The sequence below is a fragment of the Pinus tabuliformis genome, chromosome 1_2 (genome assembly GCF_031772625.1).
Source record: "Pinus tabuliformis cultivar Carrire ecotype Pingquan chromosome 1_2, CPIR1, whole genome shotgun sequence".
Taxonomy (NCBI): domain Eukaryota; kingdom Viridiplantae; phylum Streptophyta; class Pinopsida; order Pinales; family Pinaceae; genus Pinus; species Pinus tabuliformis.
The window spans coordinates 1,247,034,381-1,247,106,469 of record NC_142298.1 but is presented as its reverse complement, the minus strand read 5'-3'; the positions used below and the strand labels follow the sequence as shown (position 1 = coordinate 1,247,106,469).

At 37.0% G+C, this 72,089-nt stretch overlaps 1 protein-coding gene across 1 annotated transcript; it reads right to left on the bottom strand.

The window, feature by feature from the left end:
- Positions 1-23,524: 23,524 nt before the first annotated feature.
- Positions 23,525-69,655, bottom strand: LOC149210762 (lysine-specific demethylase REF6-like). The gene is given in 13 exon segments (XM_089399080.1): positions 23,525-23,770; positions 23,983-24,070; positions 24,149-24,701; positions 24,874-25,209; positions 25,457-25,703; positions 35,847-36,314; positions 36,316-36,575; positions 36,869-36,901; positions 36,936-37,149; positions 37,151-37,229; positions 37,362-37,445; positions 47,372-47,500; positions 69,639-69,655. Coding segments are annotated over 13 exon segments (2,754 nt in total).
- Positions 69,656-72,089: the final 2,434 nt, after the last annotated feature.

The window sequence follows — 72,089 nt, the reverse complement described above, 5'->3', positions numbered from 1 at the left end:
CTGATTCCTGGGTGGTAGATTCAGGGGCCTCATTCCATGCCACACCTGATAAGAAATATTTTCATGAATATGTTCAAGTAGATTTTGAACAAGTTTGTTTGGGTGATGATAAACCCTGTAAAATTGTTGGAATGGGTAAGGTTCTTGTAAAACAGTAGAATGGAAACCAATGGCTACTAAAGGAGGTAAGGCATGTTCTAGATCTGAAGAAAAATTTGATTTCAACAGGGAAATTAGGCAGTGAAGGTTGTGTGACAACTTTCACAGATAAATCTTGGAAGGTCACCAAAGGAGCCCTGGTAAGAGCAAAAGGCGATAAGGTTGGTACATTGTATTTATGCAATGGTATTTCTAACTCTATTAATGCTTTAACTTCCAAAGGAGCAGATGCAACATTATGGCATCACAGGCTTAGACACATGAGTGAAAAGGGGATGAAGATTCTTCACTCAAGGAATTTGTTGTTGGGTTTGAAGAATTTTGATTTGGACTTCTGTGAGAATTGCATTTATGGAAAACAGAAGAGAGTCAGATTTCTCAGAGTTGGGAAAGAAAAGAAGAACAAAAAATTATAGCTTGTGCATATAGATGTATGGGAACCTACTCAGGTATCATCTCTCGGTGGCTCTAATTATTATGTTACCTTTATTGATGATGCAACTAGAAAAACTTTGATTTATTGTATTAAGAATAAATCTGATGTATTTGATACTTTGAAGAAATGGAAAGCCTTGGTTGAGATTGAGACAGGAAAGAAATTGAAGTGTCTCAGATCAGACAATAGAGGTGAATATTGCAACAAAGAGTTTGATAGGTACTATTCAGAGCATGGAATTCGTAGAGAGAAGATAGTTCCAAGAACACCACAAGAAAATGGTGTGTCAGAAAGGATGAACAGAACAATCATGGAGCGTGCAAGGTGCATGAGATTGCATGGAGAATTTCCTTTACAGTTTGGGGCAGATGCTGTAGATAATACTATTTATCTAATAAACAGAGGGCCTTCAAGTCCCTTGGATGGTGGTGTTCCAGAGGAAGCATGGAAAGGTAAAAAGGTAAACTACTCCTTTTTAAAGCCTTTTGGTTGTGAGGCCTTTGTCCATATTAATAAAGAAGATAGAACAAATCTTGAGGCAAAGTCAAAGAAATGTACCTTTATTGGATATGGTGTTAATGATTTTGGTTATCGCTTATATGATTACGAAAATCACAAAATCATTAGGAGCAAAGATGTAATATTCAATGAAAAGGTCTTGTATAAGAATCAGTTGCAGGAAAAGAAACATGAAAAGGAAAACAAGGAATATGCAGTTCTTGATGAAATCACTGCAAAAGTAAAGGTGCATGAAAATAATAATAATCAACAACCAGAACAACAACAACCACCACAACAAAAACAGGCACCCCAAACACCTGAAAGTGGTGTTAGAAGATCTACCAGGATAAGTATACCCCATGAACGATACTCTCCTTCATTATATTATTTATTGTTGACTGATTCTAGTGAACCCGAATGTTATGAAGAAGCAATGCAGGTTGAAAGCAGGAAGAAGTGGGAGGTAGCCATGGAAGAAGAGATAGACTCCTTAATGCATAACCAAACTTGGGACTTAGTCAGGTTGCCTGCAAGAAAAACTACATTGAAGAATAAATGGGTTTACAGGCTAAAGGAAGAAGATGGAGGAAAACAAAGGTACAAAGCTAGACTTGTGGTGAAGGGGTTTGCAGAGAAGAAAGGTATCGATTTTGATGAAATATTTTCTCCTGTTGTTAAAACGACTTCAATTAGAACCATTTTAAGTCTAGTAGCAGTGGAAGATTTGCATCTTGAGCAGTTAGATGTAAAGACAACCTTTCTCCATGGGGATTTGGAGGAAGAGATATATATGCAGCAACCACAAGGATATGAGGTAAAAGGGAAGGAGAAACTAGAGTGCAGGTTGAAGAAGAGCTTATATGGCTTAAAACAGGCTCCAAGGCAGTGGTATCTAAAATTTGACAAGTTTATGTCTGAACAAGGTTATACTAGATGTCACTCTGATCATTGTGTTTATCTGAAAAAACAAAATGATTGCAGCTACATTATATTGTTATTGTATGTGGATGACATGCTTGTTGCTGGGTATAACATGCAGGAATGCTCAAAAGAAAATTGGCAAATTCATTTGCAATGAAGGATTTGGGAACTGCAAAACAAATCCTTGGTATGAGAATAACTAGAGATAGGAAAAATCACAAATTAACGTTATCTCAGAATGAGTACATACAAAAGATGTTGAAAAGATTTAATATGCACAATGCAAAACCAGTTAGTACACCTTTTGCTAGCCATTTCAAACTTAGTAAGAAAATATGCCCAAACCCAAGAAGACATGGATTATATGTCTAAAGTTCCGTATGCATCAGCAGTTGGAAGCTTAATGTATGCAATGGTCTGCAAAAGGCCTGATATACCACATGCAGTGGGAGTTGTAAGCAGGTACATGAACAATCCAGGAAAGGAACATTGGATGGCAGTGAAATGGATTCTCAGATATTTGAAAGGTACCACAAATCAAGCATTATGCTTTGGTGGTTCAAACATTTCTCTACAGGGATATGTTGATGCAGATATGGCAGGTGACAGAGATAACAGGAGGAGCACTACATGATATGTATTTACTGTAGGTGGAACAACTGTCGGTTGGGTTTCAAAAATCCAAAGTGTTGTTGCACTTTCGACAGCAGAAGCAGAGTATGTTGCTGCTACAGAGGCTAGTAAAGAAATGATTTGGTTACAAAGGTTTATGGGTGGATTGGGTAAAGAGCATGATATGGGCACGTTATACAGTGATAGCCAAAGTGCCATTCATCTTGCAAAGAACTAAGCATTTCAATCTAGGACTAAACACATACAACTCAAGTACCATTTCATACAATCACTGTTGGAAGATGGAGAGTTGAAGCTGGAAAAGATACACATCAGCTAGAATCTTGCAAATATGCTAACAAAAGTTGTAACCAGGGAGAAACTGAGAATATGTTCAGTTTCAATTGGTCTTCAAGGATGACAATGAAGATGAGAAACAACCTGTTAGGTCCTTATAATACTAGTGATTACCCCATTACTATTGTAGTTGTATTCTTATTAACATTTTTGTGCCCCTGTTGTCCCCATATTGTTATTACTGTGCCCCATTGAATCCCTCTATTTTTATTTTTGTGGCTTGATATTATTATTATTAGGTCGGCTGGGTTATATTGTGACTCAGAATCCTATATATAGAAAGGAGGTTTTGTCATTTGTATCATCGAAGAATTGTTCATTTATGTAATGTAAAGGAGGTTTCCCCCTCGAAGAAGCTGAATTCTAAGTCGTTGATCTATCTTTTCTATCTTTTTGTGAGCTGATTTCATAACATTTGGTATCAGAGCTTTGGATTCTAGGGTTTTGCTGCTCCAAATAGGTCATCCTGGCATTTTTACTATAACTTTTTTTTTTTGCGACGTTTCAGAAGCTAAAAAAAAAACCCATTTGAGATGAAATCACACTGAACCTCGGGTCCAAATTTCAGAGCTTTTCACACTATATTTGCGGAGATATGATCTGAGGAAGTTGGTCTTTGTGCAAACTCATGAATTACATTCCAAACAGGTGACCTGGGGAAAATCGTCATAACTTTCTCTCTGAGCATCGGATTTAAATTTCTTAAAAAGTTACAGAAAGAGGAAAGACTATAGTTTATTGTATATATTTTTCGGAGCAGAGGTTGAAATAGTGACTCATGGCACGTCGTACAAGTTTGCTTTACTGAACTAGTCTATAATTAGGTCACTGTGGGATATTTGGCATAACTCTTCCCTGGAGAATCCAATTTGGATCAGACTGGTGGTAATGGAAAGAGGACGCAGAGGGCTACCGTAGGTCGCAATTTTAGAACTAGATGATCCAAAAATACAGAGATACATCAGATTCAATATCAAGCTCCTATAAAGTGAAAAAAGGTGTATAGTTTTTTTAAATTTTTGCATAAGCTTGGTTTGAAAAATTAGTTTGAAGGAATTCAAAGGGAATAGTAAAGAATTATTATCGGTAACTGACGCCCCGAGGAAATAAAATGCAAACACCTAGTAGGAAACCCAAAAGCTCTAGCATGACTCATGAAGAAGAGGAAGAAATGCATCATGATATATCAAAATTACGAGACCAAGTGCAACAAGTGTCACTTGCACAAAAAGCAACAGAATCTAATATGGATGGTTTAAAGAAAGACGTAGAAGATAAGATGAATGGTTTAAATAAAGGTGTCGAAGCGAATATGGATTGTTTAAAGACAAGCATGGAATATTTGAAGACATGCATGGAAGATTTGAAGACAGATTTGACAAAGTTTCTACAAGAAATGCTTACTAATGGTGAAAGGGTAGTAAAGGAAACTCATGATGAAAACAAAAGAATTGTTAATCATGATTTCATAGACTCTAATGTTGGATTGAAGACCCACCATATTCCAAAAATTGATATGAGGAAGTTTGATGGCAAGGATCCTGCAACATGGATATTACAGATGGAGCAATTTTTCGATCTCAATAATGTGCAAAACACACAAAAGGTACGTATTACAATTTTATATTTCGAACCAAATCAGTTTGTATGGTATCAACGCCTTTTCTCTCGTAGATAAATTATCACTTGGGAAATTTTTATGGAAGAATTGACAGCACATTACGAGGATACAAAAAGCAACACTTTCTTTAGCCAATTGATAAGTCTCAAACAAAAGGGTTCAATAATGGAGCACATTGAGGAGTTCCAAAAATTGAACATAAGGGTAAAAAATATTCCAGAGGAGCATATGCTTGATGTGTTCATAGGGACTTTAAAGGATAATATCCAACATGATGTTCGCCTTTGGGAACCTGATTCATCAGAGAAGGCATTCAGGTTAGCAAGAAAAATGGAAAGCAAAATTATGGCAACCAGGAAGCATACCATTCACAACTAGAACGATGAAAGTGTTGTTGCCCCTAGTCTTTCACAACCTATAAGGTTGACACCACAAAAATTGGAAGAAAAAAGAGCAAAAGGGCTTTGTTACAGTTGTGATAGCAAATACACTAAGGTCATAAGTGTGATGAGAAGAAATTATTCTACATAGATTGTGAAGAGGAAGAATAAAAGGAGCAAGAAATGTCAAAAGAAGAGGATATACTCCAGGAACAAACCCTAGATAAAGAAGAAATGAATCCCACCATATCTTGTAATGCATTGGCTGGAATTACCACTCCTCAAACCATCAAGATAGAAGTACAAATCAAGAAGAAAAAGGTAATAGTGTTGATTGATTCAAGAAGTACCCACAGTTTTATTCATTGTAAGGTAGCAAAAGAATTGAATTGCTTCCTATATCCAGCACCAGAGTGTCAAGTGATGGTTGCAAATGGAGAAATGATAAATTGCTCTAGAAAGTGCCATAATATCAAGCTATCCATGGGAGAATATGTATTGACTAGCCCAATGCTTTCCATTCCAATGGGAGGTGCTGATGTTGTACTAGGAGTCCAGTGGCTACAATCCGTGGGTACAATATCTTATAATTTTCAAGAATTTTTCATGAAATTTTATGTGGAAGGAAAGGAAGTTGAATTAAGGGGTATTGCAGGGAAACCGGGAAAGATAATCAGCTCTAACAGTATGATAAAGCTTCTAAAAAAGGAACAAAGAGGTGTAATTGCACAATTATGTTCGCTAGATGTTTCCACATCGGAATCATATATTTCTCCAGATCTCCAAAAAGTCTTGGACAATCATTCCAAGGTATTGGAGACTCCCAAAGGTCTCCCACCTATTCGTGATTATGATCATGCTATTCATCTGATTCCAGGAAGTGTTCCTCCAAACATCAGGCCGTACAGATATCCCTATGCCCAAAAGAGTGAAATTGAACGTATGTTTGCAGAAATGCTAGAGGCTGGTATAATTCAACCTAGTCAAAGTTGTTTCTCTTCTCCAGTAGTATTGGTGCACAAGAAGGATGGATCATGGCGCATGTGTCTAGATTATAGGGAGCTCAACAGCTCATTATTAAAGATAAGTTTCCCATTCCTGTCATTGATGAATTACTGGATGAATTTTATGGATCAATTTACTTCACCAAGTTGGATCTTCATTCAGGATATCATCAAATCAGAATGAAGACTAAAGACATTCCAAAAACAACATTTATAACTCATGAGGGTCATTATGAATTTTTGGTCATGCCTTTTGGCCTTGCCAATGCACCTTGTACATTTCAAGGTTTGATGAATTCCATTTTCAAACCCTTCCTTAGAAAATTTGTGTTAGTATTTTTTGATGATATACTAATCTACATCAAGTCTTGGAAGGATCATGTTGAACATGTTGACAGGGTGCTACAACTATTGGAGGAGAAACAATTATATGCAAAAAGATATAAATGTTTCTTTGGAGTAGAAGAGGTGGAATATCTGGGTCATATTGTATCTCATGAAGGAGTTAAGGTAGACCCTAGCAAAATTAAAGCCATTAAGGAATGGAAAATCCCCACATCCATAAAGCATCTACGAGGATTTCTCGGGTTTACAGGGTATTATCGCAAGTTTGTTAAGAATTATGGGAGAATAGTAGCACCTCTAACAACATTATTGAAGAAAGATGCATTTTCATGGACTCCAGAAACAACAAAGGCCTTCAAACATCTTAAAGAGGCAATGTGACAGGCACCAGTATTAGCTACACCGGACTTCACAGAAACCTTTTTTGTTGAATGTGATGCTTTAGGAAATGGAATTGGTGCTGTTTTAATGCAAGATGAAAGACCCATTTCTTTTGAAAGTTGTCCAATCAAGGGAAAGTTTTTACACAAAGCTATTTATGAGAAAGAAATGTTGGCAATACTACATGCACTTAAGAAATGGTGACCCTACCTAATGGGAAGACACTTCAAGGTAAAAATGGATCATGATAGCCTTAAATAATTTTTAGAACAAAGATTATCCTCTAAAGAGCAACAAAATTGGGTCACAAAGATGTTGGGTTATGACTTTGAAATCATCTACAAAAAGGGGAAGAAAAATGTGGTGGCAGATGCACTCTCAAGAAAGGATGAGGATGTGGAAGCATTGTTGTGCGCCATTTCTATTATCCAACCAGATTGGATAAACGAAGCAAGGGAGGAATGGAAGAATGATGAAGAAGTGTGGGCACTTATTCGAAAGTTACAACAAGATTCCAGTACATCTGATACATTTAGCTAGCAAAATGATTCGTTATGGTACAAAGATCGCTTATACCTCTGTAAGAATTCCCAACTCAAACAAAATATTCTTATGGAATTGCACACTTCTCCCTTAGGAGGGCACTCAGGATTTTTAAAAACTTACCACAGGGTTAAGAAGGAATTTTTTTGGGACGGCCTTAAATTGGATATTCAAAAGTTTGTGGCAGAATGTTTGGTTTGCCAACAAAATAATGTTGAAACAATTAAGACCCCGGGTCTATTACAACCTTTATCCATTCCAAGCCAACGTTGGGAGGAGGTTTTAATGGATTTTATCACAGGTTTACCCAAGTCTGAGGGAAAGAGTGTCATCATGGTGGTAGTTGACAAACTTACCAAGTATGCACACTTTTGTGCATTATCACATCCATTTAAATCCAATACAGTTTCTATTGCATTTATGGAAACAATTCAAAAGATACATGGAAATCCAAAGATTATTGTAAGTGACAGAGATGCCATCTTTACTGGAAATTTTTGGATAGAATTACTTTCTTGTCTTGGTACTCAGTTAGCTCATAGCTTATCTTATCATCCTCAATCTGATGGGAAAACTGAGATATTAAACAAATGTTTGGAAGGATATCTTCGTTGCTTTGTCTCTGATAAACAGACACAATGGGTCAAATGGTTGCCTCTGGCTAAATGGTGGTATAAAACATCCTTCCATACAACAAAAAAAATGACCCCATTTATGGCACTTTATGGATATCAGCCACCATCCATCACATCATATTTAAGAGAAAATTATAAGGTTCAAGCAGTGGAACATCACATCGAACATCAACAACAAGTCCTCCAACTCTTAAAGGATAACCTCGTGTTGGCACATAATAGAATGAAACAATAGGCAGGTCAACATCGCAACGAAAGAAGTTTTGATGTAGGTGATTGGGTATTCCTACGACTACAACCATATAAACAAATGTCCCTGAAGCAAGCTAAGAAGGATAAGAAATTATCACCAAAGTATTATGGTCCGTACAAGGTGTTGCAAAAGATTGCTACTATGGCATACAAATTGGAGCTTCCTGCAGCTTCTCGAGTGCATGCAGTTTTCTATGTTTCATGTTTAAAGAAGGTTATAGGCAACAAGCTCCCAGTTCAAAAAATATTGCCAGAACTTGACAAGGAAGGAAAAATTATATTGGAACCGGAAGCAGTCACAGAGACAAGAACTCGACAGCTACGAAATCGATCAATTTTGGAGTATCTCATCAAGTGGAAGAACTTATCCACTGAAGATTCCACATGGGAGGATGAGAATTTTATATAGAAGCATACAGAACTACTCAAGTGTTGAGGACAACACTTTTTTGAAGGAGAGGGGCATGTTAGGTCCCTATAATACTAGTGATTACCCCATTACTATTGTAGTTGTATCCTTATTAACATTGTTGTGCCCCTATTGTCCCCATATTGTTATTACTGTGCCCCATAGAATCCCTCTATTGTTATTTTTTGGCTTGATATTATTATTATTAGGCCAGCTGGGTTATATTGTGACTCCTTAGACTCCTATATATAGAAAGGAGGTTTTGTCATTTGTATCATTGAAGAATTTTTCATTTATGTAATGTAAAGGAGGTTGCCCCATTGAAGAGGCTGAATTCTAAGGCGTTGATCTATCTTTTCTATATTTTTGTGAGCTGGTTTCATAACACAGCCAGGTCCAAAGACGAGTCATTGTCTAGCAAATGAAGCAGTGGTGGAGTTGCTACAATCATTCTCCAAGTCGGAGATTGTTGGGTGTGGAGCATGATTATTTACAGGTCTTTGTTTCAGCTGGATGTATACCCTAGGAAGTTTGTACACCCCTCCATGCAGGGGGGTGCGGGGGGGACTTGTTCCCCCCATAGGGGTTCGGGGGGGGGGGGGGGGGGGGTCATCCCCCCTAGCTAGGGGGTCCGGGGGCCAGTGGTCCCTCGGCGGGGGCTTCGGGGGTAGCGCCCCCGAAGCTAAAAATAGATGTAAAATTGCCTTGTAAAAGTATAGTAATTTATAGTCAATTTGAGCCATTCATTAGGCGTATGATTTGACGGTAGAAATTATGTTTAGTTAAAGGTTTTTTTCCCTAGAAGGCAACCCCTCTCTTTGTATGAGGGAATTGTATTGAGGCTCTGTATGTGTATTCTCTGAGCGAGAAACGGAGAGGTGAGACTATGAGAGAAAACAGAGGATATTACAAAGGATTTGCTGTAGGTTGTGTCTCTTCATTTTGCTGGATAATAGAAAGGAAGTACTAGCTGTTTAGAGTGGATGTAGTCCAAACTGGGTGAACCACATATATCTATGTCTCTCTGGTTTTATGCATTTTCTGTGTTTATATTTATGAAATATTCTATGTGTTCCATTGCTCTATAATATATAATTTTCTAACACCTATTACACTATGGGTTACCTTTCATTAAACCTGAACTGACCTGTGAGTGAGTTTCTATCAAGGAAAAAACTTGCATCATAATGCCAACAATCTCCCCCTTTGGATGTGATGACAACCATGCTGGTGTTGATTACTGCAAGCTGTAGAAACTATTAGAGATAACAAGCAACACCAAAATACTCTCCTCCTTTGACATCAAGGGTGAAGGGAAGACCAAGCTATTCTCCCCCTTTGATATACATTATGCTGCCCATGCACCCCCTGGGTACATGTCGAACCTGCTGAGATATGTTTCAAAAGAATAACATGACTCTATAACTCAACTAAGTGAGTATGACCTCCCTATGACCAATGACTCATACATACATAAATCACCCAACCAAGTGGGGATACACCATATTTGACTCATCCACCCAACCAAGTGGGGATACACCATAGTTGAGTAATCCACCCAACCAAGTGGGGATATACCAATTGTTTATACATGACAGAAATAAAACAATTATTACATCATCCATCCCATGAAAAGTGGGGATACAAAGTACATCATATGTCCAATATGACTCATTCAAATATAGACCATGACATACGAAGTGATATCACACCCTAGATCTTTACATGACTTATGAAAAAAAAGATATAGGTATCTGAAGCCATAGCTGAACTCAACAACCATGATGCCAACAATGCAGAATGTGTGTGAAGGTTAATGCTCCCCATAAACTTGTGCTACCTATGCATTGTCAACAAGTCATTCATCAAGGCATATTTGTGAGTCAGATAAAAATCAATGAACAAAGCATATCATTAGACTATAATCATGAATATCAGACAAAGAACCCATATCAGAGTCTGACCCACTATTTTTCTGCGAGAAAAACATATATGCTCCTTCAACTACAGAAACCTGCGTGTATACAGGACTATACTTCATGAAACCCATGTATAATAACCTTCCTAAGAAAACTGGATTTAACAACAGGATGATGTAGCAACTACTCCCATCTTTTGTCTGAGATATTCAAATGTTTCTCTAGGGAGCAGTTTAGTGAATATATGAGCAACTTGTTCTTTGGAGGGAACATAGTCCAATTTAACCTTTTGTTCAAGCACTTGTTCTCATAGGAAATGGTACTTAATGGGCATGTGCTTGGTCTTGGAATGCATTATATGATTTTTCGAAATACTGATGGAACTTGTATTATCACATAGAATAGAAATGGGTGGAGTACATGTGATCTGAACGTCTCACAATGTTTGCATCATCCAAAGTAGTTGTGTGCAACAAGATGCAATAGCCACATATTCTGCTTCAGCTGTAGATAACGAAATTGAACTTTGTTTCTTGCTGAACCAAGACACTAACCCAGAACCCATATAGAATGCACATCCACTAGTGCTCTTTCAATCATCAACATTTCCTATCCAATCTGCATCTATATATTCATGAATAGTAAGATTTGTAGCTTTAGGATACCATAGTCCAAAGTCCTGAGTTAGTTGAAGATATTTGAAAATTCTTTTGACTGCGTGGAGATGTGATTTATTTGGATTTGCTTGGAAACTTCCAACAATTCCTACTACATGCATGATATCAAGTATGGTACCTATTAGATAAAGAAAACTTCCAATCATAGATTTGTAAGTTGGCTGGTTTACTATTGGTGATTCATCGTCAGAACTGAGACTGCAACCTGTTACCATTGGAGTACATACTAGTTTAGAATCTTTGATTCCGTACTTCTTCAAGATCTGCTTGAGATATTTGGTTTGTGAAAGAAAGACACCATCTTTTGTTTGTTGTACTTGTAGACCAAGAAAATAATTAAGTTCACCAAGTAAGGACATTTCAAATTCTTGCTGCATTACTAAAGCAAAATTTTGACTCATGGGTTCTTCATTGCTACCAAAGATGATATCATCAACATAAACAACAATAATTAATAGTCTATCATTTTAAATCCTTGTGTATAAATTGTTATCTGCAGAACCTTTTGTGAAACCTTGTTGTTGTAGATATTTTTCAAGGCAGTAATACCAAGCCCTTGGAGCCTATTTTAGACCATAGAGAGCCTTTTTGAGCTTGCATAAGAGTTTTGCATCATTTCCAAGAATCAATCCTTCTGGTTTTTTAATTTAAACTTCTTCTTCTAAATCTCCATTAAGAAAGGTTGATTTTACATCCATTTGATATACTTTGAATTTTCGAAAACTAGAGAGAGCAAGAAACATCCTTATGGATTCAAGTCTCGCAACAGGTACAAAAGTCTCTTCAAAATCTATACCTTCTTGTTGAGCATACCCTTTACAAACAAGTTTTTCCTTGTTTCTAATAACTTCTCCATTTTCATTCAGCTTATTCTTAAATATCCATTTTTTTCCTATAACATTTTTATCATTAGGTCTAGGAACTAATTCCCAAGTATCATTCTTTTCAATTTGGTCCAGTTCTTCATTCATGGCCTAGAACCAACATTCATATTTGGAGGCTTCATTTACATTTGGAGGTTCGGTGGAGGATAGTAATGCTAGATAACTTGAGGTCCCTATAAGAGTTCTTCTTGTCTATACACAAATTCCTTTTTATCCTAGAATTTGAGATTTTGGATAATTCTTCTAAACGTACCTGGGTGCAGTCGTTTCCTTGTCTGTTGTATCTTCTTCTGGTTCTTCATTGGTTTCTTCTTCTATATCATTTTGATTTGATGTAGGAAAGCATTCCCCATCTTCCTCACTGTCATTTTCCTCTGTTGATTTCATTTGTTCTAGATTTCCACATGCTTCATCAATTACAACATCAATGCTTTCAACAAATTTCCTAAGTCTTTTATTATAACATTTGTATACTTTACTTCTAGATTATTAACCAAGAAGAATTCCTTCGTCTGCTCTGGGTTCGAACATACCAAGTTTTTCATCACTCATTTTCAAGAAAAAATTTCTTCCAAACACTCTAAAGTGTTTTATAGTAGGAGGCTTACCATACCAAAGTTCATATGGAGTTTGATTGCTATTTACCCAAACATTCTCTTTGTTGAGAATAGTCACGACAATAGATGCAGCTTCAACCCAGAAGGTTGTAGGAGTTCCAGATTCATCAAGCATAACTTGAGCCATTTGTTGAACTATTCTATTCATTCTTTCCACCATGGAAATTTTCTGAGGAGTTCTTGCAACAAAGAATTGCCTCTTTATTCCATGTTGTTCACAAAAGTCAAAGAATTCATCTCATATGAATTCTCCCCCTCGATCAGATCTGAGACATTTGATTTTTCGATCTGATTCATTTTCAACTAAAGCTTTAAAGGCTTAAAAATTTTCAAATTCTTCATCTTTATGCTTTAGTAGACCTATCAAACACATCCTGGAAAAATCATTAATAAATAAAATAAAGTATTCTTCTCCACAAGGTGACTTTTCCTTGTTGGTCCACATAAATCAGTATGGATGAGTTCAAGAGGCTTCCTTGCTGATCCTTCTTTTTCATTGAAGTGAACTCTGGTTTGCTTACTGACTTGACATGGTCTTAATATGGTATTTTTTGGGATGTTGATATCTGGAAGATCACAAACTACCTTGAGCCTACATGCTTTTCTTATTTGAGAAAAGCTTAGATGTCTCAATCTTCTATGCCATAACCAGTTTTCATCTGTTTTTCTTAGATAGCATTGTTGTTGTCCTCCTTTGAGTATGAATAAGTTGTTTGGAGTTCTTGTACCTTTGATCATAGTATTTCCTATATCAAGCTCACGAACCACACATTCATTTGATCAAAACACAACTTTATTTCCTTGATCACACATTTGACTGACACTCAACAGGTTATGATTTAATCCGTCTACATACATGACATTTTTAGCTTTAACCTTTTCTTTGAAGAAGACAAAACCTTTACCTTTAATGATAGCAAGAGTGTCATTTCCAAATGAGACATTCTTTTCCTTTTCTAAAGCATTATATGAATGAAGTTTATCTTTATCACCTGTCATCTGTTTGGAGCATCCGCTGTCGATGTACCACTGATTTTTTTGTCCTTCTGCAAACAGAGCTATGCCACATCTTTCTGATTGAGATTCCTTCTTTCTCCATATCTTGTGATTTAATGATGTTTGCTCCTTTTGAATTGATGACCAAAATCTACTCCTGCATTTTGATTCTTTAGGACAAAAGTTGTTACAAATCGAACATTCTAGTTCATTTTCAAGAGGAGAAAAGTTATTATAGGAACTTTTCTTGATTCCTGTTACACTTGTTTGATTTTGTGCTTCTCTTGTCATGATGGTTTTTTAAGAAACACATTGTGAAGCCTTATGCCTGACGTTATGACATGAAGAACCTTACCCATTAAAGAAGCTTTTGCAATTATAGAATATTTTGGAATTACTTCCCTGTTGGTTGAAGCTTCTACTGATATTTAACCTTGGAGTAAATTGAGTATGATTTTCCTGATGAGTAATTTTAAGCCTTTGCTGACGATTGACATACTGTTCACTGGTATTTGCTACATCAAGATAGCTTCTAGTGGAGGTTGAGGGCTTTTGTGATTGAGATGATTCTTCAGTATATCCAAGACCTGTCCTTATCAAAGGAGAACACCGAACTTTTATGATTTCATTTAAAGTTTCAGATCCTTTAGCAAATCTAAGATTAAGAGATTTTGTCTTCTCAAGTTCTTTTCTTAGACCCATATTTTCACATTCTAGATTTTCATTGTGTTTTTCTCTTTCACTGAGTTCGTGTGTCAACGTATCTATGATCATATTATTTTCTTCTAAATGGATTTTGAGTTTAGTGATTTCTTTAATAAATTCTTCCTCTTCTAAGGCATCCAAAATATCATCATTGTCATAAGCCATGAGTAGTCTATAATCTTGTTCTGTTTCATCTTCATCACTATTGGATAAAACATTACTATCTTCATGCGTATAGTAACTCCTTCTATTCACAACTTGTTTTCTATTTCCTTTTGCATATTCCTTTCCTTTTTCATAATTATATTTACGAGGACATTTGGCAGCATAATGGCAGACTCTACTACAAGCAAAGCATTTGAAAGGTAGCTCACTTTTGAATCTTCTTAAACCCTGTTGAAGCTTCTTGAAATTTTTTATCTCATCTTCTTCTTCTTAAATGTGTCTGGATTCATTGTGCTCTTCCTTTTATTTTTCCTTTGTTGACGCTTTAAAAGTGGCTTCTCTCATATCTGATGGACCTCCTTTTCTCATTTCAAAGGCAGTTAGGATTCCATGGAGTTGAGTCACATTAATAGTTTGAAGATCTTGTTTTTCTTCTATGGCAGACACTTTTGACTCAAATTTAGAATACAAAGATCTCAATATTTTTTCAACTAAAGTATCTTCCTTTATCTCTTCACCCAGATTCTTGATACAATTAACAATCCCATCTACATGTAAAAATTTACTATCAACACTCTCATCATTATGCATCTTAAGAGATTCTTATTGAATTCTGAGAGTTTGAAGCTTATCAAGTTTTACCCGAGAGTCTCCTTTGTAGCTCTGAACGATTTTGTCCCATATCTCTTTAGTTGTCTTGAGCTGCATGACTTTGACAAATTCTGATTCTGGCAGACTTCCCAATAACATATTGACGACTTTGGCATTGGTTTCATATAACTTCTTATCTACAGAGTCTGAAGGAATTGATGCTAGAAATTGATATCCTCCTTCCACAATTTACCAAACATCAGCTCCAAGAGATTATAGATAGGCTCTGGTTTTTATTTTCCAATATACCAAGTTGCTCCCATTGAAAATTGGTGGTCTGGTAGATCCCATGCCTTCATGATTATTTACCTTGAAAGATATTCCTTCAAGCGATCAAGCTTCTTCTAAAGGACTTGCTCTGATGCCGATTGTTGGAAATAATACTGAGAGGGTGAATCAGTATTATTAAATCAATAATTTTTCATTTCCCAAACATATTTATATATGCTACTTCTATGAAGTGAACTAGTGTGTACGTGCTACTATGTTTAGACAAACCGAAATATACCCAGAGAACTTATGATTTAGTAAATTTATCATGTGTTGATATTTAATTAGTGCATCAGTAACTTATTAAACAATGCAGTAAAAACAGAGTAAACCATCACACATAAGAAGCACACATGAACACCAAGATTTAAGGTGGGAACCCAACGTGGGGAAAAACACCTGTTGAAATCGTCTCTATCTTCTTTTAATAATAAGAAAATATGTTTACAATCTTGTAATGGTGCAGACTCATACTAGTACGCAGGCACCCACCTGCAGAAGGCTACAACCTTCTCTTCTTTTCTAGCTTCTATTGGAAGGGAGCTGCAAACCCTAGATCTTGTACTAGAAATGTGTTTACTAGTATGTAGGTGCTGGCCTACAGAAGGCTACAACCTTCTCTCTTCTTCAAGGGACCACATTTCATAAATGTTTAGACTGATGCTCCTAGAACACAAAAATATACATGAAGGCCTCGTTTCATCAAATTTTCATACTTGACCTACCAGAACTTTCAAACTGCATCAACCAATAATCAGTTAATCTGAACAGTCAGATCACTGTCACAAGAAAACTGTGCTAAGCCTAGAAACCTACATCATCATTCAAAACTAGCCACAACCTCAAAAATCATGCATTAGAATGTACACGCTACTTTAATGAACCCAACCTGCGTCTATACACTACTTCATTTAATCAAACCTATGTATACCTTCAAAACTATTGAAACATAAAACTTCTGAATCAAGTCTGTACCAACCAAAAATATATTGAATATCTACTGTCAATTTACAGAGCGTTACAGAGGCAGTAGTAGAGATCACCCTTCTCACTTATACAATCAATCAATCATATATCAAACTCCTTATGCATTCAGTTTTACATTCATATCTAAGAAGACTTCATTGACAAACAATAGTAAAATAAGAGAACTGATTAGATAGATCAGTCAAATTTGAAGAATAGGATTTTCTTGTGTATATGCTACTTGGAAGAGAAGAACCTACGTGTACACGCGCTTTGATCGAGATGAACCAGCGTATAGATCTGCAAATATTATCTCATGACTTCCCTACTATTCTGGACTTCAGACAAACCTAGATCATGACATTTAAAGAATAAAACAAGTGTACATAATCAGATCTAGCCCAAACAATATCAAATCACTCAATGGTAAGTCATTTTAGGTCTCATGATCCTGATCCAACACTGAATTCAAGGTGCATAAAATATTTCAGATCAAATCACGAACATAGCCCCTGCAACATAAAATATACATTAGATACAAGTATTCCTTAGAAATCCTTTCACTTTCACACACTTATCTTATGATCTTCTCCTCCTTCTATAGTTTTTGGCCTTTCTCAATACCTTGCACCAAAACCATTTAGGACCTGTGGTATTCTTGGACAGGATAAAATAGTCATTAGTCCACTCAATATTGTGGGCTAATACCATGCTATTGACCCCTGGTATTGTCTCCTCTTGTATTTCCTTGATTTTCCAACATATATGCACTTTTCTTCTTGTGAAAGTGTGTGTATACGTATACGCTCCTTTTGTTTTGTGAACCAGCGTGTATATGCTCTTTTGACTAAGTGGACATGTGTATATATCTTAAACCACTTTTCACCATCCTTTACCTTCAACTTCTTCGTTATGATTAGTAGGCTTTAGTTCCATCTTCCTATTCTTCTATACCAATGCCCTGTTACATTTGAATGGACCTATTACACTATGGGTTCCCTTTCATCAAAACTAAACTGACCTGTGAGTGAGTTACCATCAAGGACAACACTTGTATCATAATGCCAACAGTGCAAGTGTGGATCAAGTCGTTCTATTAAGTATTTGTGCATAGGGCATCCAATTGAGCAAACAGGATCTATGGATTTTTGTTCAAGTAGAGGGATCATTGTGTTGTTTAAATGGAGTGTTGGTATCGATCAATAGTGACTGAGAAAATTTCCTAATCAAATTTTATAACATTCAGTTTATCTTGATCTTTGTTCTGAATTGATCCCACAATAGTATAATCAAAAAATTTTGATGGTTCAAGTGCATAGTAGAATGACAATGCACATTCGAACCTGAATGTGTACCTCGAAGATATAAGATCAATTTGTTGTTGGAAAAAAATGCATATTAGAAGTTGAGCATACACCTTTACATGAAAATATCCTTTGTAATGATTTATGAAAATATTTGTGTGTGATCTAATTGTGGTATGGTGAGTATTTTGTGTATTGAGATCTGAGCTATAAGGTAATTGTGAGATTGATCTAAATTTTAGTCATAGTGTGTTTTGGGTCCACACTAAATACATTTATGCATTTGGCAGTTTGAGTGAGATGCATCGATCAGTGCTTGTTTTACATGGTTGGTGCATAAGTGTAGTGGAGTGTGAGTGACGTCCTATGTTATTTGCAAAAGGTTGTGTAATTCTAGATTGAGCTTAATGCAATTAGAAGTTGGTCATACGGTAGGCCAAAGGCATATTGAATTGTGTTTGAGAAAGAAACTTGAGGACGTGAATTTCCATGATTGCAATTTCAGTGATGATGATGTTGCAATGAGATAGTAGTTGATGATTAGCAGTGGTTAAGTAAGAGGGTAGTTAGAACATTGCATGATTGTTGAGAATGTTGAATGTTGTTGCAGTCAGGTCATTATCCTTGGTATGAGAGCCCAAAAATTCCTAATTGTTATCTTAAAATTGTAAGGATAGTAGAGGGTTCTAGGCAAGGAAGTTATACGTTCCTTTAGGAGGTTTTCACCTCCTTCCACTAGTATTTGGTACATCACTAGGGGTTGTAGATCCTTTTAGTATTTACTATTAAAACCAGAAGTTGTAGATTCCTTCGAGATAAAAATAATTTTTTTAATATAAATTATGTATTCCTTCCATGTTATATGATTGGTAATGATATATGATACTAAATTGTAAGAAAAATTGAAAAATTGTTTCACCCCTATCTCAATATTTCTGATAGTTTTCTCTAGAAAAAGTTTCTTGGGCTATTTCTTGTGTCAAATTTGTTTATGATATTTGATTTTTTTGTTCTATATTTTCTACATATATTCTAATTTTCATGCATATGCAATGAATAGTAATCTACATATCCAAAAATATAAAGAGAAATAAACCCTAATAATGTACATTTTGGATTTTTAAATATAGTTTTATTAGATCTATTGTGTTGAACTATCTAGCAGAATATCCATAGTAATTTATGGATTATTGGGTTTAGGAACTCTTTTAGTTAAGTTGTTGGTCACAACCCTCTTATTTGTCATATGACCAAGTGTTAGGGCTAAAGACTCCAAACTGCAAATTTCTAAAGGTTGTGATACATTAACCTTGAATTATTTCTAGCAAGGTGTAATGGCAGAGACAACTCTTAACCTATCTTGAGAGTTGATCAAGACATTAATAAGGAATTAAAGCTACGAAGAAGACTTTTAATAACATAGAGTTCTTCCCTAGACTATAGAAGAGTCCAAGATTTTCCATTCCATAATCATTTAGAAGGCCTCTCTTTGAATAGGCATATGAGGCAAATGTACATAGTTTACCACTTCTAAGGTATTCATAACTCTTCTCCCAACTAGAGAAACCTTCCAACTACTCATTAATATATGAAGGTATACATTAAGGATTTTAAATCCTCCTTTTTCCCTAGTAAATACTAATCACCTTCACTTCATGGTCACTTAAGCTATTCATATTACTCCCAAACAACTTAAGAGTTCCCCAATGACCTCTACAATAGTTTGCATAAGATGTTATGTGAAGATTCATTTCATCCAAGTCCTCACCCTATCGTATAGGTCGTTGCTATAAGTTTAAAACACTAATAAAACTTTCTAACTCTATAACATACATAGCAACTTATAGCCTATCTAAAATAGACAAGATAACCAATTAAACTTCGTGATATCTCTTTACAACCAACCAAATATCAAGGATATCCAAGAGACTGAGGGGTTAACCTCCGTAGTCTTATTAGTCAAGCTTCTTATTTGGTTTAGGCCTATAACAACCAAGACATAAACAATAACCAAGACTATAGGTTTATATGTGCTATTATCCTAAGGCACGTCATAAGAGAACATAAAGATACACGAATGCATATGAGTATTACATAGCTATGACAACCATTAGAACTAGATTTACCCTACCATCTCATAAAAAATCAACATAGTGGCCATGATATCCATTCAACAAGAAATCTTGTAGATATATATTTTGTGATTATCTTTTTTTCTTCAAAAAAATATAATTTTCATTACAAGTTCAACGTCCTCAAGGGAACTTGTCTTATTACAATAAAAATCTACCTACAACTCATGAAGGGTGAGCAATGTTCCACCCCACCATAGTCTCAATTGCATTGCAAATTCTCTTATAATTGGCCACCCCAGAGGTAGACCATTAAGCCATGGGGAAAGTTCTTACTTAGAAACACTCGGTAGAGCCATGAACATTATTCTTTGTGATCCAATCAACTTATCAATATTTTTTCTTTCTGCTCCTTCATGCAGTCTAACAAGTGCTAGTATTTTCTTTTCTCTACACCTTTGTTTAGTCCTCTTTGATTGTCTCCTTCTTGATTCCTCATGCTTCTCTCTTCGAGTGACCATATCTCTAAATGTTCCTTCCTAAAATTTCTCATTATTTTAGCATACCCACCTTTTGGATTCCCTTCCTCCTCATGCATTCTCATGCTTCATATCAAGATTTCACCTCTTCATCAGTGATAAATAAATTATAATTACAATCGATCCAAGTCTTTTTCCCATTTACATTTACACACCCACAGGAGAATCAATAATATAATTAATTGCAATTACAATATTAGTGGGAGTTAAGTGTTGGCGATACTACATCTTCCAACCTCTTCAACAATAAAAAATCATGTAATCCATGGAGACTATGCCCAAGAGAGGATTAATCCAAATAAAAACTCAAATAACCTCTAAATAACCCCTTCAAGTGTGAACAAATGCCAAGTGAGGTAGGATGATCAAGCTATTAACCTCCAAGGCAATAAAATGAATTAATTTAACCATTGAATGGTTAAATAAACCTCAACATGTGTACACAAAGTTTAATGCTCAACAAAACCATAACCAAACCTCCCAATTATCACCAACCAATTAAATCAATATGAACATATGTGCTAATGAGTTGCATAGGGAGGTAGGTGGTGTCTCCGGTAAGTGTTCTACCATGGAAATAAGCTAGATATCCTATCAAAACCCATCATGATAAGAAAATAATGAAAAAATAGAAGCTCCACCTAGGTTTAAAATTACAACACAAAAAGAACGAACTATAACATGGAAAAACTGACCAAATCATAGGAGGGGGTTTCCCCATGAAATATTTCTATAGTATCCTTCCACTCTAACTTAATATTGGAAGCAAGTGCATACACACTGAACCTAACATTATCAAACAAATTTCCACCTAGGTGATGTGGCCAATGAATATTATAATATTAAGTCATGTAACCTATGGAAGTCCGCCAAATGTAAAGTGCGCTACGACAACACATATCATCAAACCACATCAAGGTCATAAGAGAAGGAGACAGTAGAAATGAAAACACATCCAATCATCAAGTATGTCCCACCACACATCCAACATAAGAGGAACATGTAAAACACCCCTCCTAGTGACAATAATAATACATCATCATTATGGGCATGTCACTAAAAAACCCCACAAAACATTAAACATCTACTTGCAAATACCATCATCAAATTACTTGTGGGGATATAACCACTTGATAAGAACAAGATCTTACACAAATGCCATAAACATATATATACAAAAAACACATCATAGTGATATAGCATGCTCCATAACCAACTAAATACAACCAAGAGGTGATCAATTAAGCAAGCATATTTGAGAAGAACACTAAATCAATGTAATGCCCCACTTAAATCTTATCCTGCAAATTTTGTTAATGTTTACATTATCTGAAAATATTGAGAAATATTGGTCTAATATAAAATTCATGATTTCTATTATTCAAATTCCCAACATACCTTCTCAAATTCAATCTTAGGTAGGATATGGTCCTCTCCAACTCATTATCAATATATATATATATATATATATATATATATATATATATATATATATATATATATATATATATATATAGATATATATTCATCTCACATTCCCCAATGTACCCTCACATTTACTAGGGAGAAGACATGGTCCTTTCCATTTAATTACATCTCACATTCCCTAATATACCCTCACACTTACTTGGGAGAAGACATGGTCCTCTCCAACTTATTATCAATATATATATTCATCTCACATTCCCCAATGTACCCTCACACTTACATGGGAGAAGACATAGTCCACTCCATTTAATTATCAATATATATATATATATATATATATATATATATATATATATATATATATATATATATATATATATATATTCATCTCACACTCCCAAATGTACTTTCAGATTTACTTGGGACAAGACATGGTCCTCTACCATTAATTTCCCAATTTTATATTCATGACACATTTCCAAATGTACCCTCGGCTTTACTTGGGAGAAGAGAAGTCAACTGTAAGGATGGATGAGAAGTTAATGACATTAATGCGGGGTGGTTGAGATGGAGAAGAGAGGGAGGGTATAAAAGGGAAGGGGGGAAGGGATAAATGGGGAGGTGCGGTCTTGCTTATGATTGTGGGGTTGGTTGTGATTTTAGGATTTGTTGTGTTTTTGGAGACCTTAGGAACCTATGGAGGTTTCTTGGGTTGTTGAGAGGAGGGAAATATTGTTCATATTGGTCTAGATCATTCATCTTGGACACACACACTACATCTGGTTGGACTTGGGCTCAGAGGGCTAGGGAACCTATGGAGGTTTCCTAGGCTAGGGATTATTCCTAGTTGGCTGGGAGGTAAATCCAGTTGGGTCCGTCAAGAGGAGCATTCAACAAGAGCAACTAGACAAGAGCATCTCCACCAGCCATCGTTACAGGTATTCCTCCATAGATTACTCTTGTAAATTTTATTAGAATGAAATATTCACCTTAAGTTATGCTGATTAGAATGTAAATGGTAAAATTTTAATTGTTTAAAAGTCTTGTAAGTAAGTAAACTATCACCTCTTATTGCATTTAAATTCTTCAGAAATTAGACCCTAGGATAGGGCTCTTACACATGGTATCAGAGCCTTGGTTCAAAATCTGGACCTTGAAGCCTACATACTAGAGATTTTTCAAATCTAGTTGAATCTTTGAAGACCAAGACATTACTAACCTAAAGTTGCAAAGAAACATAAGTCGATCTGTCCTTGGGAGCTATCAGGCTCACAGGATGCCTGTGCTTCAGAACCTGGAATAGCATGCTTGTCAGAGTTTGGAATGTTACTGTTGCCTTCATTATTTTCTGCAGGATTTTGGAGAACCTCAAAACTATCATTACGGGCAGCCAGTTTCTTCCTTTTGCTTCTCATTTTACCTACAGATGCAATCTGACAAGAACCTTGTAATGATGATTTAATTCCTGTAGATGTGGACAACATCAACTGCTCAGACATTTCCTTTGAATCGAATTGTCTAGATGAAAGATCACCACTCTTTACCTGGTCTAAACTACCACTCTTGTCTGCATTGTATTCAGTCTTAACTATCTCAATTTCACCGTGTACACAATGCAAACTACTGTCCAAATTAACCTTACAATCTTGGGAAACATGCCCATCAGTGCCCATGTGTGTCTCAGCCATCTGTGTTTTTCTCATTTTGAAATCTCCCTGTTCAAGATAATCCCCCTCTACCTTACAAGTGACTCTATTCTCAAGCAAACTTGGTTTTTAAATCTTGCCTGCCGTCACATGCAAGCTTGGCTCTATATCCAGTTTTCTCTTTGACAAAACAGAAATATCCTCAAAAGAAGTCATCCCAACAGAGGCTCCGCAAAAAGGCTCCTCTGGCTTTGGATCTGGTAAACTAGAAAAATGCGTGGGGTCCTCCACAGCAGTGTCTAAGATTCTGTCCTCGAAAATTTGAACCTTCATTTTACTATCAATGACTGCTTCTTCCATTTGCATTTTCTTTTCCTAGACAAACTTCTATCTATAGCCAACTTTACTGTAATTTTGGGCTCGATACATAGCTGCTTATCACAGGTTTCTTTTGTGCATATTTTGGACTTAGATTTACTGTCTAAATCTGTTGTTGATTTCCTAGGACATCCTCGAGATCCATTGATTTCACTGCGTCCTATATGATTACTTAAGAAAGCAGGTTGTTGTGAAATGCTTTGACCTACTAAATATGGATGAACTTGGTTAACCATCCAAACCCTCCCACACCACTTTCCTGCAACTGTTATTTTCTTCTGTTTGCTTGCTTTCTTTTTAGAATCCCCAGTGCCCATTCAGACATAGGAGGAACGTGAGTTTATAAGTTGCCACTTAAGATTTGAAATATTTGAACCACCAAAAGCACTAGAAGAAGAAGCATTGTGAAAGGATTCACTACGAAATAGTGCATTCAAAACTTTATTGTAAGGCATTTTCTTACTATAAAGGGGTGATCTATTAAGTTTTACACTGTATCGCAAACTCAGACCAAGTTGTGCAGTCCAGTCTCTGCCCAATTCTGCATCATCTTGTTCCTCAATAGCCACTCGAATCATTTCTAGATCATCTTTTGTTGCATTTCTAAGTGGAGTCTCTTTCCATGAATAATCAACACCAATTTCTTTTGCAAGCAATCTTGCTCTCTTTTCTATTTTTGGATAGTCTGCATGGCATAGAATCAACAAATGTGCACCTCCCAGAGCTTGTAGTTGCTCCTCTACTTGAAGAGCATGTTCCAGGCAAAATACATGTGGTCTCATGAAGCCTTTGCAAGGTTTCCACAGTGAATATGTTCTTCCCTTCCCCATTGATGTAACAAGAATATTTGTTTGAAAACCATGTCCCGCCCCAGAGCGTATCATATTGCCCTCTGTTGTTTTATATGTGTGTTTATTATGATGAACATCTATATGTGAAGAATTAGTCATGACAGACATAGAAATAACGTCTGAATTTTCTCTAATGTTCTCATCCACATCATTTTCTAAAGGGACTTTCTTGGCTGCATGTTGGTCATAACTAGATGGCTTTTCATAATAGCTTGTAGAGAGATCTCCACCACTTTTTTTCAAAAACACAGCACATCTCAAGACACCCAGTGATGCATTTAGATACCGTGCCAGAATCTAATATAGAAATATTTCTCTCTACTGTGGAAACTGTCAAGTTCTTGGACTCCCTTATAGAGGAAAATGTTACACTGGGAATGGCTTCATCAGTCTCAGAAATATCTTCAACAGTCTCTCCAAATTCATTTTTTCCATCACGAGACTGATTACTGGGTAATGCTTCACTCCCAGGAGTCTCTTTGACTGAAGTCTTACAGAGTGGAGTTAGAATTGACTGCTCTATCAAGTTATTGGATTCTGGTGAAAATAATTCATGGCCAATGACATGGAGACCCTCATGAATGTCTGTTATAGATTCAAAAACATATACCCTTCTTTTTGGAGAAAGGCTCGAAGAAAGTGGAGACCCTTTCTTGAAACTTGTACTCTACTTCACAATGTCACAAAAAGAATCATTCTACCCAGCATGTATAGATGATACCTTACCTGAAGAAAAATGCACCCTTCTTACAATTTCTTTGTCATCCCCTTCCACAGAAATTTTACTAGCTGAACCAGGTGAAGAAAGGTGAGAGTTTTTATTTTAGAATACCACTCTTTGAATGATAGTTCCAAGCTGAAGGCATAATTTCAGCAATGTCAACATTATCTAATGCAACATCTTGTTCTTCATGAGCAGGATGGCATTTACCATTTTTGACAATATCAGCTAGTTCATCAGAATCTGATGCATCATTGTAAGTAGCTGCCAGAAGATCCAGTGCCGATAGCACTTTTACTGAAGGAATAGGGACTGACAATGCATTAGCCATAGATCTATTCATGAATTTTGTTGAACTCTAACAAGCCTCATTTTAATTGTTAGTATTGGAGAAATAATTAGGGTATTTGTGGAGAAATTCTTTGTTCAACGTCGCATCCCTAACAATCCATCTATTGTTATGAGCTGCATGAGAACTTGTGCTTCTATGAGATATACTAGCAGATGAAGAAAATTGGGAGCTTGAATAATTATGAAAATCATACTCTCCTTTGCTATTGATAACACTTTCAGAACAAGAAACTTCACCATTACCTTCAGCCAGGGGTTCCAATATTGCCTTGCATTTCTCCAGTGTTTTTTCACTGCAAATTTTCAAAGCCGGTGCATATTTGAGCTTTAGCTGAGTTGAATGATTTGTGACATTGAATATGGGCCTTTAAATTGCTAAAACATTATCCATTTCTGTAACTTTGTTGACTGATCTGTAGCAAATTCAGACCTATTGTACTGAATTTTTCTTTTGCTAAAATCTCCTTTACCATCTTTGGTTGAGGGTTCTAAACTTGTGCTCTGGTTGGCAATAAATGCAACTCCAAAAGAGGCAACATCTTGTCTTGTACAGTCTACAACAGATACTCCATAATGTTCATCAACAAATTTATAATCGGAAGGCAAGAGATTTTTTGCAGCTTCCTCATAAAGTTGTATTATTTCCATACATGGGAAGCCCAAAACTCCAAAAGCAACACATGCCAACGTGCCTGAATCAAGATGCATGGAATCATCAGATGGGGAGTCACTATCCAGAGACTGACCTCCCCTAAGATTTTCCTAGAAAAAACATCTGTAAACCTATTGTCATGCGGAAAGAGTCAATTTTGCGGACAAAACCGACCTCCCTAGAAGATAAGGCTTTCTAGTGACAAACAAGACAACTAAACACTACCTTTCTCTAAATATGCATTTAGAATACAAGTAATCAGGTGATTATAACATACCTTTAGTCCAACGCTTTGTAGTAGTCCAGCCTCGCCGATCTGGATGAGCTCCTCCTTCTCTTCGAAACCTGCATTCACTAACAAGCCAAAAGATTAAATAGCACCTGAATAACTTATAAAATAAAACATATTCATCATACAGACCAAGGAGTATATGAAACAAATCATGTATAACAATCTGTTGAGAAAAGTGAGCTTAATTGTATTAAGTGGAAACAAAAGAAACCATTACAACCTGAGCCTTGGTGTTGTGCAGGTCCCTCCTAGGGTCCAGCAAGAGTTTTCCTTTACTTTGATCAGCTCACCCACTTCCAAATAAGGCTAGGAAAGGATGGGAATCTCTCCTCTCAAGCTCTATAAGGGAGTCCTAATTCTAGCAGCATCTACCCTTAGGAATGTTCAGCTTTCAACTTCCCCTCCCTCTGGCCCAATGCCTGTATTTATAGTGCTTTAGAGGAAGTTAATCAGGTCCACCATCAATGGGATAAGGCCCTCTTTTAATGGAATAGCTCCCCTCTTGATGGGATAAGTTCCTCTTTCATAGGGATACATGAACCATCTGGAGGCGCTCAATACACGTCAAACAAACTTCTAGAATGCTCTAGAAATGACCACAAGTAACTTTTTTGAAGTAAAACTTGCGCCTTTTGACCTTTACAGGAGTACGCACCCACCCCTTTACAGACAGAGCATACAAGTACGCAGGTATTGTGAACTTGGGGTGCGTACACGCAGGTAAGGCTAAGAGAAACTGCGTAACCAGAGTTATTTGACTTTTTAAGGACTTTCTCTCTTTCTTGGAGTTTGACATGAAGAGCAGAGGTATAAGACTTGCCAAGGAGGATAGTATGACAGTTGATGGAGCCATACTAATAGCAAATAGTCATGGTGACAAATTTTAGTGTAACAGATTACCCCCTAAAGTGCGAAGCTTGTAGTAGATTAGGGTTTCATATCATCTAGGAAGGGTGAAGTACTTTATCATTTCAAGGATTATCTTGTGGAGAGCCCAGTCGGAACCTGCAAATATTCAACACAAAATACATATATAAGATCATATCATCGCTGAGGTAGGCATTCCCATACTCAGATTGAAAACTTTAACTAACAAACTAACTACTGCTCTGATATAGGAATGATTTCGCAATACATCATAATCATAGACTCTTGTAGACACAGTATGGACGCAGCCATCTGTTTATATTTAGTCTACTATACAATGAATACAAAACTCCTCGCAGCCTGGATGGTGGAAACTAAATCCAGGGTGTTCATTTCTACTTCTCAAAATAGTACGATTCTATCCATGCGAATAAATGAGTTGATGTCGAACATGGTAGAAACCACTTGATTACCAGTCGATGATGTAAACTGTTAACAAGTGTGAGAGAGACCACCAGTGATGTCAATGGTTCTCAAAGTACCCAGTACAATCCATGAGATGTGAATGAATGAGTTGACGTCGAACATTTCACGGAGTCCTTCGATCAAAAGTCAATGATGTAAACCGTCGTCAAAGGCGAGAAACCTGCCATTGATGCATGCAGATTTCAAGGTACTGACGATTTCTAGGTCATCTTTCTAGAAATCGACCCGTTGCAGGCAGGCCCACAACACGAAATCATAGATCAAGTTGAAGAAATGTAGCTGTAAGGACTAACTCAGGGATGGTCGAGATGGATGACGGGTATCTTGCAGAATGGTTATTTACAGTGACCTCTTGAACACATAATGACACAACAGATGGCTTGGTGACAATTGACCCAAAGTTAATACCCAGAAACCGGCTGAAGACTTTCAATGTGGTTTGATCAACTGTTAGACAAAGGATTTCCCAACCCAGGTGAATGAAAAGTGTTGTAATCAAGAGTGGTGATAAGGGTTTTTTTCCGAGACAAAGGATAACAAATAGACTCATTTTTCTCTCTTTTCCCCCACCATTTCTGGCAAGTACCTCTTTATTTTTTACAAGCTTGAGGAGGATAACATTTGCTTGATTATAAGCTCATCCTTCGGATGAGTCCAACTTAGTTTAGATTCGAACCCTAAGAAGGAGTGGTCCGTTCCTTTTTGTAATCGAACAGGTCCTTTACTGTGAAATTTTAACGAGTCCAATATAGGAGAAACTCAACGTTTTTCAATTTTAGAGAGTCTGAAAAACTTAAGAAGACTCCAGGGTTGAACTTTTTCATAAATTTGTGTCTCCCAAGCCCGAAAAAGTATAAAATAATACTTGAGAGAACCGCTTGATCTTTTATGACCAAGGAGTACTTTCATGATTAGTGTCTTTGACCTGAAAAGTAAAAAGCGATCAAGGACACGTCGTTTTATTTCCAGTATCGAATTTGAAACGACAAAAATCCGGCAATCATTTCCTGTTTTTACGGTCAGAAAAGGGCTATAAGGGGACCGTCTTTTAATTTCGTTTTAACGAGTGTAAAAGAAACGCTCGGCAATCTTTTCATGTTTTAGGAGTCAGAAAAGGGCTTAAATATGACTCTAAGGTGTCACTTTTTCGTAAGTTTTAACGAGTTTGAAAAAATGATAAAAATGTACTCATGGTTTTCACTTTTTCGTAAGTTTTAATGAGTTCGAAAAAAATGATAAAAATGTACTCATATGGCCGACTTTCAATTTAATTTACGAGCAGGAAAAGACGGAAAGAACTCAGCATTTTCATTTGTTTTACGAGAATGAAAGATAGCAAAATAATCTCGAGATTTTCATGAATTTAACGAGTCTTGAAAATAACTGAAATTGACTCGAGATAGGTTTCATTTTTACAAAAGCTTGAAACAGAGAAAAACTATGCTTCAAAGTAGTTTCATTTTTACACAAGCTTGAAACAGAGAGAAAACTGTGCTTGATGCCCCCTAAGCATAATTGCTAGAGTGCATGCCCCCCCCAGCTTCATTTCATTCAACTAAGTACACTATGGATGGAGTGAAGGTTCATGTACGAGATCATTTGAAAGACTCGACCTAAAATTGTAAGAAAATTATGCAAAACACTGAAATAACTAACCTAAATATACAACTTAACATTTACGAGATCTAGTCAAACTCTCGATTCAAGTAGAGGAGGATTTGTTTCATTTTTTAACGAGCTTGACACAGGAAAAGAATTGTGCTCGGATTTGGTTTCATGTTTACGCAAGCTTGAAACGAAAAACTATGCTTGTTATAAGTTCACATGCCCCCAACATAATGACGCAAATCAAGGTACATGCCCCCCAAGCTTCATTGCATTCAATGAGGTGGATGGAATGAAGCTTTACTTTCGAAATATTGGAAAGAATCGTGGGAGTTGTTTCATTTTTTAGTGAGGTTGACACATGAAAAGAACTATCCTCAAAACCCTTGTTTCATTTGTTAAACGAGCTTGACACAAGATAAGGAACTATGCTCATAACTACTCTCTACAATCTACCTAACAAAAAACTTTACTCTAAAAACCTTGATTCATTTTTTAACGAGCTTGACACAAGACAAGGAACTATGCTCATGACTCCTTGTTTCTTTTTTTTAACGAGCTTGACACAAGACAAGGAACTATGCTCTAAAATCATTGTTTCATTTTTTAATGAGCTTGACACAAGACAAGGAACTATGCTCATGACTACTCTCTACAATCTACCTACTTAACCTACCCTTGTTTCATTTTTTAACGAGCTTGACACAAGACAAGGAACTATGCTCAAGACTCCTTGTTTCATTTTTTAACGAGCTTGACACAAGACAAGGAACTATGCTCATGACATCCAGTTTCATTTTTTAACGAGGTTGAGACTAGAAGAAACTATCCGCACCCCTGATTCATTTTTTAACGAGGTTGACTCAGTAAAAAGGAACTTTCCTCACAACCCTACTTTCTACAATCTACCTACATATCCTAAAATCTACCTGATTCATTTTTTAATGAGGTTGACTCAGTAAAAGAACTATCCTCATGCTAGCCTGTTTCATTTTTTAACGAGGTTGATACAGGAAAAAACTATCCTTGTACCGACTGATTCATTTTTTAACGAGGTTGACACAGGAAAAGAACTGTCCTCATACACACTGATTCATTTTTTAACGAGGTTGACACAGTAAGGAACTTTCCTCACACACACTGATCATGGCTTCCAACTGGAAGAAAGACATGTCAATGGAAACACCTTGATCATGGCTTCCAAGAGGTCTTCATTAGAAGGAAGAATACTTCTCTGAAAGGAACACATGTCAAGGGACTCAAAAGGGATAAGAACATCGTGTTCAAGTAATACCATAGAGTTTTCCATGTCAATTACCGGATCCAAATCAAAGGAAGATGAGCAAACAGTGGGAGGCTCACGTACATCGGTAACTGAAAACATGGGACCAGTTACCACATAATTAACCCGTGGCAGGGTAGATACCACTTTAGAATCAGGAACATTTAGGGGCGTCATATTATTGGTAGTTGAAACAAGACTAGGGAACGAAAGCTGCTCTACAGTCACAATACTGCCATTGTGAGGGAAAGACATCACGCGAAAGAGTGTCGATACGACAACTTTCATTGCATAAACATAGTCTCGCCCAAGGAGTAAATTGAAATCCAAGGGACCTCGAACTACCATACGATCAATACAGACAGTTTTACCTTCCAAGGTAATGGAAAAATTAGGAAGGATCCCTAAAGGTTCACTAATGGTTCTGTTAAAAGCTTTCAGATTCTGTGTAATAGGCGCAAGCTGAGGGGAACCCAAAGCTTTCCAAACAATTGAGGATAAAATACTAACAGAAGCACCTTCATCTACCTGAGTACGATGTATGTCCCTACCACTAGCCTTGACAATGATTTGGAAAGGGATGGAGGAAGGAAGACGGGGTTCTGTCAGTCTATTCCAATCAAAGGAAAAGACCTCAGTACTTGGAGGGGGTTCTGTAGAAACAGGTGAAATGCCCCCCGGCGTAGAAGAATCTGATGTAACAAAAAGAACCTCAGCGGTATGAAGTTCACTCTCTAAAGGGAAAGTGGGATCGACCAAGTGTGAAATTGAATCGACCACTTGATCAACTAATTGATCATCAACCTGAGTGACATGAGTTTCACTCTCCAATGGAAGAGTGTGATTAACTGTACTTGAAATTAGATCAATCACTCCGTCACTTGACGATAGGTTGGGAGAAAGTTTACGGTAACCAGTTGGAAATTCTTGCTGTGGAACAGTAAGGTTTTCCAACAATGTTGAGGCTTCATCCATGTGAGGGCAAATGTGAGTTTGATGAATCCCTTTGCATAACTTACAAGGAAACCTAAATTTACCCTTTTTCCCAGGAACCTGACTATCACTGGTTGATGGATCAATGGAAAGTTGATGTGATTTTTCTGACCATACTTCCAAGACCTTTGGAATACCAGGACAATTGATAAGGAAGTGGTCACCCTTACAAAGTCTGCAAGGGTATTTGGGTTTACGATGCATGTCGGAGTTTTTCTCAACACAACTAACACTTACAGTCGTGGTTGGTTGGTTGACTTCTTTCCTATCTTGCTTCTTCTTCTTCTTCTTCTTCTTCCCTTTCTTCTTCTTCTTAGCCTCCTGTTTACTAGCATCAAGGCTTTTACCAGGCGAAGAGGAAGAAATGGAGGAAGAAAAATTAGGCAAAGAAGGTAAAGGGTCAACAGAAGGTTGGTGATGTTGAGATGGTGAACTTCGTTGAGGTGAAGCATTCGGTTGAGATGGAAAAATTGGAGTATTTTGGGCCAACGAAGTTGAAAATAACCATATCAGTAAACCTATTGTAAATCCAGGTAATGACAAAGTAATTATATAAGGAGGACCAACATTTCCAAAGTAAGGAAAAGTACTAGGATTCTCGTTAGGAGGGGTTCCTAGGTTGGTAAATTCTGGAACATTTGCCATTATATTCAACTTCAGTGAATTTTATTAACAATTTAAAACTAAAATTAACAATTCACAATTCACACCTAACAATTAACATTCACAATTCACACCTATGGTCTCTAAAAGTAAAAATAAACAAATTAACACGCGCTATCAAATCTAGGAGTCAAACCATACACAAACAGTAACCTTCCAGACCGAAAACACTAGTTGGGGATGAAATCCAACATCACAGAATTCAGTACAGAAGTGGCGGGTGGAACAGTTACCTGGGCAACCTGCTTAATGAACAGACTGGACCAAGTTCCTCCACTTTAACCGTCTTGAGTGAAGTGAACCCCCTAGAAAATCCAAGTGAGTCTAGTTGACGTCTGCTCCAGGTATAGTGGGATCTTCCCTCCACCGTCACCTTGGGTAGAACCCTAAAGATAATAGTCACTAAGGTTACCAACAGCAACAAATATACCTGGGGGAACAGTCTACGATCCGATAGCACGCAAGGGCAAAGTAGCAAGCTCAATCCCCTTGCCAGCTCCTTGACAATAATCCAAGGTTTACCAACAAGTGACCCCAGGCTCCTCGACAATAATCCGAGGTTTACCGTTTGTAGTACGTGCGTATCTGGCGTCGTTCCCAATGAAGGAGGATTGATTCCCTCACTGGTTCGGACACGATCTCGTGCTTCTCCTTTAAGAGGAGCTTTCCCAGAGTATAAATGTAACAATTGGATTTATCCTACCACAAGATGAGCTAGTTGTTTGGTTTTGCTGTCTTGGAGAGTTAATTACTCTCCTACTCCAAGACACTAGCCTAAGCTATGTTGGTGTATCAGAGCCCTAGAAATGTAAAAATTATTAGATGAATTTTAATTAAGCGCTGTGTTATTAATGCTGTTATTACTCAAATGGGTAAATGGATATGAAACCAATGGTGTTATGACCCGACTCAACTGAATGCAATCGAATATGATAATGTAATCTTTTCAACGATGAATCCTAACTAAAGTAAGGAGAGAGTTTCCATTCACTTCCAACAATGCAAGAATTGATCACTAAGAGAAAATATAACAAATTCTCTAATGCACTAATTTCATCAAGAAAAACTAATGCAAATCAATTCCAAAAAGTTTTTTTTTATTTTTTATTTTTGTGTAAATTAAAATCAAAGAAAACTGATCTAAATCTACGATTGATTTTTCAGAATGTAAACTATGCAATTATAATCTATGCACAATTTACTTGAAAAGTATGCAAATGTAATCTATGCACATTTTTCATTCATATTCTGAAAATGAGAATTCTAATTATGCAAATGTGATCTATGCAAGAGAATTCTCAAACACAAGATGATTCTAGTGTGATCTAAGAACCAATCAAGTGCAAGTCGAGAAAATTGGGTGAGAGTTCCAAAGATAAAAAAAAATAAAAACACTCAAAGGCGATTAACACTCATACACAATTTAGCCCCCCTCGGCGAATGAGGGGGAATTTTTTTTGCAAAAACAAAAGCAAAAAGATGCAAAATTGTGAAAAGACTGAGACAAACCTCCAAGTAATGACCAAAGGAAATCAAATTAAGAATTTCTCAAAAAAGAGACTCAAAACACCCAATTGATAAAAGCTTAAAGCAGGAATGCCAATATGAAAGCTTCTGACAGGTGAACAGTGGATTTGGGCAGCAAAAATAAGCTATAAACAAAATCTAATAGGAGAAAAAGGAAAAAATGGAAAATTTCTAAGCTTTTGACAGGGGTACGCAGGCAGCTTGTTTGCACAGGTGCGGCCACGCTCTGTGTACACAGCAAAAGTGCGTACAGGTACGCACTGTGCTTAACGCAGAGGGTGCATACTGCTCTCAAAATCAAGAAAAATAAAATCTAACTTAACCCTAAGCTATTCCACCCAAATTCACAGTCAATCAGCCAAAAACCAGAAAGAAATCGACTTTTCTCAAATCATAGTATCAATCAAAAGAGAAATCAATCAAATCCATGGAATCCCCAGCGGAGTCGCCATTTTTTCATGCGGAAACAGTCAATTTTGCGGACAAAACTGACCTCCCTAGAAGCTAAGGCTTTCTAGTGACAAACAAGACAACTAAGCACTACCTTTCTCTAAATATGCATTTAGAATACAAGTAATCAGGTGATTATAGCATACCTTTAGTCCAACGCTTTGTAGTAGTCCAGCCTCACCGATCCGGATGAGCTCCTCCTTCTCTTCGAAACCTGCATTCACTAACAAGCCAAAAGATTAAATAGCACCTAAATAACTTATAAAATAAAACATATTCATCATACAGACCAAGGAGTATATGAAACAAATCATGTATAACAATCTGTTGAGAAAAGTGAGCTTAATTGTATTAAGTGGAAACAAAAGAAACCATTACAACCTGAGCCTTGGTGTTGTGCAGGTTCCTCCTAGGGTCCATCAAGAGTTTTCCTTTACTTTGATCAGCTCACCCACTTCCAAATAAGGCTAGGAAAGGATGGGAATCTCTCCTCTCAAGCTATATAAGGGAGTCCTAATTCCAGCAGCATCTACCCTTAGGAATGTTCAGCTTTCAACTTCCCCTCCCTCTGGCCCAATGCCTGTATTTATAGTGCTTTAGAGGAAGTTAATCAGGTCCACCATCAATGGGATAAGCCCCTCTTTGAATGGGATAGCTCCCCTCTTGATGGGATAAGTTCCTCTTTCACAGGGATACATGAACCATCTGGAGGCGCTCAATACACGTCAAACAAACTTCTAGAATGCTCTAGAAATGACCACAAGTATTTTTTTTGAAGTAAAACTCGCACCTTTTGACGTTTACAGGAGTACGCACCCATCCCTTTACAGACAGAGCGTACAAGTACGCAGGTATTGTGAACTTGGGGTGCGTACACGCAGGTAAGGCTAAGAGAAACTGCGTAACCAGAGTTATTTGACTTTTTAAGGACTTTCTCTCTTTCTTGGAGTTTGACATGAAGAGCAGAGGTATAAGACTTGCCAAGGAGGATAGTATGACAGTTGATGGAGCCATACTAACTGCAAATAGTCATGGTGACAAATTTTAGTGTAACACCTATCACTACTAAAGTCAGGATGTTTTCCCTGTTGGCAATGGTCAGCTAAAAAAAAAAATTGCCACTTCTAATTGGATCAGATACGAAATTCTCATTTGTCTCTAGGATATTAGGTGCACATAGATTATTTTTTTCCCAACATTATACTGCCATTTGTTGAAGAGTTAATTGGAAATGCTTCTAAGTAGCTTCTTCCAAATGTAGAACCACATTTTTCATGAGTTACAGTGGAAAACATTGACAATTACTTGAAATATGAGTAGAATCTCAGAGAACTGCATAGAAAGTGGATTCCTTTTCAAGGAGAACTGAAAGCAGGCGATTATTATCAATCATAGCATTTAGAAATTGTTTCTTGACAACTATTTCCCCTTCACCTCTCTTCTTGTCTTTTAACCTGGAACTTCGAGGCTCATTGGCTAAGCTTGCAGGTATCCTTGAAGGGAAAGACAAAGCAATCATATACAACAACTGCTGATGAGACATCATAGTAAGATAGTTCATGGCAGCCCTGCGAACAATAGCTTCTTTAGCCACCTTAAGCCAAGATGGAGTTGCAAAATTGGTTGCCTCTCCATAATTAAAACCATGGCTAAATCCTAAATGATATGCCCTTGGAAAGGTGACAACAAATTCCCCTGGATTCTGCACCAACCTGCAACAAGGAATCCCTGCCTGAAGCAGTAGTTCTGGGGACATCAGAGTTGTCTTCTCACCCAAAATTGCAAACGCAACTGACCAATTCAAGAGGTCTAGTATGCTTCCAATAACCCTGAACACGTATAACTTCCTCTAATGATAATGCTGCATCTTTCAGAACAACATACCAGGTCTTAGGAGAGCCCATGTGTAAGTAGGCAAACCAACTGAACAACATACCAATGTAAACCATAGGATAAGTTACCCCAGGTACCTCATCAGGCATGTTACAGATCAAAGAACTGGGTGAGCGTGCAACAATTCTCATATTCCAAGCACTATTTGAGAGTTTCCATCCAGCACACCCTACTTCCCTGTCAGTATTTTCATCCAAACGTTTGGATCTTGTCGTCATTATGTCTGCCTGATGGTCATACATCTTGGCTGATGTTGTCTTGACAGGCATGAGACCTTCTGTATTATCAGTATCCATACCTATTTCAAGAGATTCGGTCCTACAAATATAAGTATCCTATGTACCATCATCATTCAAGGCAAAGGTATTTTGAGAATCTGTGTTATTATTGTCCTTGGGATTTGTTTCTTGCATGGTCCAATGGATTTCATCTTTATTTGGATTATTAAAAGTAGCCTGCAACTCTCTCTCCATTTTTCCCTTCCTTCCATGGGTAGGAGATAGACAAGTAAAAATTTCGTTGGGTTCACCGAAAGCAGTACCAGGGATGTCATTGGCATACTCCACCGAAATGGCCCTATCTGAAGCTGCCTTCCAAAACATTGCCTCAATTGCTAAAGGAGAAACTTCCTTGGCCATGCCAAGACGGGACCGGTAAAATGCCCTCGCCTTGGCTTCAAATTGTTCAAGGGCGTAGCTTTCCCCACTTTGGCACACCGGTTTCTGCACAATATATTGCATGGGTCCTCTTAAACTTCCTCGGATTCCACCCTATTTGCTGATAACGAGTCGTGAATTTCGCCTTACCATCCCCATAAACCCCACTGTTGACCTGATAATTCTCATATTTATTATTACCCATCTGAGAAGCAGGGCAAGCCATTGGCATGGTGTTCGTGCTGTGAGAAACAACGAAGGAAGAAGAGCCGTGGATGCTAGCTAGAGCAGTATCCTACGACTCTACTAAAGATCTGTTAATGTTCAACATAACAAGTTTCTTTGGAGGCTTAGGCATAGGAGGCACAATCTTGCATATACCATATTGATGTTGAGAATGCAACAAGATGATGGAGCTTAGTGGAAAGGAGTCGTCTTCACTAAGTGGGCCTACAGGAAAATTATGGCGCAAAGTATATTTTTAGACTATGTCTATTTTTAGACATTTGGATCATGGTCTATGAGTTGCAGGATGCTGTTTATGGATGATTGGTCATGTTGGGAAAAATAGATGGAATTCTATTTCTGGTTCATAGCAGGAGAGATCAAAGTCTATTTTTAGACTGCCAGGCTAAAAATAGAAACAATCAAATATTATTAGCTCTTAGTAATATTTGGACTATAAACTTTATCTTATTCTCTTGGAGCACTTCAGTTCGAGCTACGGATGTGGCACATGCAACTTTCAGAAGGAAATGCACTTTCTTTGTGTGTCAGTTGAGTTATTGCATGGAGGACTTCAGTTAGAACTCATGCATGTGAGTTTTGTGGAGTTGGATGTGGAGTTGATGGAGTTGTGTTCAGTTGAACTAGTTGTATTCAGTCTAACTGGAGAATACACTAGTGATGAGTTGTGTGAATTGATTGTTAATTAATTCACTAATTATTAACTCATAAAGTAACTGAAGAATACATCAGTTAACTCAGTGCATGGACATTTCAATAGAGACAGGTGTTAGAGGTAAGTGAAAGGGTGAGTTGTGACTATCAGTTGTGCATGAGGATTTGCACAAGCATGGATTGAGTTATGCCAATGAGTATTGCACAGTATATGCCCAGTAGAATAGCCTGTGCTCACGTGATTTCCAGTGTGAGTGATTCTCAGCAGGTATTGTGCAATAGAGGCAGGCAAAGTAGTGGAGAAGATTTGAACCTGTGACTTGTTCGGATCTGAGCTAGTTTTGTGTGTAACAGGCGGAGATAGTGCTGGATACTTGTGAGGAGTATTGTACTATGTAATGTTACATGTTCTCAATCATTAATATACAGATAGTGTGGGGTTTTCAGCTTTAAGCTTTCCCTGGGTTACATACTGTGTTAATGTGTGCATGCTATTGATGTTTCATTGTTTTTGATGCTGCTAAATTGATGATCAACGTAGAGGAGCTTATGTATTATGCATGTATTCCACAATAGTGCATGATCAGGATAATATCTATTGAATATGTGTTTATTATTCAAAATTTCTACATGGTATCAGAGCTGTTGATCATCAGATCTATTATTCAGAAAGTGTTTACATCTTATTTCTTCAGGCAGAGTCTGTAATCGGGCCAGGTAGCCTCTGGATTCATCCTTCCTTTGGAAGGTGAGATACCCGATAAAAGCCCATACATTCAATCTCTGTACGAGAAATAATTTGTTCTCACGAATTCTAGATTAGATGCGGTTGAGTTTGGAGTTGGTGGAATTCGAATTTGCAGCAGTGTTTTCTTGGTATCACCATGGCAATGTCTTTCAACGGATTGTGATTGGAGTATGATCTTGAGGGAAGCTCGAAGTATATTGCATGGAAGGATAGAATGGAGGTAGTGTTGGATGATAATGGGCTGAAGGATTTCATAGAGGCTGATGTCCCAAAGCCTACTAATGCTACGCAGGTTGATGCTTGGCAAAATAAGACAACAAAGTGTCGAAGGATTCTGTTGGAGGGCTTGAAGGATCACATTGTGTCCAGCCTGCATGGAAAGGCTTCTCCATATTTGATGTGGAAAGTGTTGACAGATCTATTCCAAAGCAAGAGTGATCAGAGGAAGCTGGTTCTCAAGGATAAACTCAGAAACATCAAATGTGAGAAGGGAGACAATATGCCCAAGTATCTCACGAAGTTCACTCAGTGCAGGGATGAGCTGGGAAGTGTGGGGGTGACTGTTGATGATGAGGACTTGGTGAGCTTGGCTCTCCTTGGTCTTCCGAAGAGTTAGCATTCCTATCAGGACTCTGTCAATGGTAGGGAGAAATTGCCAGGATGGGAGAGACTTTGGTCAGATCTTGTGCAGGAGGAGATCAGGCAGAATACCAGGGACAGATCTTCATCAAAGGGACCTGATGAACAAAATTGTGCTTTGGCTGCCAAATCAAAGAAGGGGAAGAGCAAGAAAGCTTATCAGTCTGGTGCGAAAGGCAAGAAGTAGGACATGTCTAAGGTGAAGTGCTTTCACTATCACCGGAATGGAAACTATGCCACTAATTGTTTGTAGAAGAAGAAGAATAGGCAAGCTGCTGGATCTGCAGTAGGAGAGGCTCTAGCCTCACAGTTTGAGCCTAATTTTTCATTGATCTCATGCTTGGTTTCAAGTGTGATGGGATCGGTGTGGTTCTTGGATAGTGGTGTGTCTTTTCACATGACAGGAGATCGAGATTTGTTTTCTGGTCTGGAGGACAAATATCTTGGAGTGCACATCGAGATGGGCGATGATGGTAGATACAATGCGACCAATATCGGTACCATTTCCTTTGAGAGGGAGTCTGGTAAACCCTTCGTATTGAAGGAAGTGATGCATGTTCCAGGATTGAAGAAGAATCTTATCTCTGTGGTGATGTTAGAAGACAAGGGATATGATGTTGTTTTCACCAAGGGAAAGGCTTTCCTGCGCAGCAAGACAACTGGAGAAACCCGGAAGATAGGGGTTCGAGTGAGGAACCTTTATCAGTTGCATGTAGATGGTTGCACAGCAATGGAATGCAAGGCAGAAGGATTGGTGAGCCAGGATGATGGCGAGCTGTGGCACAGGAGATTGGGTCACCTTCACCATGGAGCCTTGAAGATACTGCAACAGATCACTACAGGGCTTCCTAAAGGCACTCTTGCGCAGTCAGATCAGTGCAAGGGGTGTACTTTGGGAAAGTTTGTGAAAGCCACCTTTCACGAGAAGGATAGTCATGCCACGACGATCCTTGAGAGAATTCACACAGACGTGTGTGGACCTTTCTCAGTAGCTTCGACAACAAAACACAGGTATTATGTGATTTTTGTTGATGATTTCTCTCGTAAGTGCTGGATCTTCTTCATGCAGAAGAAGAGCGAGACATACTCAAAGTTATGTGAGTTCAAAGCACTGGTTGAGAAGGAGTCGAGGAAGAAGGTGAAGGTTCTTAGGAGCGATAATGGTGGTGAATACATCTTTGACGAGTTCAAGGATTTCTGCAAAGCAGAAGGGATTCAAAGAGAGCTCATAGCTACCCATAACCCACAGCAGAACGAGGTTGCTGAGCGGAAGAATAGAACGATCGTGGGTGCTGCACGGGCGATGTTGCATGATCAGGGCCTACTACTTCACTTGTGGGTGGAAGCATGCAATACAACAGTTATGTGCAGAACCGTTGTCCTGATAGGATACTTGGCATGAGTACACCCGAGGAGGCTTATTCTGGTAAGAAGCCTGATCTTTCTCATTTGAGGATTTTTGGTGCTAACGTTTACATGCATGTGACGAAGGATGCCAGGAAGAAGTTGGAGCCGACCATAGATGTTGGGATATTTGTGGGGTACACTGATACACCCCACAACTATCGTGTGTATTTTCCAGACAGTGGTAAGACTGTTGTGTGACGAGATATAAAATTTCAGGAGGAGAAAGCCATGAAGTGTTTACTTGAGAGGGAGCCACACTTGCATGCAGATGAGGAGCTATTAGTTCCTAAAGATAAGCTTCAGGACGTGGATCAGCCACAGGACGAAGTTCATGGAGTGGAAGAGACCACTCATGCAACGCCAACCATTAGAGGGCGAAAGCGCTTGACAGAAGCTGAGCGACTGGTTCAAGATGCAGAGAAAGTTGTAGGACCACCTATAGCCCAACGCAGGCAGAGACAGTCACCTGATCAGTACACTGGATACATGGCTCTTGTGAGAAAATGTGTTGTGACTGAGCCATCCTCTTTCGAGGAAGTCGTGGAGGATCCGGCATGGGTAAATGCCATGGTGGAAGAGTATGATTCGATTGTCAGAAACAGTGCATGGGAGATTGTTCCTAGACTGGAAGGGAAATCAGTGGTGGGTTCAAGATGGATATACAAAGTTAAGCAGGAAGCTGATGGGAGTGTGGAGAAGTATAAGGAAAGATTTGTTGCCCGAGGCTTTTCACAGATAGAGGGGATCGATTATGAGGAGACCTTTGCACCTGTCGCAAGGTATTCTTCCATACAGACGATTCTTGCTCTCTCAGCGTAGATGGGGTGGCACATTCATCAGATGGATGTGAAGACTGCGTTCCTCAACAGAGTCATTGAGGAGGAGGTGTACATTGAGCAGCCCGAAGGTTTTGAGATCTTCAGCAGTGAGTCACATGTGTGCGGGCTCAAGAGAGCGCTGTATGGGTTGAAACAAGCACCACATGCTTGGTACACATGGATAGACAATTATTTCACCGGACTTGGATTCTCCAAGAGTGAGGCAGATCCTAACCTATACCAGATTGTGGTGGAGGGTAAGTTTCTTATCATTGTACTTTATGTAGATGATTTGATTCTAACGGGTGATGAGCTGTTGATACATTCATGCAAGGATGATCTTACTAAGGAGTTTGAGATGAAGGATTTGGGCCTCCTTCATTATTTCCTGGGATTGGAAATTTGGCGCGCAGTGATGGACTATTTGTTTCTCAGGGTAAGTATGCTCGGGAGATACTGGAGAAGTTCAACATGCATGGTTGCAAGCCTGTTGATACTCCTCTTCCTGGAGGTTGGAGGAAGGAGGATGCCACTTCGGCAAAAGAAGTGGATGCCACTGTTTATCAACAGTTGGTGGGGTCACTTATGTATCTGGTCAATACACGACCCGATATACGCTATGCCGTTCACCAACTTTCACAAGCCCTGGTTAAGCCTACCAAGCTCTTCTGGAAGGCGGGCAAGCATGTATTGAGTTATTTGAGAGGCACATCAGGATATGGATTGTGGTACAGACAGGAGGATGAGGTGAAGCTATGTGGCTTCACGGATGTAGATTGGGCAGGGAGCTCAATAGACGACATCAGGTATCATCATATCAGAGATTGTGTGCAGCGGAGAATCATGTTACTTTCATACATTCCAACAGAGGATCAGGATGTTGATATCTTGACGAAGGCGCTCACCAGGAGCAAATTCGAATACCACCGAGGCAGGATAGGGGTTGCTGATAATCCATATCTTGTTGAGAGGGAGTGTTGAGAATGCAACAAGATGATGGAGCTTAGTGGAAAGGAGTCGCCTTCACTAAGTGGCCCGTAGGCAAATTATGGCGCAAATCTATTTTTAGACCATGTCTATTTTTAGACATATGGATCATGGTCTATGAGTTGTAGGATGCTGTTTATGAATGATTGGTCATGTTGGGAAAAATAGATGGACTTCTATTTCTGGTTCACAGTAGGAGTGATCAAAGTCTATTTTTAGACTGCCAGGCTAAAAATAGAAACAGTCAAATATTATTAGCCCTTAGTAATATTTGGACTATAAACTTTATCTTATTCTCTTGGAGCACTTCAGTTCGAGCTACAGATGTGGCACATGCAGCTGTCAGAAGGAAATACACTTTCTTTGTGGGTCAGTTGAGTTATTGCATGGAGGACTTCAGTTAGAACTCATGCATGTGAGTTCTGTGGAGTTGGATGTGGAGTTGATGGAGTTGTGTTCAGTTGAACTAGTTGTATTCAGTCTAACTAGAGAATACACTAGTGATGAGTTGTGTGAATTGATTTTTAATTAATTCACTAATTATTAACTCATAAAGTAACTGAAGAATACATCAGTTAACTCAGTGCATGGACAGTTCAACAGAGACAGGTGTTAGAGGTAAGTGAAAGGGTGAGTTGTGACTATCAGTTGTGCATGAGGATTTTCACAAGCATGGATTGAGTTATGCCAATGAGTATTGTGCAGTATATTCCCAGTAGAATAGCCTGTTCTCACGTGATTTCTAGTGTGAGTGATTCTCAACAGGTATTGTGTGCAATAGAGGCAGGCAAAGTAGTGGAGAAGATTTGAACCTGTGACTTGTTCGGATCTGAGCTAGTTTTGTGTGTAACAGGTGGAGATAGTGCTGGATACTTGTGAGGAGTATTGTACTATGTAATGTTACATGTTCTCAACCATTAATGTATAGATAGTGTGGGGTTTTCAACTGTAATCTTTCCCCGGGTTACATACTGTGTTAATGTGTGCATGCTATTGATGTTTAATTGTTTTTGATGCTGCTAAATTGATGATCAACGTAGAGGAGCTTATGTATTGTGCATGTATTCTGAAATAGTGCATGATAAGGATAATCTCTGTTGAATATGTGTTTCTTATTCAAAATTTCTGTTATCACTTAGAACTAAAAATTGATACATGTAATTTTTTATCCTAGCCCGATGACAAAGGTCAGTGCTAGTTTAATTTGATTTTAATTTTTTCCCTTAGAATCTGGAGTTTTCAAGAGTTTTTGAGTTAAGTTGTTCTCAAATCCCATTGGTTATCCTCCATCTATCATTGTTTTATAGCCACCTGTCTTCTTATACCAACCATCCTCCATTTACCATTGTTTTATAGCCATCGTCTTTTTGTAGTTTCGCAGCGAAAACATGATTAGGCAGTTTCGCAGCGCATCATTCAAATTTAAAACTGACCGCGCTGCGAAATCATGGATTCGTACTTTTTGCAGAGAATCTTTCCCGAAATATCAAATCCGTTAGGTGAGTCATAGGCTGTGTCCTCTCATGTCAGCTCATGTACCCCGCTTATCGCATTTCACCACTCCTTGCCACTATCATCACCACTAGATCTGTTGATACTCATGAATTATCATTCCCAAGAAAGACAACCGTGCATAAATCTTAATGATGGACGTAAGCCTTGCATGAATGACAAATCTGCAAGGTTACATCTTGAAAGATTTTAAACGGAAAAATTTAAAATTCAAGCGAGGCTGATAATCAAGCGAGGCTGAATTCAAATAGAAGCTGAAACACATTTCCAATCGGAGCTGGTAGTTATTGTTTGCGAGGATTTGGAAGAATCAATGGAGAAAAAGGAGCATAGATCCAGTAAACCTCTAAGAACTAAGCCTGAAGGCCTGGATATAACGCTGAGAAATGAAGAGGTGAAGAAAGCATTTAAAAAGGCCGGGTGCTGGAAGTTTTGCAAAAAGTTACAAGGAGGACACACACAGGTAACTAAGGAATTTGCACTTAACTTCACAGGCCTGAATTCAAAGGTAGCCATGTTAGAATTGCAGGTTTTGCCAGAGGTGATATCTTCTGTAACAGAGATCCCACGAGGAAAAGAGGAATGGTTTAAAATTTTCAAATTTGACATGAATCCTTGCAAGGAATTTTTGAAGGATGATTATGTAAATGAAGATTTAAGTAAGGCAGTGCCCAGGAATTATGTCAAAGAATATTATGCTCACTTACTCACCTGCATACAGAAATATCTGACTTGTGAAGGAAGGTATAACAAGGTTTATTCTTACCATTTCAAACTCCTTTTGCATTTCACCGGGAAGGTGTCCATAGACTTACCGTTTTATCTGTTCCGTAGTTTGAGTAAGATGTGTGATAAGGTACAGCTGAGGAAAGAAGATTGTGAAACCTCTTTGTTTCATCATGGTTTGATTAAACTACTGGTTTTAGATGGGCTCCAAAAGATAGACAGAGATTGGAACTCATTCATTTTTATGGCTGGATTCAAAAGCCAGAATGGCCTCACTCCACCACCTGCTAGAGATTTTACAATAGCTGAGCTCCAAACAGAAGCAAGAGCTAAAAGAGTTCCAAAGTCACAAGTAAGAAAACAAGTGAAGCCACTTATCATCCAAGATCAACCTCAACAATCAACTAAGGAAAAGGCTCATGGTAAAAAAACTGTACCTGAAACAAGCACATCTGAAGCAGTCTCAAGGGTAAGAACAAGAAGTCAGATAAATAAGGAAAAATGTAAAGCTATAGCAGTTGAAGAAAGTCCAGTGTCCAAGGCAAGTTTAAATGATTTATTGCAGGCTATTGAATTCGAGCAGTCTCTACCAGTTCAAATCGAATTGATGCAGTCAGAACAAGAAAGCACCAAGATATCCAAGGCCTCAAAAAGGCTTAGATTTGATGTGCCAGCTGAAGAGTTCGTTTTTAAACCTAGAAGACCTATGACAAGGAGATTCCAGCAAGTACAGGAAGCACTGCCAAGAACAGAGGAAACAGGGGAAGAGACACAAAAAGACACAGAAAAAACAGTCATTGCATCTCAAGAAGATAATATAGCAGCCATACAGAGACAATTGGAATCAGCTAAATATGAGATTGCCAAATTGAAGAAAGCCGCTAGAAAACATGCAGCCATACATGCAAAGTATTATAAAACTCTATGGGAAGGGAATGCTGCTGTAGAAGCTCAGCTGAATTCAGTGGTTGATGGCCATTCACAATTTCACACATGGACAGTACCAGCAATCAAAGAAGCCAAATACATAAGAAGGATCAATATGCAACTGAGAGCTGGGAATAAGGCTATGAGGAAACAAATTGAAGATCTGAAGGCACAGTTAAATCAGCTATCTGCTAAATAAGTTTTCATTTCAAGTAAGATTTTGTTTTAAAGTTTTGACAAATTTGCTTGATTTTATCTTTCTGAGGAAATATAAATTCCTATTCGACATGTGGAAAGTCTAAAGGAGTTTTTGGCAATCAAGTACTCGGCTAATAAAGGTCTCGGGTTAAAAGCAAGCTGTTTTAAATAACTCAGCAGTTTCGTAGCGCGCTACGAAACTGCTGAAGGTGATGATTTTAACGCAAATCAAGCAGTTTTGAATTATAAGTGGGAATTTTGAAAGGGAAACGTCTAAAATGCATACAAGGCATCATCTGAAGCTATCAACAGTCCACCAGGTCAAGACACGTGGAGATAATATGCATTCGAATCCAACTTTAGATTTTTGTCATAAAGTGAGCATATTTCATATTTACCACACTTCAGGATATGTGAAACAGTTTGCAAGAATTTTAGTTTTCACGCATGCAAACGGTGGACAGCACATCAAAGACGTGGCAACCTGTTCCATTTTGGGGTAATTAAAAGATAAAGGATATACTTCGTTGGATCCGGACATGTTAAGGCAGACTAAAGACCGGTACACAGGGGCAGTTTCATATGTTTCAGGGTATTGGAAAGGATATGTCATTAAAAGATCAAACATGGAGCCTTGAACATCCATTACAGCCAAACTAAAGGAGAGCAGATGTCAAAGAACGAGAACCATTGTAATTAAAGCTATCATGCATGTAATATGGAGTTAGAGTCATAGTTGATTTAGATCTCTAAAAAAACTCCAGTCAACACCTTGTTGTATTTATTAGTTAGTTAAAAGGTTAATAGGTGTCATTAGAAGTAGTTTTCGAATTCCCCTCATGCTGGAGGAGGAATCTCGATCAGTTAGAATAAGAACTCTATATATAGCTGAAACAACAATGTAATCAGGGTTGGAAAATTTTATGATATAGCTTGTATTTGGCTTATGTAAAGACTCATTGTCAGTAATATAATTTTGACTTTACTTCTCAGGATTCATGAGGGATTTCTAATGTTCAGAATGTGTGATCTTGTCCTTTCCATAATTTTTACAGTGGTATAGATGTATAATCACTCAGAATTCACTGAATGTGCTCTGATTTCCTGTATGCATTTATAAACTGTGGTCCCATATGAGTTATGTTCTGAATGTCTAAATGCTGAGTGCCCTGACTTCTATGTAAGGTTGAGTTCACTATTATATTGAGGTGTTGTTGACTCCATAAGCCCAATGGATAGTTGTTTAATGTGTTTCCATCATTCATATTTGTCACATTTGTTCTATAAGAGTTAGTCCTCTAAATCTTTATCAAAATCATTAACCTTTGAGAGAGCCCTCTCAGGTTGAGGAGGCTAAGCCTCAGCCAAAAGTTGGTTTGAAATAGTTACTTAGAGTCAACCTGACCAGCAGCCTATCAGGGTCTGATTTTGAGATAACAATTTCTACAATTGACTCGCTTCACTCTCGATCTTTGAAAAGTAACCAATTGGGTTTGCTAACTCAGCTTCTGTGGAACGATACTCTGGAGCTAAGGGCAACCCCTTTATCCAAGGGGCTATTTCCTCCTCTCCCACCCTAAAACATAGTAAACAGAAACTTTATATGAAGAAGCGAACCAACTAACTCAAAAGTAACCTCAAGAGCCTCAATAGATCCTTGAAAACCAAAATGAACCACGAATATGCAGTGCACCTCCTATTTTAGTCTGCATTAATCGTCATTAATTATTCATTTCTTTTATATCGAACACCCCATAGGAGAATTGAAAACGAAAAATTAAACAAGCTGAAATAGGGGGAGCGAGAGTGTTAGGCCATCCTAAAACCTAAATGAAAAAGGTCATGCTAATGTTGTATCAGTTGACTTGATTTTGTGTTTTTATTTTTTGGGTCAATCAGATGGAACCCGAAAAGAAAAAAGGGACTGATATCATAATGAAAAGGGCCTTACTAGGTAATACTTGAAACCTGAAAGTCCTTATAAACAATTAAGTGATCAATCAGAAGGCTATCACAACCACTACAAAAATTCCGTTGGCTTTAGAAAGCATCCTTCCATTCCCAAAAAAAAATAAAAACAGAGAAAAAAATCGAAAGAACAAAACATCCAGAAGAAAACCACTTGATTGAACTACTGTTTCCTTTTTCTATTTTTATCATGAAACACAAATTACTTTGAATAGGTCAGTTTCATTCTGGAAGTAGATTGAATTTCAAAATCTACGCAATCTAAGGAGCTTCTTAGAAATATAGTTTGAAGGATAAATATTTCACTTCCTGATCCAAATTGGATCCATAAATAATGATTAACAGAGCCATGGCTGTACCAGGTTGGGGTAGACTTCAAAGCATTTAAAACAACGATAAAAAAAACCTCTACACCAGTGGTAGTGGAAACCAGCATGGAACGACGAGGACCTCGGTCAAAGGATGCTGACCGAGGCCTATGGAGACTGCGTGGGAGGCGAAATTAGCCCCTAGGAGGTCTAGATCGGGAAACAGAGGGAGTTTTGGATGTGCGATTAGTGCTAGGACACTGTGCGGGAGGTGAAATTAGCCCCTGGGAGGCCCGGATCGGGAAATAGAGGGAGTTTTTGATGCGATAATCATGCATCGTTGGGAAAAAAACCTCAAAATGGAGAAGCCTCGAGCACTCGGTCGCGTGGGAGCCAGGAAAACCGTGGGACAAAAGACTAAGCACTAAAGGCAAGACCCGCTCCAAAACCAGCTGTATTGATTGGGTGCGTCCATGGGCGGTAAGCAGTTTTGATGAAAAAGGAGCGATTCCACTCAGCGCCTGATGCGTGGCAAGCGGAGGAGAGAGGAAACCACTGCTCATCGTGCATAAACAAATGAGCAAGTCTAGCACGCAAAAAGAGCGGATGGCGTTGGATTTGGGGGCTCCAGATCTAACGGCTAAGATCACACCCAATGGATAAGGTGGAATTGATGGGGGATTAAGCCACGATATGAAAGAATTTGAAGTCTGAATTGACCACCACGGTGGTAAATGACTCATTCCATAACGTAATTGAAGAACTGAACTGACGAGGCAAGATGGCGCAGTTCACAGGAGGACAAGTGGCCACTCCCTGTGAGTATGATGATGACACCAAGAACAGGGAACTCCAAGAGTAGTTGTAAGCAGGTGATATGATGAAGGTGGAAGAGGAACCGAACCACCATGAGCTCCAATGGTTTAAAGCCATGAATAGAGAACAAAAAACAAACACTTGGAGACGAAGATAGAAGATAGAAAAGAGAAGAACCAGTGACGCAAAAAGCAGAAAGAAGACAGAAGGGCTGAGTTAACCAAAGGTAGCATCGAGCACCAGAGAGCTTGGGAGATTCAAGCCATCCCTGAGAGGATCTGTCAAACCAGAGAGGTCGAAGAGCTGGTAAGGAAAAGAATCTGTGTACTCTAGTGGCTTGGGGAATCCAAGAACCACCCTGCCAAGCCAATCTGTTTCAAAAGACTCATATTGAGCTCCTTCATTGTAATTCTCTGCTTCAAGACACAATAAAAGAAGGCCACCATTGAGAGCTGGACTGGAGATGTAGCCTTGGAGGATAGGGTGAAATCCTTATTAATTTCTTGTGTTCTTGTATTTTCTTACTGTATTTCTCTACTGTTTTCCCATTCAAGTGTTTGTGTATTTGCAATCTGATCGATCCATTGCTTAAATAACCTAGACACACACCAACACATGAGTCTGTAATACCTTCATTTAATAAATCTTTATCTGAGGTCACTCGTAGGGTGATTATCAGATCACTTCCCCTCCATCTTGATTTATAAGCATTTTGAACTCAACCTCAAACATTGATGGTCTTAGGACATGTACTTTTGATCTCAGGTTTCTAGGCATTTTGATTAAGCCATCAACATCGGTAGAGTTAGAGATAATTAGGCAAAGCTTGTGCTTGCTTTTGAATTTCTACCTTTTTAGGTCTTATTTTTTTGAGAGTATCCTTCAAATGGATAGCACATAAAAGCTACTATGGCACCTTTGTTAATGTGCTCTAGGCCACTTAATTCCCACCTCTTGTTCAATAGGGTTACACAACATTGAATTCTATGTCTCACACAATGAATAACAATAAAAACCTCTTAATTATTTCATTGAATAACAATACTAATACATTGTTTTGTTTTGAAATGCATGATTGGTAGGGTTTGTCAAGCCAGGTAGTAACTCCATAAGGCAAAAAATGATTCGTGTGTTCTATTCCGTCAGGTAGGTCTTCATTATATACATGAGGGAGATACTGTTTAGTTCATCTCCCGATGACTGTTCATATTTCTAATTTATTTATTTACATAAATTCACCCAATCACAAGGATTAGGTGTCAACATTCCCCCCCTTAATCTGAAGGGATGTTGGTGAGTCCAAGCATCATTTTGAATCGTTCAAGCTTTTCTCTTCCAAGCACTTTGGTGAAGATGTTTGCAATTTGCTCATTTATGGAACAATGACATAGATGGATTGTTTTGGCCTCAACATGATGTCGAATTAGATGATATTTAGTATTGATGTGCTTCGTTCAATCATGGAATTTTGGGTTCTTGGCCAAATTTATTGCAAAGGTATTGTCAATCATGAGTGGAGTTGATTGTACTTGTTTTACCTGCAATTCTTCAAGAATTTTCCTGAGCCACACAATTTCTTTTGTTGCTTCAGATGCTGCCATGTATTCCGCTTCTGTTGTGGAATATGCTAGAACTGATTATTTGCGTGATCTCCAAGAGACAGCTCCTGATCCAAGACTCATAGCATATCCTGAAGTTGAAACCCCAGTTTCTTTGTCTCCATCGAAGTCTGAATCAGAGTATCCAATCAAGCTGAAGTTGTCCACCTGTGTATACATGATTCCAAAGTCTTGAGTTCCCTTCAAGTACCTTAGAACTCTTTTTGCAGTAGACCAATGTCCCTCACAAGGCTTTTGCATAAACCTGGAGAGGATTCCAACAACAAACAAAATGTTCGGTCTGGTAGTAGTTAGGTAGTTGAGACTTCCTACAAGCTATCTATACTTTGTTGCATCCTCAAATTCTTTTCCTTCAATAGATGTGAGCTTTAAGTTTTTTTCCATTAGAGTAGTAAGAGGATTGCACTTTGTCATGCCAAACCTGTTCAATAGATCTCCAATGTATTTATTTTGAGAAAGAAATATGGACTTTGGATGTTGGGTTACTTCAATGCCAAGATAGTAATGAACATAGCCCAAATCAGTCATTTCAAAAATTTTCCCCAATTCCTTCTTTATGGAAGCAATGTAGCTTTCATTGTTCCTTGTCATCAAAAGATATACAACTATTTTGCCAACTTTCTTGAAAAATAAAGTTGCATCATCAAGATCAAAATGTTTGAAATTGAGTTTCAGAAGATGCTCAGTTAGTCTTTCATACCAGGCTCGCGGTGCTTATTTGAGGCCATACAAGGACTTCACAAGTTTGCATACTTTATGTTCATGTCCTTTCATAGCAAATCCTTCAGGTTGGGACATAAAAACATTCTCTTTTAGATCTCCATTCAAGAAAGTAGTTTTTACATCCATTTGATGGACTTTCCAACCGTTCTGAGCTGCTAGTGCAAAGAGTGTCCAGCTGGTAGCCCATTTTGCTGTGGCGACAAAAGTCTCCTCATAATCGACCCCTTCCTTCTGTGCAAAACCTTTTTCCACAAGCCTAGCTTTGTGCTTGTCAAGTGAGCCATCAACTTTATACTTGTTCTTGTAGACCCACTTGTAGCCAATTGGTTTGGTTCCTAATGGAGGATCAACCAGCTTCCAAGTGTCGTTCTTTATGAGGGCATCATACTCCTTTTGCATCACTTCTTTCTATTCATCATGAGAAGCAACTTCTTTGAAGGAAGTTGGTTCAAAATTTGTAGACAAGTTCAATTCGCAATCATAAGAAACATCCATATCAAGAGGTGAATTAGAGTCATCTACATCACCTCCATTTTGCCGGTTTGAATTTCTGGTTCCTGTCTTTCCAACTTCATCAGGATGAACACTTTCAAGTGTCTTTGTCAGCCACTTTGGGGGACCTTTCTCAGATGGTCCAGGCTGCTCCATTGATTGAGTTGGGACTGAATCAAGATGGAGTCTCCCAATTATATCAATTACATCACTTAAAGCATCATCCGTTTTTGGAGTTTCATGCGGGGGAGAGTGTTCTTCAGAAGAAGATTCCACATGTTGATCTAGTATAGGAATCCCCCCTTCAAGATGTGGAATCTGATTATCAAATTCTTGAAATTATTTTGCTTTTGCGAATCTATCCAAGCGATCAAGTTGCCGCTCAACAACATTGTTAGTTTTGGATGATTCATGGAAAATTACATCTCTAGATACAACAAATTTCTTATTTACTTCATCATAGAGGTGGTATGCTTTGGAGGTGTTTGAATATCCCAGAAAGATACACTTACGACTTCTAGCACCAAGTTTGTTTCTATGTACCTTTGGTATCAAGGCATAACAGGTGGAACCAAATGCCCTGAGATGCTTTACCGAAGGAACATGTCCATACCACATTTCATATGGAGTCTTGTTTCTTATAGCATTAGATGGACATCTATTCTTTATATATGCATCTCATAGAATAGCATTAGCCCAAAACATTATCTTTACATTTTTGAAGAAGAGCATGGATCATACCATATTTAAGGTTGTCCTATTCATTATTTCAGCTACACCATTCTATTGGGGATTATAAGGCATAGTTGTTTGATGTTTGATCCCATGTTGGCGAAGATAGTTTTCAAATTCATTTGATGTGTATTCTTTTCCATTATCAGTGTGAATAGACCCAATATGAGATTGTGCATCATTTTCAATCCACTTATGAAAATTCTTGAATGTTTGAAAAGCATCAGATTTGTTCTTCAATAAATAAACCCAACACATTCTGGTGTAGTCATCAATGAATGCCATGATATATTTATTTCCATTTGCAAAAGGAACAGGCATTGGACCACATAAATCTAAATGAATGAGTTCAAGTTTTCTAAGTGCTCTTGAATGTGAATCATGAAAAGACTGTTTTCTATGCTTTCCTAGAATGCAAGCATCACATTGCTTAAGTTTCCTAGGAATTGTAGGCAAACTAGCAACACCATTTTTCTTCAATAAGCGAAGACTGTCATAGTTCAAATGTCCAAATCTAGCATGCCATAATAAACTTGATGGAAGTGTACCTTCTTCATGATGAGAATTGTATGAGAAATGTTGTGCATGAGTAGAGGTTCCTTGCAGCTTGAGAAGCCTTTCTTCTTCTATTCCCCTCATGACAAGTGAGTTGTCAGATGCTTTTCAACAAAATTTTTCACAAGAGAGTCAAAGGTTATATCTTTGAGATTTCCATTTGCTTGCAATGACTCAAGATAATTGGAGTAAGTAGGATAAAGTGCCTTGAGAAAAGCAATAAGAGGAATATCCAATTCAACTTTAGTGGATTTGATATCATGCATTATAGACTTTACTTCAGATGCAAGAGCAAGAGGATCATTAATTTGCAGTTCAAGAGTGAAGAGTTTAATCATGAGTTGAACAACTTCGAGTGTAGAATGTGAGTCATAGAGTTCTTTGAGATTTTGTAAGGCTTCAAAGGCAGTTGAATATGATAAAATATGGCGACTCACCTCTTCATTTACAGATGTTGCGATTAGTGCATAAGCTTTGCTGTTATTGTTATCCCAAATGATGAGCTCTTTGTCTGAGGTAGGCTATACTGGTTCATTGTCTCCGTCTCCGACACACACTCCTTTCCACAACTCATTGAAAATGAGGGTGTGTTTTATCATCCGGGACCATTCAGGATAGTTCTCCTTGCCAGTGAGAACTATTCCCACCATGGATATGATTGAATGCATTTTGTAACAAACACTTATGTTGCAAAATTTTACTCCTAATAGGAAAAAATATACATCTGATATAATGGGACAACAAATTCAAATATCAACTTTCATTCATATGCACAATGTTAAAGTATAGAGTATGGCATTATACTAAGTCCAAAAAATACCCTAAATAGCATAAAGCACTGCGTCCACTAAAAGGCCGAAGAACGTAGAACAGACATATTTGGACTCTCAATTCCATTCATAATACTGTTCTCTTTCATATAAAACCAACGATGCCAATTTTCAATTATCAGATATTGTGTCACAACTCGATCATTCAAAATTTATTAGCGCATCTGCCATTGAGATGAAACTACCAGTAAGATGAAGACTTAATGTTAAGCATGATTGTAATCTTCAACAATAGGCCAGCTTTAGTTCAACTGTTGTGATGTACTACCATGCTAATGTTGTTGCCACAGTATTTTATTAATAGACGAAATTGTAAGCCTCCTTGTTATCTATCTTGAAGGATGCTTCAAAATTAAATACACAGGCAGGAGTCTAAAACATATGAACCCCTCGCTGGGCACACATTTTTACTTCAATTCATAATAATCAATCTTCTGACAAGACTTAAAATTACTCGTGACTGTTCTTGACCTTAGATGAACTCAGTGAAGCAAAAGGAAGTAGACGCGCCACCATACATGATCGCAACACTCAAACTAGCTGCAACACACACCATACGACTCTCTGTAATTGACCATTCAATGCACAACCATTAAAAAAGGAACTTGCAACATTTACAACCATACACACAACTTGCAGGCCTCTCCACACATCGCACTTAAACAATGCTCAACGGAGGTTCCAGCGTACGCAGGACTATCAATAATAATTATTTTGTAATTCTTTCAAGAATCGAAACCAACATAGCTTCATACACAAAGGACCAACGCTTGTGACAGTGGAATTTCGGCATGGTCTGTAGCTCTGGCCCTTCAATTTTTTTTTTAATGCACAACACTTATTTTATGAAATGTTTATGGACAGTCAGGACAATGCTTCTTTTATGAAACGTTTATGGATAGTCTGTACAACACTTCTTTTATGAAACATTTATGGACAGTCAGGACAGCACTGGTAAAGTAGCGTTTAGACCTGGCAGCGACAGTGCTAAATACATGGAATATGGTAGACAGAAGGTGCAGGTAGTGTCAGGAAGCAACGTTCAGGTGACAGTGTGGAGCAGGCTACCAGCATTTATGAACAGGCAACATTTTTTGAATGGAGAGCAGAGGAGCAGTGGAGCAGAATAGGGAGTTACAAAGGGCATAAAAGCTAAAAAAAGGAGCTGGCTCTGATACCATGTCAGGCCAGGCAGTAACTCCATAAGGCAAAAAATGATTCATGTGTTCTATTCCATTAGGTAGGTATTCGTTATATACATGAGGGAGAGACTGTTCAATTCATCTCCCGATGACTGTTCATATTTCTAATTTATTTATTTACATAAATTCACCCAATCACAAGGATTAGGTGTCAACAGGGTTGTCTCAATGATCCCAGATAAGGCGAAAATGAAAGAAACAACTTCAATTACTTAATCCAAAGTAAAGGAAGGCACCACCGTTATATACTCTAGTACTTCCAACAAGATAACCTTCCCCATTTTTATGAATATGCAGATCTCTTCAAGATGTACAAAGAAGAGGTTGAGAGACCAACATTTGCCAATCCAAGTGAATAAGACAATAACCATGCTATTACAAATGAAAATGTATGAATATCCCATATTTATAATGTGGTAATGCGATCGGCAATCTTCCATTGCTTGGACATGCAACCCAAGTTCATTAATTGTATACTTAATGTATGCCACATCACAATGATTAAATTTGGCTGAAGGATGTGCCACTTGAACGTTTTGAGCAAACTCTGTAATGGTCTCATAATTCTGATTGAAGAATGAGGTGAACTATATTTTACATTGAAAATTTCAGTTTTGATTCCCACTAATCTGTACCTCAAGTCTTTGTTTTGATGCCAACGTTGGTGTCTATTAAATATATGGATGATGTGAACAATATTTGCACTGAAAATTGCAGTTTTTGAGCTAGTAATTTATAACCAAAATGTGTCCCAATCTAAAGAATGTAGTCAATTCTATTTGACATACAAGGGTGGATTTTAATTCTAACAATAGTAGATTATCATTATTCTTAATAAAAATAAAGTAGATTTTTCATTCGGATAGTATGATTATCTTTCAAATATTATATTTGTCATTCTTCATAGAGGAAGTCATAATAACAAATCTCGAGTTTAACAAGTAAACAATTATGAAACAAGAGAATTCAGATTAGGATGTATTGAAATACCCTATATGTCACGTTAATGATTTTTCTATGGGTGGTGAAATCTTCTAGTGAAAACAGAGATTGAAAACCATGGACATGTGTAAGGCTTATTGTGATAATTGTTTTTAATGATCTTAAATTAAATAGGAAGATCAATTCGTAGAGAAATTGGGATTTTAGAATGGGAGCTTATTTAGTCAATGAATGACCAATGAAAATATTAGAATACACTTTTACCCTTATTCTAGTGTTGAATGAAAATGTTGTGAAAAATAATGTGTCTCTAGATTTGGATAAAAAGACCCTCAAATTTCTTTGCAACTTTTGTGGTCACCAGCCACTTGTGAAAGGAGTAGGCATATTTAAAAATGCAGTGCCATTTAGAAGGGAAATACTAATAGCAGCAGGGCAATGGAAATTATTTGATTCGTTTATTTATTTTTGATTTGTCTGGTCATATTTTCAAGTGTAATATATATATCATGAAATTGTTTTAGTACTAGTAAACAATGATTAAATATATAATAAATTTGAACCTTTGACATTTAGAGGAAATTTCTCTCAATAATCATGAAAATCATTCTGGAAACAGTTTTTGAAGTTTGGAGTCCTTATTTATTAAGTTAACTAATTGGTTTGGAAGATGAAAAACCAACAACTTGGAAGAGTGGGACTTTTATGTTCACTGAGGTATTAAAGAAATTATATGCTTGAAACTTATACTAGAGCCTTCTAGTAGAATTGATAGTGCATTAATCCGTTGCTTTCCAATATTTCGGTTTTGGTACCACCTTATGGCATATCCAGGTTCATATGTTATTTTCCATGGTGGATAGTTGAATCTGTTTCAACTCTCATTGTTATCAAGGGGTTTCAATAGGTTGTCACATGAGCACTTGTGATGCCCATTTTGACTTAGATAGATACCCATACTAAGGCTCTATTTTGTAGTTCCATGTTATTATTTATGAACATTATGTAATATTGATGCATTTTGTTGGACACGTGAAACTACATAGGTTTGATTTTGATGATGAAAATGTTTGATGTATGACCAAATGTATGATGTGCTTGGTGATGATTTATCTAGTGCATGACTTATTAGAGCTATAGTTGCTTCATGTATGGCTTAAGTGGATATGGTTTATCTAATAAGTAACATAATGAAATTATGATTTGTTTCAAATATGAACTACAAAATTGACACGTGAATACTAGACTTAATAATGTGATGATAATGTGTCTTGTTGTTATATAAATGCATGAATGAGAGCTAACCCACAGGGGGGGGATAACTATATGATAGCTGAGATCTACTCTTCCATTGAGTGAAGGTTGAGACATCCCATGGGGAAGGTATAATGTATATTATTCTACTGCATTTGGTATCTACTTGATATGCACTCTTATGACATGAGTAAAATGCAAATGACAGGTGGCAAGATGACCTAACTGGATTATTCGATGACAAGTCCAACCAGCTTTGTAGTGTGGTCCATGTTAGGGTATTGACCCTAGTTCTGAGGGACGGGTGGAGGCATTTCCCACCGTGTATCATCCAAATCCTGGAATCGTGGGAGGGCAGTGGTGGATACGCTCCCCTAGACATGTGATGATGATTTCCAGTTGCCTGCTGGGGAAGTTAGGTCGATGTATTCGATGCTTCCACCATGTCGATTTTATGCGTGGTTAGTATGGCTGTTGCCACTGATAAAGCAGTAGAGGACATATAGGGTGGGAACGGAAGTAGGTTAGGATAGATAGGAGGATATAGATTAGTTGGAGACTCTTGATGGGAAGTAATGTCATTGTTTGACTTATCAAATGTTAATGCTATAACTCTCTCTGATTTGCTATGCTTTCAACTCCTTGTATCTTTTCATTCTAACTTCGGGACGAAGTTTTCTGAAGGAGGGGTGTATGTAATGCCCCACTAAATCTCATCCTGCAGATTTTGTTATTGTTTACATTATCTGAAAATATTGAGAAATATTGGTCTAATATAAAATTCATGATTTCTATTATTCAAATTCCCAACTTACCTTCTCAAATTCAATCTTAGGTAGGATATGGTCCTCTCCATTTAATTACATCTCACATTCCCCAATGTACCCTCACACTTACTTGGGAGAAGACATGGTTGTCTCCAACTCATTATATATATATATATATATATATATATATATATATATATATTCATCTCACATTCCCCAATGTACGCTCACACTTACTTGGAAGAAGACATAGTCCTCTCCATTTAATTATAAATATATTCATCTCACACTCCCAAATGTACTTTCAGATTTACTTGGGAGAAGACATGGTCCTCTCCCATTAATTTCCAAATTCTATATTCATGACACATTTCCAAATGTACTCCCAACTTTACTTGGGAGAAAAGAAGTCAACTATAAGGATGGATGAGAAGTTAATGACATTAATGAGGGGTGGTTGAGATGGAGAAGAGAGGGAGGGTATAAAAGGGAAGGGGGAAGGGAGAAAAGGTGGGGGGGTGGGGTATTGCTTATGATTGTGGGGTTGGTTGTGATTTTAGGATTTGTTGTGTTTTTGGAGACCTTAGGAACTTTTGGAGGTTTCTTGGGTTGTTGAGAGGAGGGAAATATTGTTCATATTGGTCTGGATCATTCATATTGGACACACAAACTACATCTTGTTAGACTTGGGCTCAAAGGGCTAGGGAACTTGTGGAGGTTTCCTAGTCTAGGGATTATCCCTAGTTTGCTGGGAGGTAAATCTAGTTGCGTCCGTCAAGAGGAGCATTCAACAGGAGCAGCTGGACAAGGGCATCTCCACCAACCATCGGTACAGGTATTCCTCCATAGATTACTCTTGTAAATTTTATTAGAATGAAATATTCACCTTAAGTTATGCTGATTAGAATGTAAATGGTAAAATTTCAATTGTTTAAAAGTCTTGTAAGTAAGTAAACTATTGCCTCTTATTGGATTTAAATTCTTCATAAATTAGACCCTAGGACAGGGCTCTTACAATCAACAAGCACAATCATCCAAATAAAAGTGAAGTTCCCCCAACCAAAACCCTCCATCAAACAATTCAATCCAATGCCATTTAGAGGAAAAGATCCATGAAGATATATCCCATAAAACAATCCAATATTTTTAAATACCAAAAACAAATCTCCATCCATCCCATAAATATTACAAAATAAAATCTCATTAAATATGAAATATAAGACTTTCTCACTTACTAAATTATCAAAACATATTATACAATTTTTTTGTAGAAACACTTCTGCCTTAGTAAATATAGTAATATCAAAATTGAAATCTCACCATGTAATTTTTATTTATGAAATCTCATCCTTAGAGAAGGATCCCAACAAGTTAAAAAACTATACCCTTCCGCATGTAAAAACATTTAACACAAAACACACATAGGTGTTTAACGCAAATCACAATCACAGATGAAGCCGACAAAATTAATTTATGTGGAACTTACATGCTGCTAATACTCTATATCCTTATTTAAGAAACCTGTTTGATCAAAATGACCACCGATGATCTGCTAATTATTTTCATATCATTTACATCTCCTCCAATCATTTTTTTATTCCCCAATCGATTGCAAAATGTTCTGGAAGAATATTTAGATGTTGTTTTCCAAGAATTTTTCTATGATCCCATTCGACTCTCGCTTGTAGAATACCCTACCCAACTGTTATACAACCGCAAAAAATTGGAGACAATTTGGGTGACGAAACACAATGCCATCAACCCATATACTCACCACCCCTTCCACATCACCAATGTCATTCCCCAGAGTGAGCTGAGACATGAGATGTAGTGATATGTCACCAGAAATAGAATCCCAGGGATTTCAGTAATTCTAGATTATACTAAACTCTTAAACCAGACTGAAATGACAAGTCTGCTGAAGGATTTGGTGTATAGTTATTGTTATATTTCTTAGAAGGAGAAGGAGAATGAAAATAAGGAAGAAGCGGATTGGAATCCAGTGTGGAAGAAGCACAACCTGATTCATCTATATTGCTAGTATGGGGAATCCAACAGGGATTTGTTTTCATTAATCTAGGGATACCAATACCTGTTCATGGTGGTCGATACACAGCTACAGTGTTCCTACTCTTTAAGTGAAGAAATGAAGGAAGTTTGTAGAGAAGTGGGCAGGATCGTCGGTTTCAAACTCAGGGATTTGTTGATAATACCTGAAAAATCAATCCAGGTATTTGGAAATCCAGAGCATGGTCCTAAAAATTTACTATCAGATGTTTTATCACAATATCAGTTATCCTTTTCTAAACGAGGGAACAACCATGGTTCCTTGTGCCATCAGAGTTACTCTCAAATTGTTAGGGCGCCACAATTCGAGGGATAAAATCATAAATGAAGATGTCCACAATGGGACGAGGGTCCTGAAAGTGGCATGGATGTGGAGGAGGTTCACTTTGCTCCTTTTTTACAATTACGTGGATGTTCTTGTGAAACTTGTAATACTCTACATTTCTTGTTATCAAGAACATATAATTTCTTCGCCACACGGAGGGGCACATTGTATTGGTAAAACACTTAACCGAGTGTTGGAATTAATTGGATCATTACTAAAGGTCAAAGAATCTGAAGTTTATAAATATGTGAACCAGAAGAAAAGGCTTCAAGAGTTGGACATAGTCAAAGATATTGTTGGAATGGTGGAACTTGTTATGGCAGGGGTCAGATTCAAATAATCCAATGTTCGATTAGGTTTAATTATTATAGCGGAACTTCTGAAAAGCGGTCGTTATAGGAAACTGAAACAAAGAGACATTAATGTTTTTGCAGATTTTCTTAAAAGTGAAACTGCAAACAAATATAGTACACATGTTAGGCAGTTGCTTCTTGCTAGAAATGATAGATGATGTTAGGCTCAGTCTAGGGCCAAGATTGTGTGGCGCTTAAATGTTTTACAAAATTAAATTGTATATTTTAATTTGTATATTCATAACAAATTGAATTGCCGCTTGTATGAGGCTTGATAAGCTTGAACGTTTTTCAAAACCGTTTTTATTTAAACATAACTCCACTTTCAATTTTTTACAATATTTTTAAAAATTTAAACTAATAACTTATTAATTTGATGAACCAAATGTTACACAAATTAATAAACTAATTTATATTTATTAATTTATAAAGATTTAACTCTGTTTATGAGATTTCCTCAAATTTAACTATCCAATGCATAAAAAACCAGGCTATTTATAAATACAAATTTATATATATAATTATTTAATATTAATAAAACTCTCTCTCTCTCTCTCTCTCTCTCTCTCTCTCTCTCTCTCTATATATATATATATATATATATATTTTAATTTGTATATTTATCTCCTTTTTGTAGTAATGAAAGTATTTATGCTAATATTTTTTTAGATTTTAACTCACTCATAAATTTACACTCTCTTTTGAATAAGTAAGTTGAAACTAATAAATTTTATATTAAATATAAGAGATTGTTTATATATTCAAAATCTCACATCATATATATCACATAACAATATAAGTAAGTTAAAACCAACAAATTTAATATTAAATATGAGAGATTGTTTATATATTCAAAAATGTCACATCATATATATCATATACCAACCTAAGTAAGCTGAAACTAACAAATTTTATATTAAATAAAAGAGATTCTTCACATATTAAAAAATGTCACATCATATATATCACATACCAACATCATAGGTATCATATATGATGCAGGAGCATCATGGTTCCAAATTTTGTACATTTAGTAGAATCTAGGGGGCATGTGTTTTCAACGAAGTTGGTTCTCTAAGTATTTAATTAATGTAATTTTCAATGTTTTGAGTGATTTAGAATATGATTTAATTAAATATTGTGAGGAATATTTGTAAATGTTCTCGAATGTAGGAGGAGATGAGAGATTTAGGCTAGTTGAGATCTCATAAGGATTTTAGGGATTTAGAGGTCTAATATAGGATTTTGGTTGAGTAAAGAATGGAACTCAGAGAAGCTTTAGGAGAGATTGAGAGATTGTTGGATTTGAATGGAAATTAGTTCAAATTTCTCTTTGTATATATTGTAAACATTTGAAGCATTCTAGAGGTTGAATCGAGGCTGTAAATTGGACCTTACGAGTATGGCTACTGGCCTATGTAATTATATTCTGTTATATTAATGAAAATACAAAAACACTGTGTGCGTGAGGGTGAATAGATTATGTGTGCAATTTGTTTCTGAGTGAATCATAGACAGAGTATAAAATTGCATTAAACCATTAGTCTGCAGAAATAATATGATTTCTCTGTGTTGAGCGACATTGGTGAAACCTTCTGAAGTTTCCTTTGTGGAATCAATGTTGAGATGTTTGTTTAGGAATGTGTGTGTAAGGTGTATATATAAGTCGAGATCCTTATTGTAATGGCGGATGGATCAGCCTGGAGTTAATTGCAGTCGTATTATTGAGGACAGGCGGAGAACAACTATGAAGACAGAAACTATGATTTTTCCCCAAATTCCAAAGAATTTTGAATGAGGGTACGAAGGTGGAAGGGATGGACAAGATCACCGTAGTGCAATTGAATAGTTTAAATATTTAAAAGCAATTGTGGAAGAATTTCAATTTGGCTTTTCAACCAGGGCACACTATATACAGAATGAAATCCTGGGATTGAGCAGACTCAGTCTTATGTCTGCATCAATTTGGGTTTTGTGGCTATATGGCTACATCAATATAGATATCATATAGTATTATAGGAAAAAAAATAAAATAGTCATCTAATCAATACTAATATATAATTTGAGTGGGTTTAACCATCCAAACCATGTGATGTTTTTTAAGAGGGTATGTACATTATTATTTATATTAATATTTATTATTTTATTATTAATATAATAAAAAATTAATTATTGCATTTAAAAGAGGGTATAAAATGTATTTTTTAACTATAGAATTATCATGATTAGTCACATTTTAGCCAACTTGTATGGGCTTATTTTGCAAAATATGATTAGTGTCTGGTTTGAGATTTATGGTAAAAGAGTTAAAGGGAAAGCTAATTTTAGGAGGCATTACTTAAATATTGACCACCTTGTCCCTCTTAGGATTGTTACCAAGGAGTGTTGCAATAGTAAAATTAATTTCTTATGTTGTTTTGTTGGCTTTAGAAAATCTTTCAACATTGTTCCTCGGGAGAAGTTATGACAAAGGCTCGATGAGATAATCACTCCTCTTGAGTTGAGAGTTGTTGTAACTAGGTTATACGAGATTGTTATTTCCAAGCTTAAGACCACCAAGGGTTGTTCTCAAGAGATTAAATGCAATATTAGGGTTAGGAAAGGATGTCCCCTATCCCTTGCCCTTTTTGCTATTTACATTAATAAGCTATAAGAGTGTTTAGAAGTTATACGATGAGATAGGCCCAAGCTTGCTAGTATAGTCATTACTCTTCTCCTTTATGTTGATGATAATGTTCTTCTTGCAAGAAGTCTTGCTAATCTCGAAAAGAATCTTAGAATCCTCCATGATCACTACTCCAAGATGGTTATGACTCTTAATAATGACAACACTAAAGTCATGATAATTAAATCCAAAAGAATCAACTATTATAATTTCATTTATTATAAACAATTACTTGGAGAAGGTTTCCTCCATCAGCTCAACTAGAACTAGAGAATTCAGAAAATGATTATAGGAGGTTGAAAATCTTACTACGAGCTTAAAAATAATATTTGAGTTTGGAGTTAAAATAAGTTTCTCTTCGAGACTCTTGTCACCCCTATTATTTTATATGGATGCAATGTTTGGGGCTTTCAGTATATCTAGAGAATCATGGAGAAAGATTGAGATGGTCCAAAAGAAAGTTATGACATACAACCTCAAGATTTAAGGAAATACTTACTACTTTAATCTCCTATCCTCCATTGAAATCATGGCTAAGTTTATAGTATCTTGTATTGACTAGGACAAACCAAGATAAGATCAAAAGGAAATTTGGCACAAGGGAAAGAAAAGTGGGGATTATTGGAGATGACCCCATCTAATATGAAAGTATTATTCATGATAGAATAAATTGGCAAAGAAATATTAAATGACTTGGTTGCTTGGGGTACAAGAGAATAAAGGAGTTGGGTGGTCCACACTTGTGGATGGTGATGGATGGAAACGATGCCTTTGGGCACAAGAATCTATGGAGAAAAAATGTGGTATGCACTTATTGATTGCACATATATTGGATAAAATTGGACACACTTGGGGTTAGTTTTGAAAACTTGGTCATAGTTGGATGAACTTGGGTGTAGTTTTAGACACTTGGGTGCACTTGAGTGCATCTGAATAAAGTTGGGTGCACTTTCAAGTGCATTTGTTGGATGTGGATGATCAATGAACAAGGAACCAAAGGAAGCATCTTGACAAATGGCAGAAGCAAGTTGATGGATGGGAATTGGGTCCATCTTATAGTGAAAGGGATTACATGTGTAAGGCAAGATTATACAGAGGATACTTCAAAAGTGTTAAGGCATAAATGGTTCATCATTCACCATGAGTGTAAAAGGAGTTATTTAATTATGCTAAGTTAAGGGTTAGGCACAATAAGTCAAATGCATTATTCACATGAGAAGAAGAATAATATAGGTCTTGTAGGAGTCTCACATACAATTACTTCAAGGGTTCGATTGTGCAAGATTTTTGGGAAATAGGCATAACGAAATATTTCGTTAGAATCATTGTACATATGTATAGAATTGCAAGAAAATGATGCATCTTCCTTATTTTTGGTAACATCCTTCATCTAAGTAAACTTAAAGCACCACCTTTGTTTTGCATTGGCTAAGTATTGTTGGGATGTTTTAAAGTTCGTGGTTGGACATGTACCCATTGTTAAACTTGGTTGAGTAGGACTTAGTTGCATTTGATAGATTTTGGGTTAAGGAAAAAATATTGATAGACATTTAGGCAAATAGATCACATTAGGATATAGTTCATTCTCATATTCCCACCCACCACGAAAAATTAAATCTTACATAATTTTCTCCACACGTTGAGAAACAGAACAACATTGTAGTTTGAAACCATGCCAAATAAGCTATGCTTCATCATCTCTAAATCTAAGATGTTCAGTGTACATCAACACTTAATTGATCATGGATTATATTTGCATTGAAAAACAAAATTCTAGCTACATTCCAATAAGATCACCAAGTGTTTCTTGAATGTATCTAGTGTGATAATATCATTATCACTAGTATGGTTGATTCTTCTTCTCAATTGTTGTCAATAATGTTGAAAATAATGCTTCCATGTCATGTGTCACATGTATTATATGTTGTCACTGAGTATTCCAATGTGTTATTCTAGATATGGTTGTTTCCCATGTTTATGAGTTCTTGTTGTGTAATGTGTTAGTCATAGATCCACTTTCTTAGGATATAGACTTGTCGAAGTGAGTGAATTATATCTTATATATATGTAATTGTTGTGATCAATTAAACATGAGTGTGATTTGTGTGTGTAATGTTTATAAACTCTCTTTAATTTCTAATATGGCATTAGAGCCATAAGGGTCAGATAAATGAGATTCAATTCATTATGCAAAGCCATTTTCTAGTTAGCGTCTCTTTTTTATCGTTCATAGATTGACTATTTTTTCTCTGCATGAGTCATATTCAATGAAGGTCAATTGTTGTGAAAGTCAATTATAAAGCTCGTAGCTTATGTTGTGTCTTCTAGTGTTGAGCCCTGCATATTCATTGATGTGAATTTAAAGGTAGACACTCTATTGAGTCGATTAATTATTTAGTTTCATAAGGACATAGGTAGATCCCAATCAGCCATGGACTCTGTGAGGATCAATGACATTCATGAGGGAAATTAACACCAACAGAGGTTGTCGGTATTAAGAAATGAGATAGCTGGAGGAAAAGAAGGACAAAAAGACTCATGATGATCTAATCTGAATTTGTTTAAGCATTGACCGCTTTGAAAATATTTTGGAGTTTGGTTCTCTGAGGCACTTGGAGGTTCCAGCTTCAAGGTTCGATCAGTTTGGAGGCTTTGAAGCTTTGAAAACCCATCAAATTTATAGAAAGAATATCGTCCTAGATTTTGGTTAAAATGGTGGATGTATTCAATGATTATAAGATTGTTCCATTGTTTAACTTCCTTAGGGTTACCGAAGAGCTTGTGTTCTCTGCGTGGGAGCTACATATGAGACTGAAAAGAGTGGTGTAGGTGTATGGCATTATATTTGGTATTATACTTTCTCCTTGAGTTGGCTAATCATGAGCAGATTAAAGAAGTTACAGTTGGTCTTCTACTTAATTGGTTCATTTGTTAGTTTTTTAGCAAGGATGTTGTCATTACACTGACAGGTGCATTCTACAACCCAGTATGATGTGTAAGGATGTTTGTCTATCATCAAATTTGAAATTTGTTCATGTCAGCCAAACTAAAAAACTAGTAATTTTTTTTTATACAACTATACAAAAAATTTAAATAATGTCAGCTTAAAAAAAAATTAAATACCTGTATAAATGAAAAATAAATAAAAATCCATTAAGACACCAAGTGAAATCATTATTCATCAAAGAGATTTAGAATAGTCGGTGAAGGAGTGCATTGTTAACGTGCTCTGTAAGCAAAGGTCACCGGTTCTAGTCTCGCTGATACCAAAAAATCCAGCATGGTTTCCGCTGGTGCGGCTCAGGCCGGGTGCGATCCTTGGCTGACTTTGATGGCTTAGACGCCCTTGAGTCGTGGCCTCTCAGCCACAGGGTAAGAGTGATTTTCAGTATTCACCCTCTTATCAACCAAAAAAAAGAAATCATTATTCTTTGCACTCACTAGATTTTTCTTAGTCTCATAGGTATGATCTACAGAGTGATATGTAGTTCAATGAACATTGTGTGGTAGAAATGATTACTCTCTGTGCATTAGACTTTAGCCATTATTTTGTTTTTTGGTGTCTTCATTGATCCTGGCAATGGTTAGTATGTATATCATTGGTGTCCTTATTGTCTCTTCTTGAAAGAAAAAAAAAAACTCAGGTAGTTAACATTCCTTATTCATCTAAGACATTGCATTGGAGTGTTGAAAATGGAAATAAGAAAATCTTGATTTAATTTCTCTTGAATTAAATTAGGAGAAAATTGTAATTACACATCACAAGACAACAATAATGATTTAACTAAGTTAATTTCACTTTGTTGTCTCAGTTAATTCGAGTTAAGGGCATAGCTTGAGTCATGTAGAGTGGTTCCTAAATTTTAGGAGCCTAGGTTGAGTTTAATTTGAGTTTTAATAGTTTAATTAAGTTAAATCGAGTTAAACTCAGTTAAACTACTTCCATCTCTTGGAGGAACTAGTAGGAGGTCTAATAGTGGGGTGCAGCTTCAGTGTTCAACCATTTAACTGATAAATTATCCTTAATTAACTCATTCATGCATGAAATTTGACTTACCTAGTTGAGATTGGAGTTCAAGGGAATCGTACTATCAATTGTATAATTTTCCAAGTTTTACAGGTGGTGCATGCAGTCAGAGAAGGACCTATAGGGCTTACACATTTCACGATGGGGATTTCCCTAATTAATAGGGTCTAATTCCTTGAGAAAAATAACAAGGAAATAGGAGCTTGGTAAGAAGAAGATTTTGTTAAGTATTGACCAACGCTTGTCTAGGAAGCAGAGAGATAGATTATACTTGTGTAGAGATTGTTCAGGCTTGAAAAAGCATTTTATTTCTTCTATATTTTATGACTATTGCAATGCAGATGGGAAGGGGTTTCCAGCAGTTTATTTCCCCTCAGATATATATATCTTAGCATATGTGATTGAATCTCATCTCATGTTTATTTTTTTATTTGTCATTCGATTAATTCTTTTTGTTGATGAGTAGAGTAGACTGAAGTCTTTTTTTTAGCATATTACATAAGAAGTTTGAATATACATGGAATTTCTACATGTTATTAGAACTAGAATAACAATAGAAGAGAAGATAATTATAATTTTGTGTAGGAGGTTCGAATTACAAGATCAATTGTTGGGTGTGGTTTTTTACCTATTTTTTGCACATTATTTCCCAAGTTTTTATCCTTCTGTCCTCTAGGCCTATGACTTGACATGATTAATTCCCCTGTTTTCTCACCTTTATAACCTATTCTACTATCATGTTACTTTGCTGTATTTTACTAAATAATACGATGCTTCATTTCTTTTTGTGGTTAACTGGGGGAGCATTGAAGAAGTATTTTGGAAAGCTCTTGTCCTTTTTAGGTGTTTCTCATGAGAACAAAGTTATGGAGTAGACAGGCAACACAAATTAACTACAAAGAGGGTTAGAACAGTTTGTTATTACACCCTGTATGCTATCACAAGTTGTTGTTACAAATTGGATGCTGTTGCACGTTGTTGTTACACATTGGATGCTATTACAAGATGTTGTTACACTACGCGTTAATACAAAAGTCCGTTGTTACACCAAGGGTGTTTTCATCAGTGATGTCGTAACATCCCGAACTGTTATTCACTCCCAGGATGTTGTTACACCAAAGCTGGAAAATGTGGGTACTCTTCCATATAACATCTGTTGATAGTAGGAATTGTTTATTTTGGAAGAAATATGCCTAAGCAGTTGCAATCCTAAATAATGTATATTTGTATTTAGAAATAGGTTGTAACTACTTTTACTCTTGATCAGCTTAAGAATCGTGAGATTCTCATGACTGATCTGTTTCTAATTTCGGGTTTGTAATAACTATAAAGGAACTCTATTTTCAATGTAAAAGGACACAACATATAGAAAATTATTGATACTCTGCTTTTGTAACGATGATGTTGTTACTGGTCTTCATCTAATTTTTTAGTTACTTTTACGTTATTCCTGCACCCTACTGAGGAGGAAGGGCCCTCCTCTTTAACACAAATTGTAGTGATAGAGGTAGTGTACATTCTAGTTTAGCTAATTGATTAGTTTAGCTAATTGATTTATGGTTTCTTGTTTTTGCTGTACAAATTGTGGGTTCCATTCACTACTGTCTCAATCTAAATTATGTTGTTACACTGAGTTGATCAACATAATGGTAGTAACCAACTGGAGTAGATATTAGTTCCTGTGTGGCACACCTTCACATTGATAGTTGCAGAGTGTGATTTAATTCAATAGAGTGTTTCTTTTGTCTACATGAATGGTTTGATTCAACAATTTGGTTCAACGAAATCTTTTATTGTTTTCTTCATTTTCTCGTTCTTGGCTGTAGTGTATCAACAAAGATCGTGCGAACTCCATTGAAACAACAAGACCTACCCTGGGTTGAAAATTAAATTTTGCAGTCTTAGTAAATTAGGATTGATTAAGACAACACTACATTTTGGCACCATTGTCGGGGGTGGCAGTTGACAATACCCTCAGCCATGTTTCTTTTTTAATGTAGAGTGCTCCTAGTCCACAATTGTTGGGCAGTAAGATGAAAGGTAAGAACATGCACATCACTCTAACATACCTGGGCGGGCTCACCATTGTGATAAATAGGGCACTTAGGGAATTTTGGTGTTTTTTTAGCGTGTTTTCAAATCTTCAGTTGCTGGGAAGTAAGATGAGAGGTAAGAACCTGTGCATCATTCTAACACACTTGGTGTTATAGGAAAATTTGGGCACATCAACCCCAACTTCCAGATTCGTATTATTAGGGTCCATTAACCCCTAATTCAATTGTTTTCATTCCCTAATGAAGTCAACCTACATCATGGTTTCCTCCCAAGAGTTTCATGACACCATTCATACAAAAATATCCCTAAGGAGATCAACGCAGCTAGCCTTCTATCAGGCTGCAATGCATTACAGGAACTGCATTGTCTGGGTGCTATGCATCGCACCTAGCCTTTTTCCTGCCTGCGCTGAGCGAGATTCATTGAATTTTTGAAATGAATCCATTAGATTCCTCATCCAATGGAAGCTTCTGGAAGTTTCTAGATGGATTGAGCTTGCTTTTGGATGAGGAAGGAGATGAATGAACCTTAATCCATTATCCCTTCCTCCATGGAACCACTTCCCAATTTTGGCAAAGCATTCATGAGGTCCATTAATGGCTTAACCTCCTCCATTCAACTATAAATGGACCAAGCATTCAAAGGATGGTCTATGTTGGAATTTCTTGAGCTAAGGAAATGCTATTTGAATGATATTTGTAAAGAGAGTAATGTTATCATGTCAAATTGTTGCTTCATGAGGAGAGAAGGGTTTGAAATTGGAAGGAAGACGTTGAATCGAACATGGCTTCAAGGGTTGTAATATTTCCTTTATCAATAAAGAGTTCTATGATTTTTCCCACTCATGTGTTCATATGATGTATATTGTACTTTTGATTCTATAATATGTTTAGTTAATAGATCGATATGTATGATTTGATGGTTTTCTATCTCGGCTTGTGTGCAGGTACCTTCCAAGCGAGTTAAGTACAGAAGGGAGTAGCGAAAGAGGTCAAAGGGAAGAGGGATCAAGTGAGAGATACAGGTTGGTTCTTTTGTTCCTCTTTCTTTTATCTGTTAGCTATAGGAAAAGCAATGGAATTACTTTGGTTGTTGTTCTAGACTAGCTACTAGGTCTAGGGGTTAGTCGTTTGAAGAAACACTAAATTTGCCCAAAACAAAATGGCAACTCTGTTAGGGAGCGATCCTATCCTTTATTGTAGCTTATCAATCTCTTAAAACACTTTGACATACCGTACCCTCTGTTTTTCATCAAATTCAGGTCCAATTCACTGAAAATTGAGTCAATTTTGAGCATAAAATTGTCTTACTGTAATCATCATAGCTTTGTGAATGAAACAGTGTGCTGCAGTGCACCCTTTGCATAGAAATAGTGCAATTCAGTGCATTGTGTCTATCTATAGCCTACGCTGATCCCTTTAGGATTAGTTTTCCCATCTAGGATCTGACACCTTCAACCAATTTTCAGTTGTTTGAATTGCCTGTTGGATATAGATGAGTTCTTATCTCTAAAAAATAGTCTTTGTTTCCTTATTTCGAACTGATTTAGACTGGATTGTTGAATGTTTATTTATTTATTTGTTTTATCATTTGTAATCCATTGTCGAAAAGTAGTTTCGATCGATTGTTTTGTCAAAAACGAAGTGTCGTAAAGTCTTCCTTCATAAATAATTGAATAGTCTATTTGCGCATTTGATTCATATTTTCATTTAAAAGTGTCAAAAATATTCATTTCTTTGAAGTTGAAAGTGTCATTTAGTCTTCCTTTCCCTTTAAGAGAAATTTTCATAAATCAAAATTTTTGTGAAAATATTTTTTGAATCGTTTGTGCATTATTTTTCTTACTACATAATTCACATTAAGAAGAACTAAAAAGAAAAAGAAATACATGCAATTGCATTTTAGAGTTTGAGTTTGTGTGCTCAAAAGGAATGGTTTAGGGAATTGCATTAGTTTGTGCTCTTTATTGTTTGATCCAAAAAGTACTTGTATGCTCTATCGCTCATAGCTAGGATTTTCATTGTTGAAAACAAATAGAAAGAGTGCTTCTCATTTTAGTTGCATTCTTGGTAATTTCGGAAAACATCTCATGGTGAAACCTAAAAGGAAACTATTAAGCAAGATCAACTTAAAATTTACTTCAATTAACCTAATAACGCATTGGAACTTAACGCAAACATATAGAGGTGTCTAGGCTAGAGACGTGTTCCAACATCTTAAAACCAAGTGGCTGTTGTTTTCATTGAGGTTGGGTGATTCCTCCTCTCTGAATCGATAAGTACTAGTATAGACTTGTGCTCCCTATACCGTTGAGTTTATAGTGGGAGACCCCAATAGGCTTAAATCCTTTATCCCTAGGAAGCTGAGTCTGCCACCTTACCGATCACAATGCACTGAACACAGCATTCAAGAAGACTGGCTGCCGTATGGTAAATCCTTGGTAATTTCTCTTTCATTTACCACCA